The sequence below is a fragment of the Gossypium hirsutum genome, chromosome D09 (genome assembly GCF_007990345.1).
Source record: "Gossypium hirsutum isolate 1008001.06 chromosome D09, Gossypium_hirsutum_v2.1, whole genome shotgun sequence".
NCBI lineage: Eukaryota > Viridiplantae > Streptophyta > Magnoliopsida > Malvales > Malvaceae > Gossypium > Gossypium hirsutum.
In genome coordinates this window covers 41,156,316-41,228,404 of record NC_053445.1, presented here as the reverse complement: position 1 = coordinate 41,228,404, position 72,089 = coordinate 41,156,316, and the positions used below count along the sequence as shown (strand labels likewise).

Genomic DNA, 72,089 nt, shown 5'->3' with positions numbered 1-72,089 from the left:
GCTTTGAGGTTTCAGAAAAAATATGGAACTTGCAACTTCTCAGACTCTTAAGGGCTACCTCCTAATTTCTGTTCTTTTCCTACTGTGATGTTTCACCCGAACGAATTGATGCTTCTGTTTCATTCAGATTGGCCGCATGAAATGGCCACTTCTTTTGGTCTTACCTGCAAGATTATTCGGCAGGAAAAGATAATGAAGTTTCACCATCATTGCAAAGAGTTCAAATTTTCACTTGAATAAAAGATAATAGCAGGCCCCTTTTGTCCCATATCAATGAAATTTCCCTATGAATGCTCTACCAAGTGAGGTTTTAAACTTTCAAAGACTTACTCTGAAATTTCATAATAATATCATTTTAGTTTAAACAAAATCAGGTATAAAAATGGTAGGCTCGTTTGTATGCTTTGTACTTATGAGTTCCTTGTATTAAAAAGTGCTTAGCTTCTTTTTCTGTTGCTATACAGATTCCCTATTGTTAACATCATCTTTCCCAGAAATGATGAAGAAATGCTGGGTTCTTGGTGCTTACCTTGTAAACTGACACCAGTTTGACTGGTTGTTGCTGGAGGAGGTATATCAGCACTTTTGATGATTTCAACTTATAGCCGGAATGACGGTCTCAAATGCTTCGACAAGCAGCCCTACTCGCCTCTTCCTTTCTGGAGTTAGTTTAGCAACCACTTGTTGAAGTGCATAATCTAACATCCATTCTTCAGCATTTTTTCTGTCTCCCATATTCTGATGCCTTAGGAGAACTTTCTCTGATTCTGCTGCAGGATCTACGGGCAGGTATCTAGGTCCCCTTGGGTTAAATTCTCTGACTTTTTCCAATGCCTTGACAAATCTCCTGAGGAGGATTAATTTTTTCAGATTGCTCCAATTTCTCTGCACTCTCTTCTTCGATTGAATTCCCGCATCTGTCCCTCCTTTTGCTTCCATTTTGGTGTTGACATTTTTAGAACTCCATGTTTTCTCTTTAGAATTCAAGGTTGAACAAAGTTCTGTTCTTATGGTTTTAGCTTCTTCAGAAGTCTCTTTAGCAGAACCAGTAGAACTGGAGATGATTTTTACCTCTTGTTGACCATGTTTCTTCTCAGGAAGTTCTAGATCCGGAACTACATCACCAATAACTGATTGATTATCTGATGTGTCTTTTTGAATTTCTGGGAGAGGTATCTCATCAATGGCTTCTTCTACCAGCTTTATAATCTCATTGTTGCAGCCTGGTGAGTAATTCTCAATCATGTCCTGACCTGCTGCAAATGAACTGTGACCATCAGTGTCGTTCTCTCTAGAATGTTTGCTGGCATCATCACCTTGTACTTCCTCATCTGATAAACTCTGAAGCCGTTGTGATCCATTTTCCGTGGCACCACCGGACAACATGTGCTTATATATTAAGTACCAAAGCCTCGTGTATTTTTGTCTTTCCGACTTAGAAATATCAGCTGCGAAATTTGACTCGGGTTGTTCAAGTGGTGAATGGAGGAATTTATATTTTGGCTGAGCTCCTTCACCAATTTCTGTTGGCCATTCAGGTGTACCAGGTTGCTGATCAGGTGAATTACTTGAGTCACCAGATTCCAAATCCATCTCCTTTATATCAAATTCAGAACCCGAATTGCAGACTTCTGAGCTAGGAGCTGAAATTTTTTCCTTTGGGATAACTTCTTCATTTACTGGGAAAATTTTGTCATTAGAAGCCCTTATTGCATCCTCATCAGTTAAGGACTTATCAGCTGGTCTGGGTTTTTCAAGTTCTGACAAAGAGAGGTCGACAATCGAAACTTCATTCCCATTATTTTCACCAACTGCATTAGTATCTTCTTTGTTCATGTCTGTACCGCTCATTTCTGAGCCTGCTACACACAACGGTTGTTCTTTGCTGCTACAAATAAGACTTGTTTCTTTAGAATCCGGAGATGATTTTGTCAATTTCTGGCATGCTATATTGGATACAGTGACTTGGCCACGATCATCTGTGGAATCCATTTCAGACTGCAATAGTTTTCCCGGGGAGATTTCTGAACCATTTTCATTTGGCGTGCCAGCACCATTGTCAACTGAGAACTCATTATAGGCTTGAACAGAAGTTGTAGGAGAAGAAGCTGCTGCATTGGACCTTACATCATCTCCATTTTCTGCTGGGATGACGGTTTCAAAAGCTTGTACCAACATAGCAACTTTTCTTTTCTGAGATGGAGCCAGTGTTGAAATCACTTGACGAAGTGCATGGTCAAGCATCCATTCCTCGGCGTTTTTTCTCTCTTTCTCAGTTTGATGCCTCAGTTGAATTTTTTGTGCTTCTGGGTCTTTGGCTGTAGGAAGATAAGGTATTGTTTTTGGCTTTAAGTTCCTCACCTTCTCTAATGACTTGACAAATCTCCTGAGGATTATGATCTTTTTCAGATTGCTCCAGCTGCTTGGCATTTGCTTGTCAGACATTTTTCCTTCCTTTGGGGCTGCTTTCACTTCTTCAGATGCAATTTCTTTATCACTTTTAATCTTCATTTCTTCTTGATTCTGTACCATACACTCTTCAATGGAATTAGAGGAAGTTGAGATGTTCTCTTTGCCTTCATCTTGCTTCTGATACAAGAGCTCCTGGTCTGAAGTTTTCTCACTAACAATTGTTTGATCATCTGATGAATGGTCTGGAATTTCAGAGAGGATCTTGTCAAATGCTTGCTGTACCAGCTTAATGGCATCACTTTGGCTGAACTCAAGCTTCCGGTTGCTTGCATCATGATCATTGATGCTCGTGGCCTTATCTGCCTGTGAAATTTCCTGACAAGAGTCATTCTTTCCATGTGTATGATGCAGATCATCTACTTGTTCTTCTGCATTCGTTCCAGGACGAGGAGTTTGAATTTCAGGTTCAGCATCAAGACCTGTGACCATATGCCGGTATATTAATTTCCAAAATGTGAAATTCTTCTGATTTTCCATCTCTGTTTTGCGTGCCACGTCAGTACTACTAGTAGAAGCCATAGGATCTCTAGGTTGCAGGATTCCACTATCAAGGTCCGAATCTTCTTTCTTATCTTCAATGGTTGAAGCTGGTTCTTCCATCATCCCAGTAACAGGAGCATCATGAATATCTTTGTGAGATTCTTTGCCCATTGGAACACAGGTATTGTAGGTGTCATCTGGCTTCAAGGACAGATTGGCAAACTGTGATGGGTCTCCGAACTCCTGTGAAGTAACATCTCCACCTTCGGGACTGCCCGGAGCGTGAATGGACTTACGGTCTCCATTGTTGATTCTTTTAGTCTCTTCAATATTGGTGCCAGGGGTATCACAGTTTGCCTTTTGTTGTTCTCCAATTCCACTGCAATCAACATCAATGTGTTTGAATGCTTGAAATGTCCCTGGACTTTGCTGTCCTACTTTAAGCGGGTTATTACTTTGCTGCAGATGCTCTTCATGACTTGGACATGATGATTCACCAGGCACACTCTCGGCCAAATCTACAAAATCACTGCCCTCCATTCCCTCCGTTGCTGGTATGGAAGGGATCTCTCTGATATCAACAGTTTGTTGAAATGCAACCCCAAGATCCCCATCAGGGACTCTTTTCTCTGTCTGGGCTCCTTTCTTTCTATTACCAGAGGTTTGACGGTGGTCTGGTTTCAAGCTTTTCTGGCTCTTGGCGGCCCGCCTCCTCATCGAGACAAACCTCCTCAATGGAGGTTTGTCACCATGGTGATGACCATGAAGAGAGCAATAACTGTATCGGCAGACATTCAAGCCTGCAGTTCCATCAGATTCATTTCCTCCTGGTTTAATCTCTAAATGATCTGGAAATTTGGAACCTTTGAGTGTGGAGGAACAGGTAGCTCTCTCTACGTTTGGGTCTGAAATGGAAGAGCATTTCTTTGTCCTCTTAGATCTTAAACTTGCCATTTTAGTTAACTTCTTCAAAGGTCCCAAACTAGATGTTCTTACAACTCTAACGGACTTATTACCAGGATAAGCTAACTGTTTTGCATTTGCAGAAATGTTGTTATCCTGATCACTGCTATCGAAACTAGGTCCAGAATAACAGGAACTCGCTTGTAACTGCTCCTTCTTCATATCAGAACTAGTTTCATTCAAGTAATGAGTTGATGAATCTTGAGAATTTACCTCTCTCCTAGATGATTTCTTCCCTTTCTTCTTCAACTCAGTTCCTCCAGAAAATTTCTTCATCTGTGGCCTTCTGAATTTCATGCTGGACTTTCTGGTTACACTTCTAAGAAGCTTAAAACCCGATTCTGCTGTCGGTAATACCTGTCCATACGAAGCAAGTTTGGCTTATCAACAACTTGAATTTTCACAACAATTAATAAATAGCATGAAAACTTTGTCTACTTGCCTGAAAATTCTCCGACTTTGTGGCATGGATATGATTTGGTGACGCATCAGACATGTCTATAGGAGTAGATTGTTCCGAGCTTGCTGCATATCCTGATAACTTGGCTCGAAATTGATTTCCCTTTCTTGTTGATGGAACTCTTGAGAGCTTGATTGATCTCAGTTTCTTCATCTTCTTCTCTACTTGTATTTTGTCTTTGTTTCTGCCACCCTGATTGTCCAAAGATGATTGAGTTGTAGTGGACATCGTTTCTGATTCCACGGAATAATCAAGATCTGCTTCAGCTTGAAGCTTGCCACCCATCGTCCTTGGAATCTCTAAAACCAAACAGCTAGAGATAGATTGAATGGGAAAATTGATGTTTACGAGGAAGATTCTTGTTTATTACCTGTTATTCAGGTGCACTGCATTCAAAGTGTGGAGGATGTCTTAAAATCAGACAATTGTAGGAGGTTGAGTTTTGGCTGTGGATGTGTTTTTTGAATATGACTTGTAAAATTGGAGGAGATTAGATGCCTTGACTTGTACAAAGGTGGAGACTATTGACTTGATCTTTGTTGACCCCATCAATGCCTTTGTTCATTATAATTTAATATTGTCTGGCAATGTTGCAGGAAAGGAAATAAACTTATTATCATGTTCAAAAAGTCTATAAACCATGTGGACCAACACTATTGCTTTTACCATGCTCCATAATTTCATTTATACGACTTTCTGTTATTCTCTATTAATCACAAGACACAAGGAGGGCATCGATTTGCTACATGAATATGTATTTTTGTGTAATTACAAAATTACTTGCTGTAATTTGTACCAATCATCATCAAATAAAACTATTCTTCTGACTTTTATTGCTGAATCAAATAAGAGGTTGAGATTTGAGGGGTGCCCACAGCACAGCTGCCAAAAGGAGTAAAGAAAACCGTGTGGGGTCTCTCGCTACTACTTTTATTGGGTGCTCTTTCATCGTTCTATTTCTAATTACAGTATTATATTTGAATTTTAATTTGTAGGTTTACGATCTTCAAAATTGTTTCACATAAAAGAAAAATTGGAAATGAGAGTTTTTAATTAGTGCAATCGGTGTGAACAGAGAATGCTATATAGTAGCAATTTTTACAATTTAATAACTTAAATGAAAACTTTTAAATATTTTAATGATCATTTTATAATTCTTTAAAGTTGAGTGACAAAAACGTAAACTTACTAATAATTTAATGACCTTATAGGTAGTTTATCCTATTTTTTATTATAATTAGAGGGGAGAACCGCAATAATAGAATTTAAATCTTGATTTCGGAATTGTATTAATTATTGAAACGATATGAAAAAAATTTGTCAAAAAGTGTTGACCATTGAACTGCAAACTTTTTGTAGGAGATGTTAACACAACTTTTTTTTTTGAATTTCTCAAGTTATTCATTGGAACGAGTCTAATAACTAATCCTCTGTATTTTGTAAGCCTATTAAAGGGTAGACATTGGCCACAAATTTTAAAGTAGCTCCATACTCAGGATAAAGATTAAACCCTGAACCATTGATTAAGGTAGGAGAGACATTATCATCTCATCTAACTCCCGTGATTATGTCAATATAACTTTGATCCTCCTTCCACATGAAATCGTATTCATTTTTCTTTGTGAAGTGAGTTTTATTTCATAGTTAAATAATTAATAATAAAGAAAGGAAAAAAAAATGAAAGAAAATATTAAACAAAAAGTTAATTGCACCAATATTCCTATATTATGATTTTACTTTAAATTGGTTTCTAAATTTTAAAATATTTTAATTACATCCTCAAATTGCAAAACATTTTAATTGCATCTTTAAACTATAATTTTATATCAATTAGGTCCTTTTATTAATGAAATAGTTAATTTGACCAAAAAATGTCACGTAAAGTCTTATATGACATAATTTAAAAAGAAATTTTAAAAAAAGTAAAATGTTGCCACATAACTTTTAAAATTAAAAACTAAAAATAAAGTAAAACTGAAAAAGAAAGAGTGAATGACAGTTATTTACAAGCTTTGAAAACCTCAAAACAAAAAATCTTACAACGTCCATTTAAAAAAAATATTTTAAATTATGTCACATAATATTTAACGGTTGAATTAACAATTTTAATAACGGGAGGACTTTAATGATATAAGATTGATATTTGAGAATGTAATTAGAATGTTTTAAAATTAAGAAGATAGTTTGATTAACTCTTAAACAACTTGATTTTTTATTTAGCTAGTTAAAATTAGTAAAGAAAAGATAAATGGATTTTAATATATTTTTTTTTGATTTGGTTAGTACGTGGAAAGGAAAGTAAATGGTTTGCTTAAATATCATATAATAATTAATGTTTTTCATAGAACAATAATTACAAGTGTTAATAAAGAAAGTAAAAATTAATTTGATACATTTGTTAAATAGTCTTACTAATTCAAAAATGTAGAAAATAAATTTGATAGCAAAATTAAAAAATAAAAAGAATCTTAAAATACTTAAGAGCTATAATAATAAAAAAGACAAATTAAAAAATAATTACAACCATTTATAAACAAAATAAGAAACTAAAAAAAAAAAACATCAACTCCCTTCACTTTTCGGCCTATGTAAAATATATCAATAATCCTTTCCCTTAACTTACTTAAATTTCCCCAATCTTAGTTTTGGGCTTTTTCTATTTTCTATTTTCTATTTTAAAGAAAAAATAATTTTCATGGTAAAGAAGGTTTCATATTATTTTGAAAAATATGAAATTCAATAATAGTATTTTATTTAGTGAATTTTCCGTTATATTAGAAGAATATAGTGATGCTAATTGAATTTCAAAATTCAGACGAGACAAAATTCACTAGTGGTTATATATCCACCTTTGGTGGTGGTGTTGTATCATGGAGATCAACCAAATAAACAATTATAGCAAAATTTATCACGGAATCAAAATTTATTGATCTAGAATTGAGTGGTAATGACGTTGAGTGATTGAAAAACTTCTTAGCAAGTATATCATTAGGCACAAATCCAACAACTTTTGTGTTCGTGCATTGTGATTGCCATCGACATAATAAAGTTTTCAATGATAAAAATAGACATATTTGTTTAACACATGATGTGATAAAGTAACTAAAAAGGACGGAGTTGTAATTCGTGGATTATATTAGAAGTGAATTTGGTTAATTCTCTGGCTAAAACCCCTAGGGGAAGAAACTAGTAAATGAAACATCGAGGGGAATGAGACTATTGCAAAATGGTGATATCAACAACAATGAAAACTCAACCTATGTGATTGGAGATCCCATGAAATAAGTCCATATGGGTAAAAACGAAATAAGTTTATTTGTTAAACACTTTAAAAATTATATCCCTACTATGGTGTAAATAGTTCTAAAATTGCAAACAAAGTGAGGATAAGTAAAGCTCTTAATCGAATCTATTTCCTTTATAGGTAGGGCATGAATATGGATGGATTGATTGGTATGAGTGTGAAATAGAACTATTTCTATGAGGTTTATGATAGAGTCTCTAGAACACTCATGAAAGCCAAGTTTGAGCATGGTCTATTAGCGCACAACTGCATCGAACAACAATAGTATATGTATAAATGTGATTGATGAGAATTTTAGTTTACATTAAGAATTCTTGATTCATAGAAACTTTGTGTTTCACTAATTATTCTGTAAATTACGTCTCACTTTTTCTAGTTCTGGTTCATAGTTAAAAAGACACCAGAATCATACATTATATCTAAATAGAAGTACTTAGCAAAATTTTATCGTTGGTTTTTTTGAAATATGTGCGGGGGAGGGGGGGGGTTGGAAAAATTGAGATACTTTAAAAGAACCAAATCTCACAATCCTTAAGACCATTGTTTATAAGCCATTATATTTTATTGAGTTAATAAGAACTAAGTTGAAAGTATGGACTCGTGTGCATGAGAAGCGAGCTGGAAAGTGTAGTGTAAATTGATGGATTTCCCCTACACCTAATATGTTGGATTTACTTTTTACTTAATTTTTGAGAGTCTAAAAAAAAGTTAATTATTTAACAATAAACTACTTAATTGGTAACACTTATATTTAGCTAAGTTAAAAATAATTTAACTGATTGAAGCCACCTTTGAATTATTTTTAAACTATTTTCAATTAAGTCAAATTCACTTTTTATTGAATTTTTTAGTGTACAAGAAAAGTAAATTACCTAACTAGTAACATCTATATTTATCAAGCTAAAAATAGTTTAGCCGATTGAAACCATATTTAGTTAAGTCTAAATTTGTTGAACCTTTTCTAAAACTATTTGAGCTAATCCAACTCCACTTTTTACTCAACTTATCTTTACAATTTTTAGCTATTTTAACAGGTAGAAATCCTATAAATACCTTAGTTCAATTTCATAACACACACATATTAAAAAAAGTTTTCCTCATTTCGCTTGTACTTTCCGTTTTCTTGAGATTGTTGAGTATTTTTCTATTATGATCTATTTATTCTTGTTCTTGTTTTATAAGGGAAGATATTGTTGAATCTTGAGAATATGCTATACAGTAAAATATCCTTAAAGATAGTACCTAATACATCTCAAAATATTCAACTTATATTTTTAATTTATTAATTTGGTGTAATATTTGCCACGAGAGAAGATAGATTGTCTTGTATTAAATTAGCCCAAGATGCAAATGTATGAGACTTATGGGATGGAGGAAGGGCGAAGCCAGAAAATTCTTTTAGGGGGTTGAAATTAAATTGTAATTTTTACGATGGTAAAAATATAACTTTCAAATGATTAAATCAAAATTTTATCACTTTTAGAAAGGCCAAAGCGTAATTTTACTTTTACTATTTAAAAATTTTAAAGGGCCAAAATAAAAAAAATTCCATTTTAAAGAGGACCGTGCCCTGTCAGTCCGTCTAGATTCGCCCCCTGGTGGCATGTTGAGAAAATTTGAGCAGCTTTCGAGAGGAGAGATATGAGGCAATATCGAGTATCTCATTGCTTCCTTATCAGCCATGGGATACTCTGATTTTGAAGCATACACCTTCAAGTATTTGTGCTATGAAAACCGATTACAGTTGGCTACTTTTGAATAGTATAGGTTTTGGACCTAATAGATTTTCATGGAGAGCTATTTGGAAAATTCGCACTCTCCCAAGATTAGATTATTTGCTTGGAGATTGGGACATGAAATTTTACTACGGCTGCTAGGATTGCACAAACTGATCTTTCTAATGAAGCTAGTTGCAAAAGGTGTGGTGGCCCATATGAAAATGTTATCCATGCTGTAAGAGATTGGCCACAGTAAAGGGAAGTTTTATAGTTGAAAGGGCTAAATGAGGGGCTGTTAAGAGGAGAAAAGAGAGAGTGGATTGTGTCGAAGGAGCTCTAAGGCCTATGGATTTAGATGCTTCTTGTTATGGCAAATTCGGACTGCCCAGGTTGAGGATGTTGTGCAGGTATGCAACTCCTATACTTTTTGAGAGGGCTACAAGTATCAACGAGGAAATTCGCTTGCTTAATTATACTAGTCTTGAGAGAAAAGTCGGTTGGACGGAGCCCTCCGTATCAGAACTTGTCTAAGCTGAAGCAGTACAGGGAACATTGCATCTTTGCATGACTCCAGGATATGCGAATGTGTGGTAGATGGCGACGCCAATGCAGTAATTTCCATGTTGCAACATGGCTAGATGGATATTTCTTTACTTGGACAGTACCTCAGATGTTGGACCTCAGTTTCACACATCTCTCTTTTCAATTTAGCAGCTCATATGATTATCCTTTACGCATTTTGTGGGGCTAAATGTATATCTTGTCTATCTTGTCATGTCATACCAATGATAAAGGGACATCTTCTATAAATATCCTAAAAAAAAGAAGAAGGGATTGATTTCCTAGCACTTTAAAATTATTCTGAGGAATCAGATATTTGGTCAGCCTATTCTCTTGTCTTTGTCTAAGCTCTTGACTTATTTAGGTGAATGAATTTTCATCACACCACCATTATCTCTTTCTCATCAACCTCCCATATATATATATATGAAATAACTTGCATAAATACAAATAATTGAGTTTGCATATTAAAGAAAAATAAAACCAAAAATCTAAAAATAATCATGATTCAATAAAATGCAAACATTTTCCCTCAAATTGATTAACTTTGGTGGGTATGTATCTTTTGGTAATTGACTAGTCAACACTAGCATGAATATGTATATTGGATGGAGATAATGGTGTCCATGTTTTGTTTAGTTTAAGGCGGGTTCCAGAATCAAGACCCTGAAACCTCGCGTTTTGGGGGCATGCATGCATTATGTTATTGGATTACCCAATCTTTAATTAGCTGAATTGTGCTAATAATCCCAGGCTATTATTAGACTCCACATGATTCGAACTCTACCTCTACCTAACATATATTTTTATTACAACATCTTCCATCCCTCCTGTTTTATGTTTAAAAAAGAAGACAAATATGTTTGCAAGTCAGATGAGTAAAATGATGGCTTAGAAGTATAAACATGCCAATGTGTTTTCATATATTGCTTTAGATTTATCAAAAAAATTCAATTTCTTTTCTTATGTTACACATGAATTTATAAATAATTATTTTATTTTTAAAAAATATAAAAAAATAAAAATGCTGCAAATTTATATTTTATACTTTTTCAATTTTTATTATTTTGATATATGAAAAATCGATGTAAATACATTAGAATTATTACAAACATTAAATAATAGTAATGTTATTTCGAGTTCTAAAATTATAATAAAAACAATAAAGCATAAAAAATATCTTTTTTTTAGAGGAAGTTGATGGATTTTCAAAAATAATTTAGAAAATAGATTAAATTGATAATTCATACCAAGTAAACATTTTGAAAGTAATTTTGATAAAATTAAATTTAAAATGCAAATATCATAATATTACCTCTTCTTTAATCAAATAATAATGAAAACCGAAACTTGTTTGATGTTAAAACAAAACTATCAAATAATATTAAAATAATAAGTTTAATTTTAAAGTAAATTAATATTTTAATTTTTTTATTAGTTAATAATTTAATCATTATATTTCAAGATTTTATAGATTTAAAACAATGAGTTTTGACTGAAGAGTATTGAATGATATAACTTTTTATGTGATTTTAAAACGATGTCTAGTCTCTAGTTTGCATTTTGAGTGTAAATGTATGTTTCGTCTTGCCTAGTCAAAGATTTTTTTTTCTTGTTTCGATTCTTATTTAGGTTTGTGTCTTTATTGGTTTGTGCACATGGAGACTGATTTTCAATCGCTATTAATTCATAAGAAGGAAGAATTTGAGTTAGTTCTAGATTCGGAGGCAGTGGTAATCGATGAAATAGACTACGATTTATGATTGGTTGGAAAGTTTTTGGGCGAGAGGATCATTAATTTTGGGGGCATGGAACAAACAATCTTAGCTTTATGGAGGCCAATCCAAGGCATCAACATCGAACCGGTAGGGGATATGGGTTTATATTTAATTCGGTTCTTTCATATTGTGGATCTGAAGAGGATGGTTTCATAGCTCATGGTCCTTTAACAATTGTCTTCTCCTTATTCATCAACTAGCGAAGGGAGAGAATCTGGAGGAAATCAAGTTTTTATACGCTGATTTTTGGGTTCAAGTTCATGATTTGCCCTCGTGTTTTGTGTCGGAGACCCTTGCTAAAAGTATTGGGAATCTCATGGATCAGTTCCTTAAGTATGATGTGAGTAGTCAGAGGAATTTTCTAAATAATTTTATGAGGACCCGTGTTCGTCTGGATATTTGTGTGCCGCATATGCGTAAAAAGAACATTCGAGCACAGGGAGGTAAGTTATTTAATATCTCTTTTGGATATGTAAGGATACCTGTATGCTACTTGTGTGGAATTATTGGTCACAGTGAATCCCGTTACTGAAAGCTGTTGGATTCTCCTGAAGGAGGACTAGTTTAGGAGTGGCCCGAAGAAATTCGGGCTGAGGCGGGTCAGCTATCCAGATCCTCAAACGTGTAGTTCCGACGTGAAGGAGGTTCCCATGAATTTCGAGATTTTGATGCTATTTCTAAGGAGAAATATTCAATTTCAAAGTTGGCAAGAATGGATTTGAAGATAATTAATAGTTGTGCATATTTCCCAAAATCTCGTTTCTTCAATGCCTTAGTCAATAAGTCAACAGGGGTAGGCTAGGGGTCTAAAAATTTGCATGAGCCATGCAAAGGGCATGCTACTTCACACTAAGTTCTAAAGAAATGGTGATGGAAGTCGATGAGCTTAAAAAATGGCCTCACGATGAGTCATTTTTATCTCCCAACTCGTTGGTTGGCTTCTCAAAGGGTGATGGGGTGGAGTCGGCTACGGGTGAATCAGCAGCTTCTGTTTTTGTATCGGTCGGCCCTGAGGCCCGTTGGACGCCATGAATGTTTTAGCTTGGAAATGCCAAGGTTTGGGAAATCCTCGTGCAATCACTTCTCTTAGGGGTCTTGTAATTTGTAATAAACCCGATTTTCTTTTTCTTATGTTGACTCTTGTTTCGTCTAATAAATTTGAAGAATTACATGTACTCTTTTGAAATTTGATTCGTGTTTGTGTGTTGATAGATTAGGTAGGAGCAGTGCTTTGGCTATGTTTTGGAATACTACTTTTAATGCCAATGTGTTGAGTTACTCAAGGAGCCACGATAATTTGATTATTAAAGATAGTTCATACGGCTCTTAGAGATTAACAGGTTTCTAAGATTTTCAGGAGCCCTCTCGTAAGCCGACTAGTTGGGATCTTCTTCGCTCTCTTTTACAAACTTATAACTTGTGGCAGTGTCTAAGGGACTTCAACTATCTTCTTTTGGAAAATGATAAATGGGGGGACACGCCTTATTACCTTTAGGCATGGTTAGAAGGGTTTCGTAATTGAATTTTTTAGTGTGGACTGACGAAGGTGCCATTGACGGGGTTCAAATATACTTGGGAACGAGGTAGTGGTATGGATACTTTTTTAATGGAAAGACTTGATAGAGCTTTCTTCAATCAAGAATGGGCATAGATATTTCCTTTTTACAACCTATTCAATCTTGTAAGTTGTGTTTCTAATCACAATCCTATCAAGCATGTGGCTACTATTACAGTTCCACTCAGAAAAAGCGTCGCTTTAGATTTCAAAATCACTGGCTAACCCAAGAAGGTTTCTTTGATGTTATTTCAGCTAGTTGGTCAAGTTTTGTCCAACTTAATATATTTGAGAAAATTTGTTATTGTAGTACTTAGTTAGTGCAATGGTAGAGTTCGACAGATAGTTTTGTTCATAAATCTAAATAGTTGAAGGAGAGGTTAGACATTTTGTGGTGAATGTAACACCCTTACTCAACCCATTCGCCGAATCCGGGTATGGAGTGTCATAACTTAACTGGATTTGTCCTAACCACAAATTTAAAATTAGCTAATTTTAGAGACAAATTTTATTGCTCATTGATAAATAATCTTACAATAGAAATCCTAAATTTAAATTTAAATTAGCTACCAGGGACAAAACAGAGATGACGTCGCAACGAGGGGTTCTTTGACATTGTGACGACACGATGAAAACTTGGACAAGAGCGGCCACGTTTCTGACAACTAATTAGGGTTTTGTTTCCTAATTAAACCGTACTTGCTTCAAGGGTATTTTAGGCACCTAATACCTTGAATGTATCCTATATAAGTCACATTAGAGGAAGTCGACCTAGACAGACATATTTATTTACACTGTTTTCTTTAGTTTTTAGTTTAAATTTCATTATGTTCGTTTAATTGGAAGATCCTATTTCGAAGTTAGACAATCATGAGCAGAGGATGTTCTAGAATCGCGTTATTTCATCGATTGATTCACGAGCATTCTCTTATCCTTATTCTTCTATTTATATTTCGTTTATTAAATGTTTTAATCGAATGTTTGTATGAATATTTGAACACATTTTGTGTTTAATATTTATCCCACATGATTTGGTTGTTTTGTTAATTTATTGATTGAGTAAATAATAACCTAAAATTAAGTGTTTATTCATGGGACTTAGTATACTAGGAAGTGACACCCCTAGTAGAAAATTTAGACAGGTGAGACCGAAAGGGTATCCTGTTGAGTAGAACTTGTGCTAGTGGTGAGACCAAGAGGGTATTCTTAGCTAAGGTTGGTAAATATTTAATTAAGGGTAATTGTTGACTTAATTAATAATTAAGGTTGCAATTGATTCTAGGCTGAGGGGGCTCGCATAGTCGAAACTGATAGTTAACTTAGGGTTAGTTTTAGTTTAAGTTAAATTAATTTATTAATTTTATTATTGTTTTGGATTTGCACTAGTAATTCGTAACTTGACTAGATTAGTACTTATTTTCTGTGATTAACTTAATAGTGATTTTCTCCAATTTGCAATCTCTTGGGTATGATTCTCGGAATACTTCTCTAAGTATTTCGTTGTAGACAAACTATATTACAATTTGACCCCGTATACTTGCGAACACCGCTGCCTATTTTATATCTTTTTGTTGCAATATTTCCAGTCCAGATAGTTAGTCAATAATGGAAGGCAAACATAAGCTCTTTTTATTGTCAGAATATCAAATTTAGCCTTTAGTGTTTACACATTCTATCAATTTGGTCTTAGTTTTTGTAAAATACAACAAATAATAGCCAACTGGTTCCGTGTCTATTCTGAGTGCAATGGTTCTCCGTTAGTTTGGTTGGTCGAGTGTTATTCAACAAAATAGCTCATTACAGGACTATTCCTCAAAGTCCCTGAATAGCCATTCTTTACTTCATCCTCTGAATAACTATTCCAAGCAACTCAAAATATATATTTTTTTATTATTTCCATTTTAACCCAACCAAAAACCAAAAGGAAAAAGAAAAAATGGTAAAAACAAAAATCATTCAACACTTTCCCAAGAGGGAACTTACAGCAAATTGAAAAGAAACTCTGATTGAGTTAATTCACAGTCATTGCAGATAGAAGTTCTTTAAATTTTTGGGTATTCAATTGGTGGTGAATGGTGGATGGAAACGATGGGCATGGTGGTTGACGACCAGAAACTGAAAAAAGGACTTCTAATTTCTGGGTTTTTGAGAGAATGAGACACAAGAAAGGAGAGTGGACATTGGCAATTGATGGCAACAGATGATGTCGAAACCTTTTTTGATCTACTTATGTTTTGAAAACGAAAATGGGAGTCGCCACCAATCCTTTTTATGAGGTGTGATCGGATCACCTCATAATTTGATCGCTTAAATTAGAGGTTTTATTTACGAAAACAATGATTTTTTGTCTACAAAATTTAGGAAATGGGTTCGGGAGTCGGTTACGCACGAGGAAGGATCATCACCCTCATTACGTCCAAATTTGGTACCTAATTGATTACTTGATGTCTTAATATCAAAAATTGAAAATTTAAAAAGATTTTAAAATGCGATCCCTTCGTATTAAGATATTTTAATAGAAAAGACTTTATTCTGAATTAATCGAGAAGAAGGATCATGCACATGACACCTTTAGTTTTCAAAAATTAGAAAAATCGCCGTTTAAATCGTTACTTAAATCTCGTTTTTATATTTTTGAAATGGATATTCGACTATTTCGGTTTTAGTAAGAAGCCATACTCCGTAAGTTAGGAATACGACTTTTCTAATTCCAAAAATAATGAACATTTTCACTATTTAAAACTTTTACCTTTTTATGCATCGTGCAAAAAGAAAAAAAACAAACGTAATACTTAAAATGATATGCATTTTACTTATTCAGGCATAATATACACATGAATAAATGCTTAAGCTTAATGTATGATATGATGATAGCGAAATATAATATGGTCATGTGGGTAGAACATTTATATTAAAATGATAAATAACAAATAAATGGATAAATACTATAGTAATAATAATGTAAATATGACAATAATAAGAATATTAATTCATGGCCTTAATAACAAAATAAATAAAGTAACTTTCAAATAAAAAATAAAAAATAAAAAATGAAATGAAAGGGAAGTATAAGTAATATCAAATTTAAATATTTAAAAAATAAAAGAATAATAAATAAATAAATAAATAGGAAAAACAAATAATGTTAAATTTAAGTATTTAAAAAGTAAAAGAATAAATAAATAAATAAATAAATAAAGTAATATTAAATTTAAGTATATGAGAAATATGCTTAAAAAAATGATGACAATATTCACAAATAAAAGGAATATAAACAATAATTTTTTAAATATATGAGAAAGAGTAAAGAAATAAGAAATAAATAAATAAGTAGATAAATATAAAAGAAAACAGTTTAATAGAGATTAAAAATAAAGGACTAAATCAAAATTGAAATGAAATTAAGGGTACAAATTAAAAAGAAAAAATAAATAAATGGACTATTAAGGACTAAAACGTAACACGCTAAAAGGGACAGGGACCGAGTTGGAAAATATCCAAAACTTCCCTACACGCATCATTTAGAAGGACCAAAATTAAAAAAAATTAAAATTTAACGGGATAAATTTAAAAAGAAAAAAAACAGAAATAGGACTATTGAAAAATGCTTAAAAAGATGAAGAACCAAAGGCACAAATATCCTCCTTTTTAAAAACACGCGGATTCTGAGGTGGGTTGGGTAGGTAATCGGGTCGGCCCCAAAACGACGTCATTTTGGGGCTTAAGAACGCCGACCAAAATGGCGTCGTTTAGCAAGGCTATAAAAGCAACAAAAAAAATTAAGAAAAAAATCATTTATTCCATTTTTTAGAAAAAAAAAAGCTTCCTTCTCTTTGTTTCTCTCTGGGCATAGCCTAGAATTTGCCAAGAGGATCGTCGCGGCCACCAGTCGTTGGCGACAGGGACCGCCATCCCCAGTGGCTAGAAAAAATCAAAATGCCCCATTTTTCTCGCTTTTTCGTGTAGAACTCCGATTTGGAGTCTAAACTACCAAAATCTAAAGCCAAAACCCCCCAAAAAGGAAAAAGAACCCTTCAACTCCTGACGGCAGAAAATCGACCACTAGGTGTGTTTTTTTCTTTTCTTTTTATTTTATTTTTTATATATAATAACAGATTCAAAGAAAAAAAGGAAAAATAAAAGAGATCACCTTTGAGGTTTTTTTTAATTTTTGTATTTCGATTGCCTTGTTTTTGTTTTTTATTTCGATTTCTATCCCTAAAAAAACCCCTTCTTTTACAATTTGTTTTTAGGCTTTTTAATAGTCATTTTACAATTATTTTTTTTAATTTCTACTGTTTCAACTGCTCATTCTTGCGTGTTCTTGTTGTCCTTGCCGATGGTGGTTGGCGGTGGCAGAGGCTAGGAGTGGCAGCGGCGCTAGGCTAGGGTTTCTGAAAATGTTTAGGCTATTGGGTCTGAGCCATTAGGGTTTTTTTAATTTTTGGGTTTTCGGGCCTTGTTGTAAATGAACTTTAATTGTTTTTTGTTTTATTTATTTTGTTTTGTTTTTTTTTGTTTGGGCCCAGACGAAATTGGGCTTTCACAAATGACAACATGCAAGATGAAATTTTCGACATGCAAGCAGCAGATGACAGCAAAAACATTGGTGAGAACCACAAGTAATTAATGTAGTTCTTAACTTTTGTGACGAATTTTAGGAAAAAACTAAGATGGGAAAGAAAAAGAAGAGAATCAGATGATTCTTCTGGGTTGGTTATAATCGAGGTAGCGGCAAAGGCGGTGATGGTCGTTGCCGAAATCTGGACTTTAATAAAAGGTTTTCTGCCAAACAATGAGCATCCCCATAACGTCCCAAAATTTGAGAACTTAATTGTGAGATTCTACAGTAATTAATTCCTATATCTATAACTTTGTGTTCTGCTATCGTGTTTAAGGTCTAGAGTTTGAGTCGCATCGTTAAAATTTTTGTTATTTTAAAAGCAACCCTTAATCATGCATTATATAGTTAAGTTCAATTCAGTGTACACTTATATCAAGAATGAGCTTATTAGTTCATTGGTTAAGCATTTGTATTCCGTTAGGTCTCGTGTTTGAATCCCGGAGTACGCGATAGGGAATATTTTTGCTAAGTGTCAGAAGTCTGATGGGAAGTTATTGGAATCTTAATTTACCATCTCTTTCTTCTTTTTATTCTTTTATTTTTTTCTATCGTTCTTCTTTTTTTTCTTTTTCAATTCTTTTATTTTTGCTTCATTCTGATTGTGGTCGTAAGCAAATAAGGTCTAGTCGAAGTTATACACTGTAAATCACATCAATCGAAAGGCTATTGAGTAAGTCGTTGTCAATTTGTTTGTTTTCACGATTTTCTCCTTTGTTCTTCGTAACTTGCTCTGAATCGGGTGTTTGAATGTATTATGAGAATCTTTGATTGATGATGGTTTGTTTTATTATTAGGCGAAAGTATCGGGGGTAGCGAAAAACAACACGCCAATTCCAACGATCATCGTTGATATTTTGGTAAGTATTAGTTCTGTTGAAGGTTTCATGTCGAAACTTTCAACATAGCGTAATCGAGAATTATTGTTAGTTTACTGGTTTAATTGTATAATTGGATGGTTATGTTAGGCTTTGGAAGTCCCTTACGTAGTTTATGCATCAAAACTACTTCAGGTACGTACCAAAAACCCTTAATTTCATGAATTTTAGACTCCAAAAAACGTGGTTGTTGATGCCACACGGCCAGAGGCATAGGCGTGTGCCCAGGCCGTGTGTGGCCATGTTAGTGCAGGGTTCGCAAGGGCAACAGACACGAGCGTGTGTCTAGGCCGTGTAACTCACTATTTGTGATTTAAGACCACACAGTCAGGGACATGGGCATGTGCCTAGGCCGTGTGAGGCATATAGGCAAGGACATGGGTGTGTGTCCAGGCTATGTAACTCACTGTTTACGTTTTAGAACCACACAGGCAGAGGACATGGGCGTGTCTTCAAGCCGTGTGAAGCACAAGGGTAAGAACATGGGTATGTGCCCAAGCCGTGTGAGCCACACAGGCAAGGACATGGACGTGGGTCTAGGCTATATGGCATATAAATAGGGTCTAAATCTTATTTTTAAGGCCATGAATGTTGTCCAACACTAACACTGACCTTCCCAATGTATGAATGATCTGAATTTGATTGTGTAGGGACTCTCTAATGCTCTATGATTGACATATGGATAACATAACTATATTTGAACTGTGATGGCTATTTCTGACACTGAATTGCTTTATCTATTTGTGAAATGAATTAGAATGACTGAACACATGTTGTGGATATTTTTACTCTACATTTGCATGGCTTAGGGTATTGTGAAGAAGGAAGTAATCTGTTCTGAATTAATGGCTAAGCCACGATGCGTATAAATATGATTCTGGTGCTTTGTCGTATTTTTTTATCTAGCAGCTAAGCTGCGTCTCTGTAAACGTGACAAACAGACACTCTATAGTGTGTAGGGTTGGTTGGATATTGAACACCCTTAACGCTGTGTTGGGATGGCCAAAGATGGTGTGTAGCGAATGGAGGTAGGAATAATTGCATTTGAATTTGATATGTTCTGTATATGAAACTAAAATTGCTTCTGCATATGTAGCTGATATGTTCTGTATGTGAATTGAAATTGCTTCTGTTACTTAACCGAATCTTGGGATTCAGGAATTACCTTATAAATGTGTTCCAATTGAATGGACGTCTTTTACGTACTGAGTTCACAACTCATTTTGTTACTGATTGGATTTCAAGTGGTTCTCAGACTTGAACGGGTCGGCGCTGCGGGAGTTCGGTCAAGCTTTTATCTTTCCTTTAAATACTTATATTAGGAATTTCAATAGTCTAAGATATTATGATATTTGGGAAGATCATATACTTATTTAATTGTTTTGATGGATATTATATGATGAATGGTTCTTTTTTACTGCGTTATAAATGTGATATTCCTAATATCGATGATATAACTCTCTAGACTTGTTCTGGACGTTCAGGCCGAGTTTAGGGTGTTACAATTTTGTTTGATTTAAAAAAGGAAACTAAAGAAGATGATTTTCTCGAAAAAAAATATGAATGATTCATCTTTCAAAGGGAAAGGGAAAGTTTGAATTAAAAAAAGAAACAAGATGATTTTCTGGAAAAAGATGAACGGTTCATCTTTCACAGTGAGAGCGAGAGAGCATTTGAGGTGAAGGAAAGGATAAATTAGAAAAAGAGAAAAAATCAAAAATAAAAGGAAAAATAACTTATATATTAATTAAAAATTGCTATCTTTATTAAATATTTTACTATTTTTGTAATGGCCTAAATTCAAGGTTATCAAAACAGTGGTTTCGTAACCACAAATCCGATTTAAAGATAAATTTATTTTAATATTTTTGCATGAATATTGATATGATATGAAAATCATATGAACATATTGATAGAAGAATTTTACCGATTTAGTGGTTAGTTAGAAAAAGAAATTATTGAGGAAATTGAGTTAAAAAAATAACGAGACCTCGATCTCGTAAATTTATGAAAAATAAATATTCATGAAATGTTAGTAATATGGTATTAAAATTTCGTTAGAAATTTTTAATGTTTGGGTAGTCAATTAAGTGAAAATGACTAAATTGAAAAAGGTGTAAAAGTTACTAGAAGGATTAAATAGCTCAATTGGTAAACAAGGAGGGACATAATTGTAAATAAGCCCAAAAGAAGATATTTTGGGCGGCATAAGCTGAGAAAAATCAGGGAATTAGTGAAATAAGGGTAAAATGGGAAAATAATAAATTTTTCTAACATAAAAATGAGACCAAATTGGAATATCTAGAGTTTTCTTCATATTTTCTTCAATATCATCAGCAACAAACGTCCTAGGGGTTTATTAAAGCTGGTAATTCATAAATTTTGCACCAAGTGAGTTAATCCTTTCCTTTTTCTTGTAATTTTTGTGTTTTTAAGACTTTTACAACTAGGTCCTATTACTAAATTCATTAGTTTTTGATTTCATGAATAAAATTGAAAGTCACCATGGTTGAGTGCTGTAATTTTATGATGAAATAGCACGAAATTAAATCTTTAATTTGTTTATGAGATGATTTTATTAGGTAATTTCAATAGAAATTGATTTGTAGGACCTAATTGTGAAAAAGTTTGGAATTAAAGTCTAGTGTTAAAATTCTGATGTCCAAAGGTTATAAAGTAGTTTAAAGTGATGGAATAAAGTGTTAATTGAGAAAAATTAGCTCAATTGTGAGGTTAATTGACCAGGGATAAAATTATCATTTATTGAAAGCTTAGGGGAAAATGGTAATTAACATCATGCACTAAAACAGTTTGGACAGCAGCAGTAGGTTAACTTTGAAAAATCACCATAAATTGTGGAAATTGAATTAGAGGATTAAAAAATATTGAATTAAAGATTATTGAGTCTAGTTTCTCATAGAAGAAACAGTGTAATCAATGGAATTATAAATTAGGAGATATAATAGATTTTGTGAGACAATGTCAGAATAAATTCGGGTTCCCTGTTCTGACTTTGGAAAATCATTAAAAATTGTAAAAAAAATGGTTATGAGTTATAATTTATATGATTAGAATCCTTAATGAGCCTATTTTTAGAAGAAACAAACAGAAACATCATCCGAATTCTGTATAATGAGATAATTAATTTTTAGTGAAGAAGAGTTGAAACTATTAGATAGCAGAACAAGGATGACTTGAAAGAATAAACTGTACTTATTGGCTAAACCAAAAATTCTGAAAATTTTATGGTAAGAAGATATGTGAGTATAGTTTTGGGGAAAATTAGTGGATTTTAATTTGGAGTTCCGTAGCTCAAGATATAAATAATTTAGTGACTATGACTCAATGAGACAGCTTTGAATGAACTATAAATAATAATGGAATTATAGAGAATGTTACATATGAACATGAAATGTATTAGATTAATGATTAAATTTATTTATTTAGATCTAGAAAATTCAAATACGAAGCTAGATCAAAGGAAAGAAAAAGTTCGGGATTAGTATATTTTTGTTTACGAACAAGTATCGAGGTAAGTTTGTGTAACTTGAATTATGTCTTAAATGCTTGAAATGTATGTTATTGATGTGAATATGATTTGAATGTTCATTGTATGGAAATTTATGAAACATTGATATATTTGATAAAAAGAGGAAGAAATCCCGGTTGAATGGAAGGAAAATTCGATGGATCTCTGAAAAGGAATTGACGGTAAAAAGGATCTAGCCTGGACGGGTGATCCTATCCTAATATAGCCCTCCCGAAGAATATGTGAAAAATGGATTTAGCCCAGACAGGTAATCCGAATTAGGGTTTGAATTTAGCCTGGACTGGTATTTTAGATCCAAGCTCATTAGAGTAATTGTCATTGCAGGGGATTTAGCCTGGACTGGTAATCCCGAAAATACTCTATGAGTTTATATTACAGGGGATTTAGCCTGGATTGGTAATCCCGCTGTAAGGATGAGGTTCGCGGGAGTGTGCTCTCTGAAATAGAAATGTGCGCGCACATGAATACGAATTGACGGACCCGGATTTTTACACTAAAGTGTACCTCTGAAAAAACCATTGAAATTCCGAGAAATTCAACGGGATAAATATGAAAAATTAACAAGGGAATGAAAAATATTGAATTGATGAGCTCATCAATCATTTATCTTTGTAATGAATTTATATGATGTTATTTAACTAATGCAAAAGTTGAGTTTGTATGTGATAGGTATATGTTTATTTGAATTGGATGTGTACTTGTATTATTAAATGCTGGATGTCTAAGTATGGTAAGTATAATTTCTGTTGCATGAACTTATTAAGCACCATGTGCTTACCCGTTCTCATTTTCCCTGTTTTGTAGTGCTCGGGAGCTCGAAGGTTGGAGATTAGTTGGAGCTTTATCACACTATCAACTCATATCTTTTGGTATATGAAAATGACTTATTTTGAAAGAATGGCATGTATAGACTAAATACCAATATTACATAGACATGGATGTTTGTAACTTAGCTATTGGCATGGCTAGAGTAAGTATAACTTTGAGATTTTGCGAAAAATTTCTTATGGTTTCGATTTAATATCAATTTGGTCCTGATGTATGTTTTGGGCTTCGGAGGCCCATCTAAGGGACGTCATGACATGTTTCAATAAATGAATAGTATTTAAACTCGTAATAATAGAAAATTAATTTGGTAAAATCTGGTAATGCCTCGTATCCTATTCTGGCGATGGATACAGGTAGGGAGTGTTACAATTTTATTGAAGTAATATGAATATACATATTACATATTGAATAATAATTATATTAAATTATGATTAATTAATTTATTTATTTTTATTAAGTTATATTTAATAATAATTTTATTAAAATTTAATAATAATAACAATAAGCATCTAACTAATTTTTTTATAAGGGTACTTTGGTCATATCAATATTTTTCTTTATGTTATTACAAATCTATTCCACTCAACTAAATACAAGAATATTATTACAGTTGTATTCCATTTCATTCAACCAAATAATTGAATTACTGGTTACAACTCTACTCCATTATAACTCTATTCCATTTACCCCAACCAAACGTGCTGTAAATATAACTTTAATATTTTAATTTAAGTAAAAAAAATTTAAGAATTAAATAAAAATAAAAATCTAAAACCATTCAAACTATTTCCAATGAGATTTAAAAAAAATACAAAACATCCAAATCTAATTCCTATCCAATAACTAATTCCATATCCAATTCAATCAAGAAAATCGTATTCTATTGATAACACAAATCCTCAAATTTAATCAGCATCCAAAGTGTGTTTTATATAAGAGCCTCAACTTTTTTATCTTCAATAATAATTGAGATAGGAGATCTGTTAATTCCATGGTGGGTGGCGGATGGAATTTTTTTTAACTATGATTTTGTAGAAGCTAACTCTTTGGCAAAACGGAGAGCACTAAGCACAACGATGCTCTCCACCATTAATGGTGAGAATTGGTGCGACAAACCTCCACTTTGACGCTTGAGAAATTGAGAAATAAATCTAGATTAATTACAACAAATAAACGAATATAGAATTTAGATGAAAATTCTCTTCATCGAAAAAAATCATAATCATTAGAGAAATTAGTATGTAAAAGTTGTTAGAGTTTATATACTATTTTCTTAACCCAAAGGTCTAAATACATCCATACTCGAAAGACACCTCTCAAACATGAGAAAATATAACTAATGGTCCGTTTGTTTGCTTGTATTTTATTTTTTGGAAAATATTTTCATCACTTTCCACTGTTTGTTTGGTTGAAAACAAATTCCCACTGTAAAAGCTTTTCCAAAACACGGGAAAATGACGTCTTTTTCTGGGAAAATGTCTTATACTTTTTTTTTTCGGTAACACATTTTCCAAAACACGGGAAAATGACGCCTTCTTCTCCCTTTTCCTCTTCCCCTTCCCCTTCTCCTTGGGTTGCAAATCAGTCCTTCAATAAAAGCTGGGCTCAGCAAATTGAAGAGAGTTACCAATTGCATTCGGCGCTGGCTTTGCGAGTTTCTTCGCTGGCTGCTTCTGCTGCTGATTCCAACTTCTTGGATTTCAATTGTGATGCTAACACCAACAGAGTTTCCTTCTCCTCTTCCTCTTCTTCTTCTTCTTCTTCTTCACCTCAGCATGTGTCTCATCGATTCTGGGTATCACTTCATTTTTCTGTTTCTTTGAGTTTACTTCTTTTTGTCCTTGAATTATTAGTTAGTAAAGGGTTTTATGCTTTATGGTTGATGGTTAAATTTATGTTACTAATTTTTCCATGATTATGAGGATAATTGTTCCATTAAATATTGGATTTTCTATCTATAATGTTTATGCAATTTCACCTGGCCATTTTGTCCAAGTTCTCATGTTTATAATTTTTTGGAATTAAAAATCTAAGTGACCATGTCCTTCGTAGTTTTTGTGATGTTTATCTCTTGTTGGTTGAACAATGTGTTTATATTTAGAATATTTCTATGAAACCATATTCTTTGTAATGGTAATAAAAACATTTTTCGTCAAGTTTAAGCAGGCAAATAGTATTTTATGTAGGAAAAAGTAGTTCTGGATTATTTTACTTGGTGGTTGATAAATTTTACATCCCAATGACTGGAGTTCCTTTGGTTCAGGTAAATGGCATTCTGTTTATATTCTTATAATTGTTGTTTTCTGCATTCCAGGTTGTTCCTACTTTACAAGGCATGGGAATTGGGACAATAATAGTTAAAAGGATTGTAAGGTTTGTTACTCTTATGTTTCTACTAATTCTGAAACTTTTAACTGAAGTATTTGTGTTATCAAATTTTCCCTCGACATATATGTCTGCTCCATGTAAGCATGCAACTGTAATATTGTCTTCTTTTAAACAAAAGCCAGTGCTTGCATGCATACCTTGTAACACCCCCAACCCGTATCCCTTGCCAAAACCGGGTTACGGAGCATTACCGGAATTTACAGATCAAACAGACAGAAATCTCAAACATTTTATATCATTGAAACAAGACATCAAGGCATCATTTTAATCCAAATTATACACTTTCCAAAATTAATCTTATAACTTCATTTACAATCAAACCACAAAATAACTATTATTTAGACACTCTAGGTACATGCCAACACAAAGAAATAAACATCACCATATTTGAGTTCGGGATCGTTGTTGGATGCTGAATCAACGATCAAACTTAAGTACTTAACCTGCGCACGGGAACAAACCGTACGCTAAGTATAAACTGAGTGGTATTTCTATAATCCGAATATTTAAAAATAAAATAATAAAATATGTATAATAAAATGTCAAGCACAATTGAACATTTAAAACCATACAATACTCAATTATCATCACTTGCTATATATAATAGCTTTCCACAATTTGTTCACATATCATTTAAACAATGGCACTATCCATTCCACATTTAATTCATGAGTATATAACTCGTGTATTCCATGTATTTACAACATATTTCACATTCTATTTTCAATTCACTATTGTTTTTCACATTCTATTTTCAATTCGCAATCTCATATTCTTATTCTTAGCCCAAAGTAGATTTTATAGAACACACCGGATATACGGAACAAATACAGAGATGCATTATTATGCACTAATGAACAGAGAGCACTGAAGTGCTATACAGAGAGCACAGATGTTCTAAACAGAGAGCACTGACGTGCTAATAATCAGAGAGTACCAACGTGCTAATAATCAAAGAGCACCAACGTGCTAATAATCAGATAGCGCGCTAAAATTCCTTAATGGCATGCCACTAATATCCCAGTAGTTCTAAATTCCATCTACTTGGGCATTAAGGCTGAATTTTATACATATAAAAAATAATCCAATTATCATATTTGCCCAATTTCACATTTACACACACATATATATATATATTCATAATATATATTCTAATTCAATTCAACCAATATAATTTCATCACAAATCAAGACAATCCATTACAATTGTAAAACACAATAATTCTCACTTCAATCACTTACCATAACATATAATCAAAATACAACAATTAATAATTAGTTTCGGATTATAGAAATACAAACCAGGAATTCCGAGCTATTCCTCGTCGACTATATTTTTTCCCCTTTTTAGTCGAGAATTCCGATACAACGCTAGCTACGGAATTAAAACAATTAAAAATCATCAATACAACACATTTCAATCTCACATTAAATATTTTAATTTTTACTCAATATTTTCCTAAATTTTAATTTAGTCCTTGAACCGAGACTAACTTTTATTCTCAAAACTAATTTCATATTTTCATTCCCTTCCCACTTTAAACTAATTTAACTCTCTAATTTCACCATAAATCCCTAATTTCAATATTCTCTCAATTTAATCCCTATTAATTCAAAACTTATGTTTTATTTTACAAATCAATCCTTTACTAACTCCTAACTTAAAATTCAATCAATTTAACCCCTAATTCATCAATTAATTCAACATGAACAACATCTAAAAATTTACTAGCTTTCAAAATTTCAATTTAAAACAAGTAGTATTTGGTTCTAGGATTCCAAAAACATCAAAATTATAAGAAAAGGGATTAAAATGAGTTACCAAATTAAGCTTGAACCTCAAAATCCCAATTATCCTTTTTTTCTTTTCTTTCTCCCCTGTTTTCGTTTTGATATTCTGTTTCTATTCTCTTTTTCTATCTTTTATTTCATTGTTTCTTTTATAATATAATATAATATAATATATAAACTTAACTTTTATGTAATATTATTATAATATTTAACTTTATATTTTTAAATAAAATATCTATTTATGCCGCCTTCAACTTTAGAAAAAGACATAATTTCCTATTTGGTCCTTTTAACTTTTCTTTAATCTATAATTAAACTTTTATCTCTGTTGCAATTTAATCCTTTTTCATAATTAACCTCAATTTAGACAAATTCACTTAATTAAAACTTAATTAACTAAACAACTAACTTCCTAAATATTTATCATAAATATTTAAGAATCCAATTTACCAAAATGGAGTCTTGGGAATTGTTTTTTTCAATTTTATCCTTTTTAATCAATTAACCATCGAAATATTAAAATTTCTTAATGAAACTTTAATACTATCCTAATGACACTCCGTAAATATTTATAAAAATATTTACGGCTCAGTTTATAATATCGAGATCTCGATACCTCATTTTCGACCCAATTTACCTAATAATTTCTTTTAAATCACAAAATTCACTAATTCAAAAATATTTCTAAAATCACGCTTAACTTATAATTATTAATTAATAAATTTTTCTAATTTTTTTCATCGAATTTAGTTATCTCAAATCACTGTTCTGACACTACTGAAAATTGGGTTGTTACATACCTACTTCTTCTAAAAATGAGTATCATGTCACTTGCTTCAGAATCATAATTCTTATAGTTGAATAGTAGGTAAATTCTATTTGCTCTAGCATTTATTCAAGTTTAGCTGTCTAATATAAAATAAATGCCTCAAGAGTCCGAGTCAGGAAATGCACAATGGAGATCACATTATCTTGTTAAATCTTTATTCTTAATCTGCAGTTTGTGAAATGTATACTGGTAGTTACTGAACTTATATATAGGAGTTTAACATTTTTGTTCTTACCTTTGCTTCCAGAATGCTCACAAGTAGAGATATTTATGACATAGTTGCTCTTTGTTCCAAAAATGAGAGGTAATTCTTGTTATTGTGCTGAAATGTCATAACCTATGTGTTGTCCTCAGTAAGTCTGTTTCATATCCCCCTGGTTTTATTGGTTTTTCCAGTATGCTGCCTCTCTTTCTTGCTTTGAAACATGTTGCAAAGTCCTTCTAACAAAGGCTGGCCAGGTGTATTACAATTGGCTGGCATCTTACTGATTGGTTTTTATGATATCTGGCTCAATGGCTTTCTTCTGCTACCTTCACAACAAATCTAAAAAGGCCTTAAAATTTATTAGATAGGTGCTTTCATTCTTTCATTGAACTGCATAGTTTATCTCATTCAATAAACATCATCATATAGACTAGTTGCAAACAAGTTATGTAGAAACTTGAGATAATCAAGGAAAAGGGGGTTGTCGAGGTTTGAATCCTCGACCTAGTGTCAACCAAGACTTGAAAGCAACATAAGTCATTTCTCAGTTGCTACTACACCAGTGGCTTGGTTACATGGAAAGTTGGGATTGAAATATTTATATATATATATATACACACACATATTTATGAGGTTACTTTGGCAGGGTCATTGATGAAATGATTTGTATTAATTGTTCTTGAAAAGCATGATATGTATAGCTTATTTCAGGTTCTTCTTCAAAGCATGTGGATTCAGAGATGATATCTTGGGCTTTACTACGATGATGTATAGTAGGACAGTTTCAACTACTTGTTTTGAAGGTGAGCGAATGGTTAAACAAGCTGGTCGAAAACTGTTGTTAGTTCTATCACTCCAATTTCCGTTAGCATCTTCCAAGACAAGTAAACCACAAAGTTGAGCCGCATTAAACATATGGATTTAGAAAGGCCGAGAAATTATTTCCTTTGTGCATTCAAGCTTCAGTTTCTTTTTTATCTTAGAAGATTGCCCTTTTATTTTCTAGTCACGTATTGATTTTGAAGTATGATGTATGTAAGTTTAGTTTTCTTCAATTACACTTGTTGGTGGACCGAAACGGGTCGAGTTCGTGGAGAAGCTGAAACAAGAAATAATTCGGGCTACTCATCCAAAATTTGTGCTTATTATTCATTATCTGTTGTTTTTTATACAATGTCTAGAACTACTTATAGTTTCCACCCCAATCCTTAAATAGGAGGATAATGCTTTTCAAATGCATTTTTCTTTGCATTTGCAAGTTTATCTTGAATGCTGAATGGGAGTGAAGGGTCTTCAAGTTTTATGCATGGCAAAATGTAAGCTTAAAGGACTTTGTCTAGTAAGTAATTATTTTTGGGACATATGTGATAACTCCAAGTTCCAACTATTAAATGTGGTGTAATATTAGTTATGCACTTGGACAATGTTGTTGTTATTATGTGGTGTACTACTAATTATGCATTTGAATAATATTATTAATTTCTAGTATTAATTGTGGTTTGGAAGCTAATTTATAATTATTCAATCCTTGTTTTTTATTTTTTATAACACAATTACAAATAATTTATTTGACTTTGGTTGTTTTCAATTTATGACGGTTAATATTCTAGCTTAATAATTGAGTATTATTATATATTTAATTTAATTTAATTTAATTTAATTTATTTATAAATAAATCATTGCAATATATGTAAAAACAATTTAAAATATAAATCTATTAATATATGCAATAACAGTTTTTTCGGAAAATATTTTCAAGAAATCTGCCTAACAGCAGAAAATATTTTACACAGATTCATTCAAACACCAAAAAAGTAAATTATTTTCAGAAAAATAAATTATTTTCCAGAAAACATTTTACTAACAAACAAACGGAGCCTAGAAAAGAAAAAGAAAGAAAGAGAAATCAAATACAATGGTCGATACGTAGTTGAGCTCCCCTTGCTTATCTGCAAATATGGTGTGAGAATTGTGACATTTATAAGAAATAGTTTCCAAATTTATAAGAAATGCATAGATAATTTCCATATTTAATTCTTGGTAATTAGATATACAAAGTGTTTATTGAAGGTAAATGGTTTTTTAAAATGATATAGTACTTCAACTTTAAATATAACAATTTTGTCGATGATGTTTTTATATATGAACCAAAAATATTTTATTTCCCAATTATGTACTATGCTTTTATCCCTTTCTCTTGTTTTCAACACATCATGTTTATTAGTATAATTAATTTATGATTTATCACTCAAAATATATATGTTGAAACTTTTCATGATCCATGTTAGGGGCTGTCTTTCTCAATAATATTCTCATTCTTTCTCTAGGAGTGTAATGTGCATTGCCACTATACTCAACACTTATTGATCTATATAAAAATATTTAAAATATAATAAAAATAATTATATTGTGTATTAAATTTAATCATTTTAGTACTTTATTTAAAAAATCTTTTTAAATTTTGCTTTTAAATCATCATTATAAATTGAATAAATTTTAATTGATATATACATAATTAATATGTAAGGTTAACCATCTTTCCTCATTTTCTAACTAATTTAGCCCATATTTTCAATCAATCTCATCAACAAGGATGCAAGTTGGATATTCTTTGTTAAACCTGTCTTTGGCTACAATATTCATACTAATATTCTTTTGAGTGAATTTCGAAAATACATAAAATAAAATAAAATAAAAACTTTTTTGAAACACGAATATGAAAATCATGTAAAAAGAAAGTCTTGTTTTTGTTCTCGAGCAGCAATAGACACGACAAAATCAGGCACTTTCAAACCAAACCAAAATTAAGTAGATAAAAATATTTGTTTGGTTTGTACGAAAAGATGAGAAAAGATGGAAAGTTTTGGAGAAAATTGGTAAAGTTTAATTTTTTTTTTAGACATAAGTTAAATAAATTTATGGAAAAATGCTTTTTTTAATACTTCTTTTTTGAAAAATTTTTGAATAATAAAAAAGATTATTTAATTAAAAAAATTAGACAGGTGGTGCAAGTTGAATGGAGTAGAGGTAGAAAAACAAAAATTCTGTAAGTAGGAAAATTAGAATAAATAAATAAAACATTGAATGTTGGGTCGGGTGCAATTAAAAAATTCTGACTCAACCAACAGTGAAAGGAAGGAAAAGTCGTATTAATAAAAATATATCAATGTTCATAAAATTTCTCATCACACGAAACTTCCTGGAAGCTGCAATGGAGAAGCTCAGCACAGCACTTCTCCAAGCATTTAAGCACCCCCACATCTTCCCCTCTTTCTCCTCAATTTCTTTCTCCCTTCTCGCTTCCCTTCCACCCACCTCCTTTGTTTCACCTCTTTCTTTCTTTTTCTCCTAAACCATCATGAATCTCATTAATAGGCTCAGCCCCAAGCGTCTCTTTCGATCTAATAAAAAAGATAGATCCATCGTCTCCAAGTTCGACCCCTCCTCCTATAGTTCCGGTTCCGCCGTTTCCTCCTCTTCCTCCTCCGAATCCGTCTCTTCCACCCTCAAAGGACATCAGTACCCTTCCGCGGCTACCGCTGGCTTCGTAACGCCCACCAGTGTTTTGCCCCAAACATCAGGTGACTGGTCCGATTTTCCCGCTAATTTTTATCTAGAACTTTGTCAGGCGTTTAAAATGTTAGACAAAGATAACGACGGGGTTATATCAAGAAGCGAGCTCGAGGCTTTGCTTGGCAAGGTCGCAAGGCAGCCGCCCAGCCGGGACGAGGTTTCCTTGATGTTGAGCGAAGTGGACGGTGACGGCGACGGCTACATCAACCTGGAAACGTTGATGAACCAGGTGGTTGGACCGGCTTGCGACGAACCCGCCTGCGAACCGGAACTGAGGGAGACTTTTGATATATTTGACACGGATCATGACGGGAAGATCACGGCGGAGGAGTTGATGGCGTTTTTTAAGGACAAAATAGGGGATGAGCGGTGCACGTTAGAGGATTGTCGGCGCATGATAGCGAGTGTCGATAAGAACGAAGATGGATTTGTCTGCTTCGAGGACTTCTCCAGAATGATGGAGCTGCAGCGATGATCATATGATTATGGGTTTTTATCCGTTTGTGCTTGACAATCATGTGATAAGAGATGCACTTGATTTGAGGAAATACAGAAATGAAAATTTGTCTTGGTTTTTTTTCTTCTTTTTTTTTTTAAATCTATTTTAAGATGTGCCTGAATTGAAGTCAATTAATCCGACGGTTTAGATTGATTGATCTGAAGAAAAATGTTGTCCACGTGTCGTATGGTGCATATTAATATATAAGACGGGTAGAGAGAAAAAAAAACACATTTTCTTATTACCAGCTAGTGCGCTTTTGCTGGAATTTTATTTTATTTTTAATATAAAAGTAGTAGGGAAATTGGAATTCATGGCATGTGAATAAAAATAAAGGAGAAGAAAGCAAGTGATGGGAAAGTGTTGAATAGTGATCATCATAAAACCTTAATTGTCCTTATTCCTCACTCAACATTATAACATTGTATTAATTAATTAATGAACTCAAACTTATAATAAAATTCAATAACCAACATATGTATTAGTGGAGCATCACAATGCCTCAATTCTTTTGATTTATCATTTGTATTTAGAGTCTTAACTTAATCGTAATCGGCATCGACACGAGAACATGGGTTCGAAAACATTAAAGCATATTATTCTATTATTTAAAGATTGATGAGAGGCTTGTTTAAAAAAGGGACAAATACATTCAATAATGAGGTAGTTAACTAAATTGGGTTGTATTAAAGGGATAATTATATTATGAGAGTCTAGGCTTACTTCAAGCCCATTTTCTTATATAAATATTTCATCTTTCAATTACGAGCCATCACTTCGTAAAGTATTATCCTAATACTTTCTTGTTTAATGATTCTTTGCACCATTTATTAATTGAATCATCACAATTAATCATCTCAACCCATTATATTGCTTAACTATTACGTGAATTGGTTACAACATAAAACCCATGTTTTTTTAAATCGGATAAGTGGTCGAACTAATCAAGCTATCGGTTCGTTGATTTGATTAAGATTTTATTAAAAATTTTAAGAAAATCATGTTCAATCGATTCAACTGCCTGATTCAATTAATTTTGTTCTAATTCAATTGGTCTATATCGATTTTTGGGCCAATTGGTCCGTCAATCCAGTTCAAACAACATTGTATAAAACTATATAAATTAAATATAAGAAAGACAACATTTTATATAAAACTATATAAAACAACATTGTATAAAACTATATAAAACATCGCATGAAATTCTTGAAGTTTAATGTTTGAGCCCCACTCAATGTAAAACCATGTAAGTTTTCCGTCCATTTAGTTTTAGTTCAAACCAATGATGGATTGATTTTGTTCAAATTTATTATTATTTGATGTTTGAATATATTTTGGTTACCAATCCACTTGTGCACTGTTATGTATATTACAACAACGTATGACATGATTATAACGTAGTGAATATCACACTGGTGGACATATATTTTTGTTCTAGTATTGGTGTGAATTGGTGCGAGTGTATTTAAGTGTATCATTTTAGATTTTTTGATGTTTTAAAATATTTTCTTATATATTCTTTATACATTCAAAAATACTTCAATTATTTACATGCAAATATAAATTTTAAAATTATCAATTAAGTTTAATAGCTTAATTAAATGATTTTCAATATAATTATAAAAAATTAATTAAAATAAGAATATTAAAATTTTATACCAGTCGATATGAGGTGATGTAAGTCGATAATCAAAACACACTAAAATAGTAGAGCAATGAACTTGAGACTACTTGATAGTAGTTTTAAACCAGAACTATAATTGTAATTATTACAAATCTCATCATTTTAGGCAATCACAATTTCAACTCAACCCATCATAAATTCAACTTGAGATATAACACTTTATGATTGGTCCGAAGATTTACGTAGTCTATTCTGAATTCTGTGTTATCCATCGTTGTTTGATATAAGGAAGTGAACTGTCTAGCTGATTAAACAGTTGCATCGTTGGTACTATTAGCGTGAGAAATGTTGGCACATAATATCCACCAGAGTACAATTGTGCAAAATTATGCTTTGCGCACAAGTTTTTAGGTGAAAAAGTTGTTGGACTATTTAAAACATAAATTGGGATAATATAACTTTTAACCTTGAACTTGGTAATTATGTTTATTTTGGTACTCGTAATTTTTTATTTACTTTGGTACCTGAATTTGACAATTAGATCCATTTTTATCCTTAAACTTGAATTTTATCAAGATCTGATAATGTGACTAGTGTTATTGAAATAGAATCAGATTATTCTATCAGCCTGACTGGACCAAGAATCAATCAGTATAACAATCCAAACAAAAGGGTTGAACCAATCAAATTGATTATCAGGAACCGGTGTTTTGACCGTTTCAACTATCAATCCAGTTATTAAAAACATTGGACGTAACACTTTAAGATTGTATCGATCACATCACCATCTAAAAATGTATATAACTTTATTTATTTTTCAAGTGATAATGTAGTAAAACCTCAAAGTGCTACATCATCAAAAAAAATTATTTTTCAAGTTTAGGGACCAAATAAACCTAGTTGTCAAGTTCAAGCAACAAAGTAGACTAAAAAGGTATAAATACCAAAACGAACCTAATTACTAAGTTGAGGACCAAAAATTATATTATCCCATAAATAAAGGAGACGTCTATCTATCCTTTAGGCTTTGGGCTCAAAATGGATAGAATAGATTGGATTAAGCAAAAATGAAAGTGAAAATTTGTGCTACAAACTATTTAGTAGCCCATTGTATTTGCATCCAAACAGAATTTGACTTGTCCAGAAGGGATATGAATAGTGTTAGTTTATCTTTTTCACCATTCCGTTTTGCAAGAAGAGATTATATGAAACTGTAATTCTATGTTGTTCTTATTCATTTTCAATGGGAGAATGACAAATCAAAATTTTCCCTCTGATTTTCAGCAATTCTTTCTCTCGTTTTGCATTTGCAACTGCATTTATGATGCAAATAAAAACACTATTCTATTAATTAAAAAATAGTTTTTACTTAAAAACAATGTTGTTTTATAATCAAGAATAAATCAATTTTAAATAAAGTTAAAATATAAATTCATAATTTTTATTTATAAATTACGTAAATAATACTACAAAATTAGTTTGTATATACCAAATAAAATTGTAATAAATCAAGATGAGAAACAAGATTTTAAACCAAATAAACAAGAAGTCTACAAATTTTGGCTTTATTTATCTAAAATAATAAAAAAATTACCTAACATACAGTTAATTAATTATTTAATTCAATGCTTATAATGATTTAGTCTAATTGAGATGCACCATCAACATTATATGTTAAATGCCAAAAAAGGTGAATAAAGAGATAATATTTTATAATAAATTTATATATATCAGAATTATTTTTATATTTAGGATCAAATTTATAGAATGCGCAAACATTAGAGAGTTAAAATTGTTATTAGATCAATTCACATCAACACTTTTGTCAAATTTCAAATGGTTGTTAACATTTGGTGACAAAAAAAAATTAAAAGTTTAATTGGTTTAGTGACTTTTTCCTAAATAATATATATAATATAAGTGAAAAATATTATGCATAAAATAATAAATAAAGTAAAACATAAAAATAAATAATTGATAATAAAATATAATTGAAACTTTTATAATTAAAATTGTAAAATTATTATTATATAAATATCATAATTTGTTTAATATCTAACTGAAAATATATATTTATGTTAAAAATTAAGTTAGAAATAAAGTAATATAAGTTTTAAAATTATTTTATTATAAGTTACAGATTTTAAATAATTCAAATTTAAATGCATATAGAAAAATAAAAATAAAGAAAAATTTTAATAAATTTTAATTTTATATAATATGAGGAAATTAGTATATATACGGAGGCTATGAAATCAAAACCCATTCACAAAATCAATAGAGCTAAACTTGTATGCTTTCTTCAAGGATTCATTGGTGGGTTGTTAACCACCAATGCGAGTGGACAAAAAGCGATATATATAAATTTAGGTAGCGTGAGTATTAAGAAATAGTCGCGCCATCATGGCCGTCCTTTTCGGTTTGATTTTGCCTGTGCCGTTAGTTCACTTTAGGATAAATCCCTGAACCACGGTTTACCATACAAAAACTTTTGCAGCTTTTTAATTTAGACCTAATGGGTAGAAATTGTGATTGGATGGGGATAAGTAGGTTGATTGGAATCTAAATTATTGTTTGTGAGTCGTTGAACTCAGTCCCGTTGTATGGACAAAGTGCGTGGATTGACATCATCAATATTGTGTTCAACTTTAAACTATATCGCGCGATCCCTAGCTGTTGTTTTTCTGTACAATGTATCCTCCCAACTTTCATTACCCCTTAATGATGAGACGCAGGACATCTTTTCCATTTTTTTTAAAAATAAATTACATGCAATCAGCTATAATAAATTACAAAATATTATTTAATTAATTGCGTTTTGACACTTTTTTATAATTTTATTAAATCCCATCCATTCTTTTATTAATTTGATATAATAATAAATTTAACTTTAATACTTATATGTTAGGTCAGTTTAGCTGCACTTTTTTAAAATTAATCCTCAATATTTACATATTGCCTCAATTTAACCTTAATTCTAAAACATAAAAAGAAAATTAGAAGAATACATTAATAATTTTAAAAAATACAATAAATATAAAAAACATTATTAAAAAAAAGAAAACAACCACCTTTAATCGATTTGCTAAAACCTTAGAAATAATTTTGTAAATTAACCTCTACAAGCTAATAGGTCGAAAGTTAGTCATATCATTCGTGTCCTTTATCTTAGGAATGAGGACGATCATCGTATCATTAAGACTTGAAATGTCCTTATTACTATGTAAAATATCACGACAAAGAGTAAGAATGTCTTTATCCACCACATCCCAATTTTCTTTAAAAAAAGTACCTGAAGCCTATTAATACTAGGAGCTTTACAGGGGTCCATTTGACTGAAGGCTTCAAGGATCTCGTCATCCATAATTTGCCCAGCCAGCATGTTGTTAACATTTTGAGTGACACTCCTTTGAATGTAATTCAAGTAATTATCATGATTGGAAGTCTCGGATTTAAAAAGATTGTGAAAATAGTTCCAAGCAACCCTACAAATGTTATTTGTATCACTCACCCAATTACCATTTGAATCCTTCAACCCTTCAATTTTATTTTTCTTTAACCTGCTAGTGGCCCGAACATGGAAAAAACATGTATTTCTATCATCCTCTTTAAGCCATTGAATGCGCAATATTTGAGCCCAGTAGCTTTCCTCTTTAGCATAAAGATGCCCTAGCTTGAAACGAGACATTTTCAACATATCAGCATTAAACTCCATATAATGACCATCAAATGAGCTTGTTGATCCAAGCAACCAGCTGACGAATACGATTTTTCATTCTTCTATACCGTCGATATTGCCAAAGGCCAAGCACCTCACGTTTCCTGTCAAATTTCTCGATGATGTTAGTCTTAGTATTGCTCCAAGCTTACTTAATAATATCCTTGGCTTCTTTCTCTTTCCCCTAGCACGCATCAAATTTAAAAAACAGTCTCGAGTCTTTAACGTCTTCTCTTGGCTTTCGACCCATAATGTCCAACAATATAGCATCGTGATCAGAGTTTGCTTGTCTCACCACATTTGTCGCAAGAAAATGGAGATTATCAACAACATTAGCAGAGATTAAAAATCTATCCAACCTCTCTTTTATCATATTAACACCTTCTCGATTATTAACCCACATAAACTAGCCTTTATTAGTTTGATGTCAACAAGAGCCAACTCTTCCATCACTTCTCTAAACTCGTCAATTGTCACTCTGGATTTCCTTCTACCCCCATCTTTTTCAGCATTGTTTATGATAGCATTAAAGTCGCCACTTGTAACAATCATAGATATACACATGTTCAAACTACTAAACCAACCAAGGCTTAAATAAAAAAGGTAATATAAACTTATAACGAGTCATTTCATATCATACATCAAACATATTTGTAATCACATAGCTCATAAATAAAAATATCCAGAATATCATTATATTATTATTATTTTATTAAAATAATTCAAACACTGCGTGTAAAATTTGCCTATTTTACATGTAACCATTATGTTTTAACATATGCACATATACAAAATCTTATAAATACAAACAATTATATACATTGGGCCGAATATGGCATAAGCATTTGTATACCTTCATAATATATTCCCTCATTATTAATCAAATACTCAAAACCATTTATCAAAATTGCATACAACTATTTATTCATCAAATAATTAAAGTTACTATTCATATGGTCAATTTCTCAAGCTTTAGCCGAATGCAATTATGCTTTAACCAATGTCAAATTCATCAATACTCAACATTTTCATGCTTAACATACCAAAGCCGATCCTGTATATATATATGCTAATACTATTTATCCTCAATGTCAAATGTCATCTATAAGACCCAACACATAAACAAGACTCATTATGCAAATTACCAATTTCAACTACCTTATATTCATGGCAAATCATCATATAACTTTCGCATATCAAGTGATAATCCACATTCAATCTCAATTATCAAATGTAAAGATATATCCACCCATGATCTTAAACTTAGCTCACACAATATCATATCATATCAATCAACTTTACTTATCTATCACAACCATTTACGAAACATAGCCAAATCACCAACCATAATATTTGATCAAAGCATGAAACTATACATATCAAAATAAACAAGCCATTTTCGCATGGCTTATTATATATATACATCATTCAAAATATATTCAAAAAGGTGGTATCGTCTATACATGCCATAGGTTTAAGTTTAACTTTTATAGATATCGATAACGGATGATAGTGTGGCTGATTTCACTGACGATCCCCGAGCCCATAATTAGCTTCCAATATAAAACCGAGGCAAACACATATGCATGGTAAGCAATAAAAGTTTAGTAATTCAATATCACATAACCGAATTATTCAATTCATATTCATATATATATATTGTCGAGCTTGCAAAATGTAAATATCCAACGTATAACTATGAATCAAATTTCATTGACCGAATTCACACGTAAATAATATTATAGTTATTTTTCACCTTTAAGTCATAAACACATTCTTTACCAAATGTATTCATTCATATATAAAAGCCTATAAAACATAATTATGATTTCACATACACTTACCCTTTGGCCTAATATAGGCTTTTCACACACACATACTTTCATTTGCATCATATAATTTGTATCACAATTGAAATAATCAACTTACCTTGATATCATATATTATTTAACTCTTAAATATTTGTACTATCATGTACTTATATGTCACATTTATCATTCATCGGATCCGCATAAATTGGTGCTAAATAATTTATCGAGGCCATAATGAAGTTACACAATTAGTGCTCTCTCTCATTTAATCAAATTGATCTCGGTAGCATACACTTAGTGCCCGTTATTCAACATTGTCGTTTTAGTTTCGCACACTTAGTACTCGTTATTCACCATTGTCATTTTAGTTTCACACACTTAGTGCCATTCGTATAGACATAGCTATCCCATACTCGCACACTCAGTGCTAAATATCGATAAATCACATCCACGTCTATTTCTGCTTCCCGAACTTAAACACATTTGGCTACATATATATATTTTTTCATAATTTCATTTCAGCATATAAAATTAATACTTATTTATAACTTATAACATCTATTTGCTTATAAACTTACCTCGGACAGCGATAAACCGGAACGGAATGATTAATCAATGACTTTTGTTTTCTCCCGATCCAGGTCCGATTTCTTTAATTCTTGATCTAAACATATTCAGATTAAACTTATTCAAACATAATTTCATTCAATTCTGTTCAAAAATGCATAAATAAATAAATTTCACTCTTGCCCTTGACATTTCACACTTTTTACAATTTAGTCTAAATTGCACAAAACACAAAACATGCAAAATTTGCACACACCATGCTTAGGCCGAATCTTCCTCATACTTATACAAGTCCATGCATTTCATTTATTTTATATTTTAGTCCCTCAAAATTTTATTTTCATAATTTAGCCCAAATTATACAAATTCATCAAAATTCCAAAGATAAAACATATTAATCCAACACCTATCTTTAGTAATTCATCAATTAACATCACAAAATTTACAAAAGCATCAATGACATAACTCAAAATCATAATCAAATTTCGAAATTGAGGCATGGGCTAGATAGAATGCTAATCAACAATCACAAAAATATAAAAATTATTGAAAATAAATAAAAAACACATACCTAATTAGCCAATGTAAGTGCCGAACCCTAGAACTCTTTTTCTCTTTTCTTTTTCTTGTATTTTCGGCAAGAACAAAGATGATAATGGCCATTTGCATGCTTTTGTTTTATTTAATTATCATGAAATTATTCATTTCCATTTTTAACCTTTAAAATTTTATTCTATTTCCACTAACTCATGTCCAAAAGTGTCCATGCATGAATTAAATGGTGTAATTGCATCATAAATACCTCATGCTATAAAAACATCAACAATTTAACACTTTAACAAATGGCACCCAACTTTTGCATTTTCTGTAATTAAGCCCTTTTTCATAAATCGACACTCAAACGATAAAATTAATTCACGAAAATTCTACACACGTCAATTCACATACTATAAGCACGAAAAATAATATTAAAATATTTTTCTGACTCGGATTTGTGGTTCCAAAACCACTGTCTGACTAAGGTCTAAACCAGACTAATACACCAGTTATGATCCAATCCTTCCTAACCGAGCTTTCCACCATGCTAAAGATATCCTAAGAGTGATTTCTTAAGTTCAGATCAGCATGACCATAAAACCCTATGAACCTAAATCTGTTATGCCCTTCTATTTTAACAAGAGAATTAATATGGTGACTGGAGTAATTTTGTATAGCCACATCAACACCTTCCTTCCACATCAACGCCAAACCTCCATGCTAACCTTTCGAATTCATAGCCAAGCAACCTGGCATCCTACAAATATTACGCACACGGGAAAAGTTCATAGAATGTAATTTTGTTTCCTATAAAAAGACAACATTAAGGTTATTTGCAATAAGGAGTTGCTTGAGTTCTCAAACTGCCACAGGGTTCCCAAGTCCACGATAGTTCCAACCAAAAAACTTCATTACTCTTGGCGGGGCTGGTCATCAACCACCGTCTTACATGGTGAAATACTACCAATTAATTTCCTTTGAAATATTCTATTAGAACTCTCATTATTGTTTTCCCTATTACTCCCTTTTGTTGTTTTTCGTTTACACTTCATTTCGCCTCCTCCATCACGTGCTGATCGTATTGGACATTTTTCCATATGAGAGCAAGATTCTGAATCATCTTCCCCAACTCTGACTTTTTCTTTTCCCTTTAGAATCGTTATATTATTTTTAACCTCGTTCCCAACTTTGTTTCCATTACTCTCTTCATTTGAGTTTATTTGTTCTCTAAGATTTCAATCTTGTTTCGCTAGTTACTTCTATTGTGAGTTAACCTTCCTAGTTGAGCTCTTAGCTAGCTACCATATTGAAAACTTAGGTTACTCGTTTCGAGATGTTCCTCTCTTTTAATACATTTCTATGTAGTATGTCCAATGAGACCGCATATGTAGTAGAAAATGGGAAGCCTTTCATACTTGATGGCACATACAGTCTCGGTCCCCTCATTTCCAACCAAGTGAACAACTCGTCGAAAGGGCCTTAAAACATCAATTTTAACCCTAATCCTTATGTATTTAGTCTAACCTCCATCTATATCCCGCCAGTCAATTGCCACAACCTGTCTATCCATTTACTCAAAGAGGATATTGTAAATCTTAATCCAAAATGGAGTAATATTAAATACATAGTCATCCATCTCGACCTTTAACAAACGGTAGCATCACAAACATGAATTGATCAAAAAGCCATAGAGTCGGGTTTAAGATTCTTGTTCTGTCATTAATATTCCCGAATTTCACAAGTATTACCCCTTCATTTAAAGCCACAAATTTGACTGCTTCCTTGGTAAACCATAATGATTTTAGAACATGATACATGGCTTCTTTATTGATGTTTTCCCCAGACATAATCTTTCCCACTACCCACGCCTTGTGACCCCATATATTTGGTAGATTCCTATTCGTATTGATCACCCGTTTTGATTCTTCTTTAGTGAAATTTAGCCTTTCCAGCAAATTATTGATATTCTCAGCCATGCGTGAAGCCAGAGAATCGAGTAGCAAAAAACACCACCGCCAAGAGAAAAATAGACCCACTTTACCCAAAGAAACCTAAGGCTAGAGGGAAACCACAAGGAACACAAATAAAAAACAACTCCTAAAAAGTACAAGCAATTAGCAGATAAAAGAATGCAAAACTAGCAAGATCGCCAGTCCTTAAAAAAAACTTAAAAAGCGTTAAACGAGACCGTCCCACAAGACTAAAGAAATTGGGCAAGAAACCTTAAAAAACCAGGAGCAGCTAAACATAAAAGATCTAGAAAAAAAATCAAAATCGAGAGAAAAAAACCATATGCGTTGTAGCCCCTCGGAATAGAAAATCTCAAAAAAAATGCAAGTAGCTCTTAATGATAAGAAAACTTATGAAAAGTAAAACATTAAAACCGTTTAACCAGCCAAAGAGAAAAAGAAAAGAAGGAAAATAAAATAAAAAAGGAGAACTGACAAAACCCTACGAAAAAACTACGTACAATAGAAACACAGAAACATGAGAAAATTTGATGAGTAAACTCTATGTAATAAAAGAAGATTAAAGAAAACCGAAAAGACGTATGCATGCAATAAATAGAAACATAAGAAAAGTCAAAGCACAAGGTCAAGAAAACATGCAAAATACAACGGATTCATGTAAGAAACGTAAAAACATGCAAGAAAAGAGAACATGTACAGAGAAACGACAGAAATCACCGATCAAGAATACCACTATTCCCTTTTTCACCCCAGAGCAAGGTGTTCACTTCTTCACTTTCCGCATAATAGCACCGTACTTGTCCCGAAAAACCCTCATTTGAAGTTTTTGAAAACCCCACAAAATAGGGGCGGATAAAACACTGCACTTACCGTCCAATTATTCTTTTAAAACGAGCAAAGACGGACAGAAAAAGCAAAATCGAAACAAGAAAGAAAATCGCCAAAATCTTGGAGCATTTTCTCATGCTTCCAGTCGACATTCATGCTACCAGTCGTTACCAGTCAACATTCATTGATTATTGTTTTTGTTATTAAATTTTAATAGGATTATTACTAAAAATAATTTAATAATAAATAATTTAATCATGTTTTAATATAATTATTAAATATAATTTAATAAAAATAAAAATAAATAATTTAATAATATTTTTATTTAATAAAAATATTATTAAATTATATTAAAATATTTCAAATGTTTTATTTTTATATTTTTTAAGTCTAAGTTTTAAAGGACTAATCTGGATTTTTTTTATTCAATGTTACGTGGAATAGCCATTCATTGGAGATACCAAAGAATAACTATTACGGGAAGACAAGTAATAGCGAAGTAATGATCATTCCGTTAAATGACTATTATGTTCAACCAAATAAAAGAATAGTTTACCATTCAATGAATAAAGGGGAATGCTACTCCATTCCCCTCAACCAAACATGGTGTTAGTCAATGGCCAACACATGATGATAAGGACCATATGTTAAATATTGAAGAGAGTAACCCAACAAATATACACTAGAATAATTAGATAAAATTGCATATGATGTTTATTTTTCTTGTTACTTTTATTAGTAATCATATTATCAACTACTTGTGATGGGTGTCGATTCCACCAATATAAACCTACGCCTAATTTGCAATTTAAGCAGATTAGGGAGTAGGGTCGATCCCTCAGAGACTGGGTTTACTGCAAATTGTTGCTCTCTTGACCAGATTTATGTCGGGACAGTTGTCGTGCCCAAGAAGTCCGGGGGGATAAAATTTGAAACCTGAAATAAATAAATAAATTGTGTAAAAAGTAAAAGCTGAAAACAAAATAATAAAAAGCAGTTAAATAAATCTGAAGAAAAATGAATTAAACTAAGCTCAGCTTTAGGCACAAGTTTTTCCTCGTCTTTGAATCGATCCTCGAAATTAGATGAACTCCTCTTTTCCAATAAGCTAGTTATAGCTACCAAGGACGCCTCAGATACCAACTCTTCCTTGTGTAAATTAGTCATGGAACGTCCAATAACTAACCTTTACCGATCGAACAACCAACGAAACGTTCATGATTTAGAACTTCAGCAGCTTTGCGTTCTAGAAGAGCCTAGCTCGAACCAATGCCCTCAACCTCGTGGGACATTTAAATTCGGTTACTACTTCCCTTGACGGAACTAAACAACAATCTCCACTTGGCACGCCAATGTGTTCACGGAAAACCAATCAGACAATCGATCCTTTCGGAATTCCAACTGTACGTCTAACCACACTAACTCAAATGACGTCTTTTTTAACTTAGTGTTGATCTGACTTTGTGAGTTGACAAAATCATACTCTTAATCTGGAGAAATAATAAGTACTGGAATGTAGGAGTTAAATTGCTCAGGTTCGTAACTCACGGGTTTTGACGAGGCTAACTCCGACCCAAAGCTGAAAATGGATTTAGTTAACTAGGGTTTGGGGCATATTGAAATTGGATGAATTAAATAAGGTAAAATAGGTGAAAAGGATGGGAGGCGTGATTAAATATGGGGAATTTAGTAATATATTGAGTAATATATTGAAATGGATGGTTAGCTACTGGAAATGAAAAGGGAATTTGAAAAAGGAATTGCAAATGGCTTAAGTTGGTGGCTAACTAGGAATTAATAAATTGAAGAAAAAGAAATTAAAAACAACAAAATGCTACGTGAGAAATGAAGAAAAGATTGCTTTCAAAGATGAGAGCTTGATTTATGAATTGATGATAAAATGAACAAAGTAGTCCACTATTTATACTAGTGGCTTTGCTAAATTAAGAGCCAACTAGTATAGAAAATTAAGGAATAAAATATTAAAAATCCCTACATAATCTCCCACTAAGTCAACAAAAATTTCAACTAATTAATCTTGGAAAAATTCTACTTTGGCCCTCCTTCTTTGCTCCTTTCTTCAATCTAGCCCAATTGTTTCCTTTTTCTTCTATTTAGCCCCAAATTGCACCCCTGCACAAAATTCAACAAAAACATGGAAAAATTTGTGGTGCACTCTCATAAATTAACCAATTTAATTACATAAAATATGTAACTTTAGCATTTAATCAACTTGTTTAGACTAACATAATATATATGATTATTTTATTTTAATTTTTGTTACTTGTTTAGAAATTATTTTTATCATACTAATAATTTTTATAGTAATTAATATTTTTTAAAAATATAAATTGTGTAATTACAATTTGTACTACCAAACATTACATAAAAAAATTAAATTATACTTTTATTCAATTATTTTGTGATGTCCAAACAAACCTTTAGCATAATTCAAATTAGTCTAATGTAAGCTTGAAAATTTAAATCAAATTAGTCTAATTCGATTAATTGCGTTAAGTATGGTTAATTTTAGGTCAATTAAGTTTGTTTAATTTGTGTAAGGTAAACTAAGATTATCAGTTTAGATTAAACCAGTAGTATGGAATTATTTTTACTTTGGGGTAAAAATTTGAGTTGGGACTTAGATTATATTAAAACTAATGGAAGTTAAGATCAAAATTTGATTAAGTTGAATTTTAGGGTTAATTATGTTGGAGTCGTGATTAATTTAAGTTTAAATAAATTAAAATTTGGTTAAATTAGGTTAACTTAGAATTTAGTTTTAAGGACACATAACGCTTGTTTTTTTTTCATTGGTCTATTTTTTTAATAAATTCACGTGTTATTTTTACACTGAAGCAAAAGAGGCTAATTGTGAAAACCGAAGGTTATCGAAGATTGATTGTTTTTAAGCATCGAACACTTAGAATCATGGTTTGTGATCCCTACATTTTAAATTATTTAATGTTGTAGTTAAATTATTAGCTTAGTGATTGTGATATTAAATTTCCTTTGAAATTTATTATAATTGTCTAGTAAAAGTTGTTGAAATCTTTCGGATATAGTTGGCATGCCTCGGAGTATAAGGATCTCACATTGTTATATTATGCGAATTGCCTTGTGTGTTCGAGAGTATTGCTATTGTTGTACTTTGTGCATTGGTGTTCGGTTGGTTATTGATGAAGTCACATATAACACACAATATTGCTATTGTTTAATAAGGATTCTGCGCTCCATTGATCGTTTGGTGTTCAAATAGAAAATCAGGTGCCTGAATGACTTTCCACGTAATGTTACTTGGGCAAATTGATTGATATATGATTGCATTGTTTCTTTGAAAATTGTTGTTGAATGTCACTTTCACTTGTTGAATTATTGCATAAATATATATTTCTATGTGATTAGAATGCTTTTAATTTTAATTACATCCATTGGCAGTTTAAAATGTATTGGATTACCGTTGAGCTATGAAAAGCTCAATGTTTGGATTTTTAATTGTGTGCGTAAGTTATAGGTTGTGAGCTAGTAATCGAAAAACATTGCAAAGACTCTCCACAATCCTTAGTTCATAAAGACGTTACACATTGTTTTAGCCTTGACATGTACCAAAGATTTAGTTATTTTATATCGATTAAATGCTGAGAGGATGTTGAAGGAAAATGGGGAATCTGTGGGATGTTGAAGGAGATGGAGTGGAGTCAACGATGGTACTAACAGTAGGGAAGCGGTGGAGAAATATGTAAAATTTTAAAATATTTTTACGGGTAAAGTACACTAACAGTCGCTCAACTTTGACTTCAACAACAAAACAGTCACTCAACTTTCAAAAAATAACAAATCTGTCACTAACATTATTGAAAAATAAGCAAATCAATCATCCATTAACATTTTCTGTTACAGGCCTAACAAGACAGGTGACATGGCCAATTAACTAGCTAGAGTGACCAGTTAGCTTGCCACAGTAGAAACCCAATTTAAGAACCAAACAAAACAGTAAAAGAAGAAGAGAAAAAGAAGAACAAGAACAAAAACGAGAACAAGAAGAACAAGAAGTGAAGAAATGGAGATGTTGAAACAAGAAAAACCATAAAAGATCCAAACTTTTCCTTCCTCACTAATTATTCACCCCCTCCAACTTCTTGTCACTTAACCTAGTGAAGAAGAGCTTCTAATCGATCTATAAATTTCTTTAATGATTTTATAGATTTCCTTAACGATGTTTCGTCTGTGAATTAACCTTAATTTTATAGATTTTCTTAACAATTTCTAAATCTAGGGTTAGGTTCTATTGGGAATTGGGGCTTGTATAGATTTCCTCTCTCTGTTTTTGGGTTAAGTCATTTCAATCAGTTGAAAAAAGGGTGGAGATGAAGAGGTAGGGACCTTGTTTTCGTGTGGACGAATCCTAGTTATTACAGGAGAAGAAGGCCTAAACATCTCTCTTTCTTTTTTACTTTCTCTTCTTTTTTTATGCTTTTATAGCTCATCACTTCTTTAGCTTTTCTTTTGATTTCTCTCATCTCTGTAAGTTCTTTTTTTTTCCCGAGTTTCAATTAGTTGCCTCTATTTTTTTTGTTCTCTTTTTCTGCGTCTTGGCTTCTATTACATTTGTTTAGCAGATTCTTTTGGTGTATAAAATGACGACCTTACTGGTGATGTAAATGCTCCTCTTTGTTCTTCAATCTTTAATGGTTAGTAGTTAGTACTATTTTTTTCTTTTTTGCACCTTCTTGGTATAATCGAATGGCCTTTCATATCAGGAAATTGGCTTCTCTTTTTCTTCTTCTACTGCCCAACTAGGGTTCTTAAATAAGGTTGTTTAAATGATAGTGAACCCTCCAACGTGGCCGGTTAAATGGTAGCCAATGACTCCAACGTAGCCGGTTAAATGACGGGTCACTTTTCTGTTATGTCTATAACGGAGAATGGTCAGTAGGACTAATTTGTTATTTTTTGAAAGTTGAGTGACTGTTGGTGTACTTTACCCTATTTTATATTTATTATATATTTAAAATATTAATGTATTTTTTATTTTAAAAAATATTTTTTTGGATGTTAAAGGTTATTTATTTTTCAAATCATGATAAAATTAACACAATGTTAAAACATTAAGAATAGAGGTGATCATGGGCCAGGCTGTGCCTAGACAAAATTTTAGGCCTGTTTTTTAGGCCTGGCCTCGGCCCAACCTAAAATATGAGTTTAAAAATTTGTCCAAGCCCAGCTCGAAAGAAAATTACTAAGCCCGAGCCTGGCCCGGCCCTGCCCATATTAAATATATATTTAATATATAATATATATTTGATTAAAAATAAAAAATATATATTTGATTAAAAATAAAAAAATATATATTTAATATATAATTTGGACCGAGCTGGGCCCAGGCCAAAAAAATTTTACTCGAGGCTCGGCCCGTTTTCTAAATGAGCCTCTTTTTTTTACTCAAACCTATAGTACGGGCCTCTTTTTTTACCCAAACCCTTTCATTTTTTAGGCGAGCCATCGGACCGGACCGGATAGCGCAACCCATGATTACTCTAATTAAGAACTAATATTATACTCATTTTTGAAAAAAAAATCCCAATTAGATCACCATTTGGTAACTCGGTCACAAAAAGAAATTAAGCATAATTCATTTTACGCTTTCTTTTTTCTAATATGTCTTCTCTGTGTCGCGCGCTTTAGTATATCTTTTCTCTCTCCATGTGTCGCGCGTCGTCAAAAATCTCATTATAAATGGAGATATAGAGTAGCAGCAATTTGCCATTTCTTTGTTGCTAAAACGATACAATACATGGACGTCTGGATGGATTACTTCCCCCTCGGGAAGAGCTTCAACTCGACTGACGATGATGAAGAAGATGTAAGATTCTTTTTTTTTTTTGTCTTAATCTTTTTCTTTTTAAGTTTTAGCTTGTGCCATTGACTTGGTAAATAACAGATTAAATTCTTATTTTTTCTGTTTGATTTCTCTCTCTCTTTTTTTTTAGCATAGATCTGTAAACTTAATATCTTCAACTTGCCAGATAACCCATCAAGTTATCCCAGCGATTTGTGGCTCTGGGTGAAGTTTTTGTTTAAATTCTGCTATCAGTCCCTCTGAAAGTTGTTGATTTAATTTTGTATTTAATTTGATCAGTTTTAGTACTTTTCAAATTGGGAACCAATTATTTTTAAAAATTTTAAATTTTAATCTTGCCCTAAATAATAGTAGTTAAATCCATTTTGTTAAATTCAATTCCTAGCCTTGTATCATGTTGGATCATTCTAAATCCTTAAATGACAGTTGTTAATATATTTATTAGATTTTTAGTGAGTAATAAATAATAATATGTTTGTAGCATCAAATTTTGGAAGTTAATGAATATAACTCTTATCGGATTGAGATTTTAAAATTTGAGAAACTACAATAACTTAAAAGGACTAAATTAAAGTACATGGATTGCAGAAAGTACAAGACTAATAGCAGAATTTTAATCAATTTTTGTTGCAGTTGTATTTCAATTTGATTTGATGGAAACTTGTTTTCCCCTTCTTTCAGCTACAGCAATGGGATCCAGGATCTTTAATGTCCTTGGCACAAAATCAATCTAGAATCAGCAATGAGATTTTCCTAAGCCAGACTAATGGAAGCACGGTCCAAGCCTCTCAATCCCCAAACACTTCCAATGCTCCTGTTTTGAGAAAAAGCCATTCTACTTTATCTCAAGCTGAACGAGCTCAGAGGAAAAGGATGACCGATCAGGCATATCGAGGAAGAGTTAAGGTTAGAATACTATCTCAACTCTCATCTCATTTCTCTTGAATGAATTTGGATACGGTGGAATATGCCTTTGGAACAGGATGCAATATTTCATCCAATTTTCATTCTGTGTTTCTATTTCTTTCTGAAAATAGAATATGAATTAGGAGTTTAACTTTGATTGTCTGAATTTACAACAGAAACTACTCTTCTTGTTAAGAAAAATTAACTTTGATTTTCTCCTAATTTATGTGAAAATAAGCAGGTCTAACGACTTGTTCGCGAATTTTAAAGTGTTGTTTTAAAATAAGAAAAAATAGTAATTAGTAAGTGAATTAAATCAAACCCGTAAATATTCTAGTTGATTTCTTTGAGTTTTAGCTTTTGTCATTGCAAAATCAAATCTTGCGTAATATATCTATCATTTTAGTCCAACCTTTATTGTAGCTTAGTTTAGCATTACGGCTGCAGTTGTAAAAAATTTGGTCTGAAAAAAAAGTGCATTTGGAAAATGTTGCTTTAAAAAATTATGGTTTGGGAAATTTAAACTTTTAGCATTGCTGTTAACTATTGCTATGAAAAGTTAAAATGTCAATTTTAAAACATGATGTTAGAAGATAGACGAGACAAATGAGGTTTTTTTTGTATTTTTCTTTTCAAAATCATATTTTCAAGCAGCAAAAGCATCAATGTGCATCTTCTTGGTTTGGTTCAAAAAGTATTTTGTCGAAAAGCTTTGGCTACTAAAATCTTTTTAGCAATGATTTGACCATCAAAAAGTGCTTTTTGATAGCTTGAAGCATTGCTAAACAAGCACTTGTTTTCCTTCCAAAGTGGGTCAATGAAGAAGCATTAGAGTTTAGAGATGTTAGTGGGAAATTATGAAGGAAGATTTAAGAGCAGAATTCCCAATGTACATAAAGATTTTGTTCCAATTGATGGGTAGTCTGAGTCTTGAGTGACAAGTCTTTTTCCTCTGGAAACAGTTACACAAAGAGCAAATGAAATCAAATTTGGAGACCCTTACTGGAGAAAACGAATCACTAAAGAAAGAGAATCAATCCTTAAAAGCGGCTAATGCTTCCATGAACCAAACCTTGACTGATCAAGCAAAAGAGATTGATCAGTTGAGGAGTGATCTTTTGCAGCTGAAGAAAGACCATGAGAAGCAAAATATTCTTTTGGAAACACTTTCAGGGCTTCTAGTAAGTCTCTTTTGTCTCTCTCTTCATATACATGTAGTTTTTCCTTCCTTTTTTGCTTGAAGAAAATAATGGATAGACTCCTAATTGGTTATAATAGTGAGAAAGGAAATTGGCTTTAAATGCTTGTATGGTTGCTACAACTTTTCATTCTTAATCAAGTACTTTGTGCAACACATATCGGGCGAATATAGAGAGGTAGTTTTATCATCCAAATAACTGAAGAAAACTAGTAATGATTTGAACTTGCCTCTGTAGGAGATATGTCTATATCCAACCCTCACCAACCATGTCCAAGAAACATAGGATCTTATACATTTCATTTATTTAACAATTAAAAAGATTTTATGGTTTTTAAGCCCAAAAAGCCTGGTCTCTTAATTTCTTTTGTTTATGAATTTTCATATTTCTGGCAACCGCTTGTACCTCTGTTTCTTTCTTTTGCGGCAACTTTTTTTTTTGTTAGGACAAAATGTAATAAGAACAGAACATCAAGCTAAACCGATTAGTTGTAGGTGAAAAGATTCAAGTTGAATGTAAATACTACAGGCTATCCAAGATTTAACTAATTTGGAGGGAAACCACTTTTAACATTTTCTTATTCCTTTGTGTTCTGAATTTCATTACTGTGCATCCATGTTTTTGAACCTTAACTCTGCCTGTTTCTACTGCTACTGCTGCTGTGTGCAATGAATACCAATCATACGGATCCCATACTTGTGTCAACATTGGTGCATGGGCAAAATCAAAGAATTCCAAGCAACAGGGGTCATTAGTTTAACTTTAAATTTGATTATATCAATTTGTGATGGTATCTTAGAGGCCCAACCTTACTTGAACAAAATCTGACCTTGGCTCAGTTGATAGTATTTTAGAAGCAATCAATCACATAGTCTAACTTTTTTGTTATGTCCTAAATTTGTCAAGATAGTGTAAGTAGTAAAGTTTTTAGACTTTGTTCGATACAAGAGCATGAAAATGGAAAAATAGGAAGTTGAAGGTGTAAGCAAAACAAGATCGCACTAAAACATTTGCATGAGGTTATCCAACAGAAAAGAATAAATTGCAAATAGCACATTAGTTACTTGGCATTTCTACTACTTTATGCATAGAAACTGAGAAAGTCTGAGTTGGTGACCAGCAAAATAATAATTTCCAATTATATGTGTCAAGCTTACAAATTAATCAAATATAAGGTAAAAGAATTACACCAAACTTGTTCTTGCAGATGAATTAGTATAATTTTTTAAACTCAGTTTGTCAATATTGTGTTTGCCCACAACATTTTGCCACTTCTACACTTTTTAATTTGTTGTAACTACTTTTTTACACTCATGCAGGTGTTAAACAAAATCATATTAGTATTATTAACCCCAGACTTTCATAATAGTTTTTTACTGGTTTCCTATGAGTTTTGCCAATAAGCGTTGTTACTAAAAGTGGTCATTCTAAAACTTTGGTTGCTCATTTTAGAGCTCACATATGATGGTATAGATTTTTTAACTCAGTGGTTTTGATTGTAGTCTGATCCATTGAAGCTCGAAAATGAGAAACTGAAGGAAGAAAATGCGATATTAAGGAAGGATGCCAATCTTAATAGTCGCATACCGCAGCTTTTGGAGGAGAATGCGAAGCTAAAAATTGAAAATAAGGTACTCAAGGTTCAGAATGATGCTTTATGTGGGAAGATTATTGCAGACAATGACAAGAAGCGTGAGCAAGAACCATAAGCTGATATACTTTTTTATGATATGCCTGCAGTATGTGTTCTTTCTTTCTTTCTATTCGTGTACAGCTTGTTTTTGCTCTCTATCCATGGCTACTTTTGGCATTCCTTCTAAATGCTGTGTAGCTTCTTGGTTGAATTCACATCTTTTCTGGACCATTTAGTTAGATCATCCTTGACAACTATTCTTCCTTAGTCTCATTTATCTTCTTGCTTTGCACTTCATTTCCACGTAATTCTCTCGAATTTCACACTTACCTGCAAGATTCTAGTGTAGCTATCAATATATAGTAGTGTGGGTGGTCATTAAATCCGCGGTGTTGTGGTTTGACTCCAGTTGATTTATCCATGGAGGTGGTCTGGCCATCAAGATGTTATTCACTTCCTGGGTTCTACTTAATTTCTTCATCAGTTATGGTCTTTGAATTTTATGTTGTATTCGTCTTTTGTTTTCTTCTTTTACGTATACTGAATCCTCTTTCATAGTATGTATGTATGTATCTATGAGCAGGCCCCTTTCTATCTATATGACCTCAACGATCTAATTAAAATATTTAATATTTTTCCATCGAAATATGAAATGTATGATTGAGAATTTGTTTTGGTTTGAATATTATTGCTTCTCTTTTTCAAAAATAAAGTTTACAAAGAAAAAGGGAATAGGTGAGATCAGATTTTTAGTGATGAGTTACGCCATAAATTTGCAAGTTATTAAAAGATGAACATGGCTATTTCTTAGACGAGTAAAACTTGAATCGGTATGGTTGTTTCCAGGGGTGAGTATTTGATCGAGTCGAATCGAGTAAAAAAATTTCGAGATAATCGAGTTCACAAGTCTTATTTTATTATCCCAATTCAATTTGAAATTTGTTTTAATGTTGTTTTTTTTTTATATATTTTTCTTTTGTTAAAACTAGTCCTTACACTTTTTATAAGAAATAAATTAAATTGTTCAAAAAAAAAAAAGTCTAGGGATTAGTTTTAACAAATGCAAAACATAAACAAGACTACGTTAAAAGAGATAGAGAATGGAGGAAAACAAAGGGAGAAGAGAAAGAAAAATAAAGAAAAAAAATATAGAGATTAATTGTATAATTTAATTTAAATTTTTTGTTTGAAATGATGACTTAACTTGTCACGTCATTTTACCATTACACCGTTAATGAAAACTAACGGTTCAATGACTAAAATGTTACAATACGTTAACGTAAGTGACTAAAATGTAACATTTCAAACATAAGTGACTAAAATATAATTTGAGGTAAATAAAAGTGACGATTTTGATAGTTTATCTAAAAGAAAACTCCCACGTGTTCACATGCTTGTAGTGAAATTATCACTTTGACCCACTACGTGTTCACATTTCATTGGCTTAAACGACCATGTCTGATTTTTTTAAATAGAAATAGTCAAGGGACGAAAGTGATGGATGAACTACATAGATAGTCACTCAACTAAAAAAATTATTATTTTAGGCACCCAAAATAAAAGTTTTCAATTTAAGCACATCCACCTTACATAATTCGGTCATTTTGGTCATTCCCGTTAAAATCACAAAACGGCAAGCTGATATGATAATTAAAAAATAGTATAATAATAAATTTAGCTCTCAACTTTTGCATATTATTTCGATTTAGCCATAATTTTTTAAAAAATTAATTCTTAAAATTTTCAAATGTTCTCAATTTGATCTTAATTCTAAAAAAAATCAAAGAAGTATATAGATATACATAAATATTTTCAAAAAATATAATAATAAATTTAATTTTTAAATTAATATTAATATTAAATAAAAATAAAATATTTATATTTATTATCATTTTGAAAATATTTATGTATATCTATATACTTCTTTGATTTTTTAGAATTAGGATCAAATAGAGAATATTTGAAAATTTTGAGAGTTAACTTTTAAAAATTATGACTAAATTGATATAATATATAAAAGTTGAGAGCTAAATTTATTATTATACTGATTTTTTAACCATCATATCAGCTTTGAATGGAGTGACCAAAATGATCAAATTATATAATATGTATGCTTAAATTAGAATTTTTTTTTTAGTTGTACCCTAATACAGGAACAGGAGTGATTGAGAAAATAATTTGGAAGAGCATTGTGGATCCTTGCATTTTGGCACTAGTGGGTCTTTTTCTTTTATTCAAAGGCTGGGTAGGGAAAGTTTTGTGCAATCTGTTGTCGATCTTTTTATTTTCAATGCTCAAGACCCTCAAAACAATCACAGGACTTAACCATCCTTGCTCAATCCCCTTCAGACCATTGTCCTCCCATACTTTGACAGATTCCCACCTCAAATCCTTAGTTCTCAGCCAATACTCTAATGGAACTTTCTCCAATCTCCTCCAGAACGTCGTCGCTTTACCCTCTGTTCTTCTCACCGCCTGCCAAAACCTCTCCAACTCCCCCCATTCATCAACAACAACAACGACGGCGCTTCCCACCTCTGTTTCCAACCACTTCTCCATTTATCAAATGGGTCATGAAATTTCTCAGAACAAGTTCGATGTTTCCTCTTGCTGTGTCAAAATGGACCCGCCCAGTCCTTCAGGTGAGCCTTTGATTTTACCAAATTTGAAACTAAAGGTCTTGATTGAAGCCATTAGGATGGTCCTGGAAATTGTTTATGATGAAAAGTTTGTGACATTTTCTTATGGTGGACGTGTTGGAATGGGCAGACACACTGCCATTAGGTACTTAAAGAACAATGTAACAAACCCAAGTTGGTGGTTTAATGTTTCCTTTTGTTCTAGCAAGTTTGATGAGTTTAATGTTGATAAGTTGTGTTGGTTTATTGGAGAGAAAATTAAAGATGCTATGTTGATTGATGTGATAAAGAAGTTGCTTGAATGTGATGTGGTTAGAGTTGAATTTGGTGGTTGCTATTTAGGGAGAGGGCTTCCTCAAGAAAGCGCCTTGTGTTCGATTTTGATTAATGTTTATTTTGGGGGTTTTGATAGAGAAATTCAAGAAATGAGGCTTCGAATGAATAAAAAGACCTTTAAATTTGAGTTAACCGAGCCTGATTTGAATAATTCTAATATTTTCTATAAGCCGGTGAAACTTTATGCTGTTAGGTATTTGGATGAGATATTGGTAATTACATCTGGGTCAAAGATGTTAGCAAGGGAGTTGAAGGACCACGTTTTGGATTTTTTGGAACGAAATTTGGGTTTGAAGGTGGATAGAGTTAAAACAGCCATCCATAGTGCTGTATCAGAGAAGATTATGTTTTTGGGGATGGAGCTGCAGGCTGTTCCTCCTTCTGTTTTGCACCCCCCTATGTCGGAGAAGGCAATTAGAGCGAGGAAGAAGTATGATAGACAGAAGGAAGTTAAAGCTTTAGAATTGAGGAATGCTCGGGAGAGGAATAGGAAAAAGTTAGGTCTGAAAATATTAAGACATGTTTTTAAGAAGTTGAAGCAGAGTAACAATGGTTTTAGATATGAATATCAAATTGAGAGTGAAGTCAGAGAAATCTTTAGGACTTGGGCTGATGAAGTAGTCCTAGAATTCATGGGGTCCTTGGAAGAACGATGGAACTGGCATCAGCTGCTCTCTAGAGGTGATTTTTTATCTTTAAGACATGTTAGAGATCAGTTGCCACAAGATCTTGTTGATGCTTATGACAAATTCCAAGAACAAGTAGACAAGCATTTGGCACCTACCAAAGCTAGAATGGCATTGGAGGAAGAAGAAAAGAGGGTAAGAGAAGAAGAGGAACAGAAATATTCTGAGCGCACAGTAGATGATCTGACCAAGTTGTGTATGAAGGTTTCTGCACCCATAGAACTTGTTCGGAAGGCTGTCAGAATGGTTGGTTTTACGAATAATATGGGTCGTCCCAGGCCAATCAGCGTACTATTTGCATTAGAAGATGCTGATATTGTTAAGTGGTATGCTGGTGTTGGCAGAAGATGGCTGGATTTCTTCTGCTGCTGTCACAACTTCAGAATGGTGAAAACAATTGTTTCTTATCACCTTAGGTTCTCTTGTATTTTAACACTGGCACACAAGCATGAATCCACCAAACTTGAAGCAATTAAACATTACAGTAAAGATTTGAAGGTCTCAGATACGAATGGATATGAAGAAATTTACTTCCCAACTGAGAGGGATGTTAAGATGATGGGTGATAAAAATCTTTCAGACCCGAAACCCGTGGATGGAGCTATATCTTTGGCTTTGATCAGATTGGCTTCTGACGAGTCATCACATTCTTGTATTGCTCATTTCTGTGGTAGAATTGATACAACCATGTATAGGGTTAGGTTACTGCAAAATCATCTGAATTTGAACCCCCTGGATGAAGCTCAGTGGGTCAAGGGTATGGGTGCTATTCATGAAACTTTGAATAAAAAATGCCTGCCACTCTGTCCTGATCACATAAATGATTTATACATGGGTAAAATTACCCTTCAGGATATTGACTGCACTTCATTTGTGGAAGTGGACTGAGTCATTACTCTAATGGCTTTGCATGGGAACTGCTGCAGAATGGCCGACTTTGATTTGAAGCAGAAAAAAGGACAAGATTGTAGTAAGACAAGTAAGTTCAATTTGGTTGATGGATGCCTGAGGGTTTAAGCTAAGCATATTCTTCATCGTTATTATAGTTAATGAAGTTTTGAAAATTTGGCGGAGTTATAGACAATGAAAGTTATTGTTATTTTCTGATCAGCTGAAACAGAGGGAGGAGATTTACGGCCAAGAGGTCATTGGTATCATCAGCATTTACCAGAATGTATTTGTGTCTGATGCTCAAGATGTATTGTGGTTTCCATCACCTGTGTGTTAAGGGCATATACTTACTTTATACCTCTAAACCTTGTGCATATACCAACATCATATACGTTCTACGCGTTAAACACACCACTCCCTAATGATCCCATTGGTCTCCTAGGTGTTGGCCATGTAGGATATAAGCGTTGAACGCATTATCATCTAATACAAGTAGATGAGAATATATTCAAAATAGAAGCCCAATCCACCAAAATTAGAATAGATGTTTATGACTATAATGGCCCATTCTAGGATACTATACTTTTTCTCCTCATTTTGCGTTTTCACAATATCATGACAGTTTTTTTTTATGGTGGTGCGAGTTAATTGAATATCAAATTAAAAATGGCAAATATTGTTACATCTATTCTATTTATTTTTCTTTTTATATTTTTATAAATCAATAAAAAAAATATCCATAATAAAATTTGAACTGCGGATACTATGCATATAAAAGTTTTTACTTATCATTCGAACTAAAGTAATTTTTAATATTTATTTGAAACTAAAACAATAATGTTGTTGATTGAGTTAATGTCATAAATGAACACATTATTACTGAAGCTCCTTACTCAACCGGATGCCAACTCGGTTGGGGAAATTATAAAAAATATTCTTCCCTAATTAAAATAAGTTATATTATTTGAGGTTACTTTTAGTATTGATGACGACACCATGATTAACAATTGTAGTGCTTTTAGTATTGTTATTACAATTTAATCTAATTTTTTATTTTAATATCTTACATATTTAATGTATTATTATGATTAATTAGCTTCAAACTATACCTTTCATTATTTATTGTATGTTTTCTTTAAACACACATCTGTGTTTTAAACCCGTAGTTTCCAGATGCATACATGCGTGATAGGATTTCTAGTAAATATTTATTCTTTTTAATAATTTATTTAAAATCTTTAAAAGAAGCTGTTTAAAGACAAAATATAAAAGTTTGGACACAAGACGCGAAAGTGTCAATAAAAAAGCTTTAACCATTACTCCAAAGTGTGTTGACAATTTTAATTTTAAAAATAAATATTCTTTTTCGTTTTTCTACCCACATTGTGGGTGTCACATAATTTAGTAGTTTTACTATGAGAGATTTTCATTGAATCACTCATTAAATTAATGGATTAATCTAGAAAACTAATTCAGTTGGAAAACATTCATTTTACAAAATAATAGATATTATTGTGAGGATTTTTTTTTCATTTTTTTCATTTTATATAGAATTTATAAAAATTAATTTAAATCTAGAATAAATAATTTTAAAACACATGGACATCGTAGTTTCCAAAGCTTCAATTTAACCATTTTAATTAAAGCCTCATTTTTATTTTAAATAAATTTTTATAAATAAAATTTTTCGTTCATATAATGGATGTGGCATAATCTTCTTCTAGGCTCTATTAATATATGTTCAATAGTTGATATAATGATTACATTTTGTTAATTATCAAAAATACATATATAATAGATTATAACAGGACAATATAGTATCCATAATATATAAATACACATTATTGTATTAATAGTTATGTGTAATTTAGTATATTATAATACATGTTTACAACTAGTAATATATAAAATATTATTAAAATTTTAATATCTTAAAAAAATATTATTTTTGTTAAATTAAATTTTGAATTGGGTTTTAATTTTTCCAAAATTATATTTGGATATTGGGTTTAATTTGTTTTTATTTTGGACTTGAAGTTTTGGATATAATTAGTTTATTTTGGGTTAATGTGTATATTATTTGGGTTTGGGCTTAGTATAATATATATGGATTTTGGAATAAATATTTTAGAATATGAGTATTAGGTTTATGAATTTAATAATAATAAAAAAATTTATCCAATTCTCAATTACTATAGTCATAAACAATAAAATATATTTTCGTCAATTCATATACATATCATATAATAATAAATTTTACATGCAATAAACACTTTAATTATTTTATGTAAAAAACTCTATTAAATATATACATATAATTTATACTTTTTATAAGGTAAATTTAAATTGCACTTTCATCATATAAAAATAAAATATTTATAACTTAGAAACTATAAAATTATTTGAATTTGTTAGAGTCCGTCTAGCTCTATCCAAGCCTGAATTTGAAAAAATTCGAGTTTGAAAAAGCCTAGGCCCAAGCAAATTTGAAAAAAGCTTGATCTGAGTTAGGATCCGATTAATAAGTAGTTAAAGATAATTTTGTTTATCTTACTTCACATTTCTTTAAATTAAATCAATAAGAATAAATGAATTATTTTAAGATAATGAATTTTTTCTTGAAAATTTGGATTTAGTTCATATTAAAAAAATTATTTAAATACCGAATAAAATTGATTTCTACACTAAAATGAATAAAGAGACACCCATAATTAAAAGAAAAAAAAGTATAAAAAGGAAAGGTATTGGGGTCACTCAAAAATAAAAAGAATATGATCCCCCTTGTTATGATGATGAATACCCCTCCGAATCCCTCACACCAATGACCAACCACGCCCATTCTTCGCACAGACTGACACTGGCTCAACAGTTTACTCCTACTTTCACGTCAAAAACATTAATATTTGATACATATATTCCAATACAACATATTTAAAGCCTAGAAGTTGAGCCTTTTTTTCTCTTCTTTTCAGGCCAAGGTAAAAAGAAAGATTATCAGTGACTTCCATTTTTTTATTGGGAAGAGAAAGGGAATTGAGAGATCCATGCTGTGGAGTTTGAGAATTGAACATCCAAAGGGCAAAAAGATTGAGAGAGGATTGAAAGAGATGTGATTGTTTTTTAACATCAAGCAGTCATCCAAGACTCTACATTAAACCCAAACACTACATTTAAAAAATCAAAAACAAAAGGAGAAACAAATAGTTTTACCGAGTTATGTGTGTCAGGTGTTCATCGTTGGCACGTGGGAATCAGTGTCGCCAGTGGCCACTCGTGGAGCATGTCATTGTCTTTGCAAAACAGTTCGAAGGTCAGTAAAAATACCTAAAAGATTAGACAAGAACTGATAAATTTGATACACGTTTTGAGCAGATAAGGGTAGTAGGGGGCCATGTGGACCGTTTTCTTCCGCGGTCGTACGGGTTTTAGCCATTTTCTTGGTAAAAGGGTCTCTCTCTCTCTCTACTCTCGTCTGCCCCTGCCTTTGCCTGCTTCTGGTGCTGTGTTAGGGCTTTAGCTGAGCTGAGAGGCTGAGACTGGGACTGGCTTGAAGAGTCAGATCATTTGTCTACATCACATCACCTCTCACATGCAACCCTTGTTTGTCAAATCATTTGGAATCAACAAAATAATACCCATCACATCTCACTTTCTCCCTACGTATTTCAATACCTTATTATTATTTACTATGTGACTATTAAATGTTTAACCTTTTCTTTTATTAATTTGCATGGCTAGTTCCATTATTAAAAAAAAAAAAGACAAACTTGATTGGTCTTTTTTATTCGTCAAAACTTTATTTGCAGGTCTTAACAGCTGTATAAATATTTAGGTAATGGACAGAAGGAGAGACTTTTCAACTTTCATTTTCTAAGATTTTGCACCTAAAAGAAAGCTTTAAGTAAGTGTTCCGGTTTTAAACCGAAGTTTCAGCCATCTGTTTCGTAAATTTCGTTGAATATTTAGTAGTAGCAGAAGAGAAATGAATGTGGGTGTAGGAATGTTTGGCCTGTTGGGTTTTGTAGGTTTTGATTAACAACTTTGCTTATTTGACTGATAAACATGGAGGGGAATCATGCAAGCTTTTTATTTGTTGTTTTCCATTTTGTTGACGAGTGACTTTTCCGCACTTTACGTGCAAAGCTATGATTGGAGAAATGTGTTCATATTTTTCGATTTGGCGACCGGTAAAAAATTAGAGCAAGGAAAACGATATTTGACGAAAGCGGAGTGCTTGCTTTTTTTAGACTTTTTTTTTTCCAACCCATAATAGAGAAAAGAAGAAAAGAGAGCTGTTGAATTGATTGATCCCAACTTAAAAACTGAAAGTCAGATACAAAAATCTGACTCGATGCATTGATGCGATAAGAAAAGAGTTACAAACTTTTTAGAAGCTGGGATAGCAAGAATTTCCAATGTATTGAATTTGGATTATTTTGAGTTTAAATATTTTTAGGTTTGAATCACTTTAAATTTTTTGGATTAAGATGATTTTGGATGGGGTCATTTTTTTTTATTGGAGTCTTTTTTTAGTTTAGCAATGTTGAGGCAGTTGTAAAAGCAATGTCACAATGTGTTCAAGACTTGTATGATAGCAAATTGAAGAATAATATATATACTTGAGATTTGTATAGGTAAGAGATTGGAGTTTTAGTACTTAACTGCTCATTTGGAACTTTTTTGTGAGTGCATTTTGTACTTAGAAGAGAGTGATTTAGATCTTAGGTGCAATGTGTAGTTGTTTTATCGAGGTGTGTTAGGATAAATCACTATTATACGAGGTTGAAAGATAGTGGATTATCTCTTTAGGTAAGACTCCACACATTTAGGGAAATCAAACTGCGTAAACAACTCTTTGGTGTTCATCTTTGTTCTATAGTAGTTCTAATAGTAATTGCCACTGCTCTTAGCACTTCTCAAGTAATCTAGCATTTATTTATTGACTATGTTCCTCAAATTGGCATTAAAACCTCCCACTTAAACAGATCTAGTGAAGTTTATGGTGTCAATATTTTCTTGAAATGGACATATCATCTGTGTCTCATCCCCTAATGTTGGATGGTTCCGACTATGCCTTTTAGAAGGTTAGAATGAAGGAATTTCATCAAGTTGATGGATGAAAAAGCTTGGCGTACTATTCTTGCTGGTTGGGAGTCTTTTGTTAGTGAGACATTTGGAGTGAAAGTACCCAAGTTTGAATTAACAGAGACCATAGAGGAGGAGAAGCTTGCAAATGCTAACTCAAAAGCACTAAATGCAATATTTTGTGGTCTAGATAGATAATTAGGGATGAAAATGGAGTGGGGTAGGGGACAGATGTTGATAAATCTATCATCACTCCACAATTAGCACGCTTTGCACCATTACCTGCCCCGCTCCACTATGGACTTATAATCTTGAAAACCACTACTACCTCCATGGATGTTTGATGCATCCATCCTTGCTTTACCCTGCTCCACTTAAATTTATTTATTTTTTCTACTTATCTTTAATGTTTTCCATCATTTTAAATGTTTTTTAAACATAAATGTTCAAAAAAAATATATTTAAACATAAAACATATGAATTTTTATACCACATTATTATTTCATTTTTACCCTTTTAATAATTATATATATAAAAAGATAAAATGATAATTTCATATATTGGAGTGAGGGGGTACAAAGCAAGCAATTACCATAACCTACCCATTATAAAAAAATTCACCCTTCCCTACCCCACGTCCACTTTTTTAAAAGAAAAAATCCACTTAATTCGAAGCAAATTGGTTCGAAATCCATTGAGCAATTCAAATTTTTCCATCCCTAAAAAGAGTTTAAAAGGATATCCAAGTGTGGAAATGAGTATTCAAATTACAAAATTGTGAGGAATATGCTTAGATCTCTACTTGAAAGATTTGCAATAAAGTAACTATCATTGAGAAAGCAAAGGACATCAATAACATGAAAATTGATGAGCTTATTGGATACCTTCTGACTTTTGAGATCAACCTAAATTAGTCCAAGAGAAGCAGATCTAAAGGAGAGAAGTGTTGAGATCTAGTGCTCTTAGTGTAGTGATTTCGTCTATGTGTACTTGCAATTGTTCGAACAAATTGGTTTAATAAAATATCTACCAGTATCATTAATATCTTTGTATATGTCCTCAATGGTTTTTACACGCAAAGTAAAATGAAAGCAAATATTGACTTATTGATTATCTAATGTTTAACTAATGCTAAACAATATTACGTGGTCGGATCGTAATACAAAATAATAACTTATATTAGTAGATAATCTAAACGTGTTCTTAGTCTAATTAGAATTGAGGAAATTGATTGAAAGACTAATATGTCATCTATCAAGTCCAATTGGGGAGATACCTTGTCTTGGTTATTGGAACATATGACTCCTATAAGATAGAGACATAGATATTATTATCTGGACTGATAATACATCGGACATGACCCAAATTAAATTTATTTTAGATTCATTTATAGATTCATTCACTTGTAAAGTCTATAGTGTGACATGCCTTAATCCTTAATGGATGATGGACTATGTATGCATGACTCGTATACTTAAATGTAAATAAAAGTCTAAGTTCAAATAGACAAGGAACCAAAAGATGATGCATTGGGTATATGACTTCTACATGATGTAACATCACTCCACAACAATGGAATTCATAGCCTAATAAAGGATAAATTATATTCTATCATTGGCATTACATGATTGATGAAAAAGGAACGTGACCATAGGTCATTTGTCATAAGACAAATGATTTAATTATTATGTGTTAATAATTAACTTTTTCATATTTGAAGTCCTAATGGAAACCATGAGATAAAATAGGATCATATCTGGGGAATGAATTTTATCCCAAAAAGATTAATGATATCCTATGAGGGCAACACACTTTTGGTAAGGTCATTGGATGAACACTTAATTAAGTAGCTTTTGTAATGGTATATAATAAGAGAAAGTTCACTCATGGTACTATAGTGGAATGACTCCATGATTGAATAAGTTGTGATTAATAAGCGAAGAATTAAAAAATATTTGAGCCTTAATTATATATGTCTAATCGATCCCTTTGCTAGCTCGAGATAACCCAAAATAAATTGCATTTAGAATCAATAGATTGTGGAATGAATGAAAATGATAAGTAAGAGAAATAGATTGCATGCATCATTATCCGAAAACGAATATGTTTTTCACCAAGTACAAAAGATGTGTTAGAAATTAATTTCACACCTTCGAAGTATTATTTAATTGATTGTAAATAATGAAAGTTCAAAATGAAAAATAAATTAATTAGTCATCATAAATTTGTTGAATAAGACAATTAAATTAATTTTCTCATAGATTCTAATACAATAAAGTCGCCATGACTTTAACGGAATCAGAATTGGGTTAATAAAATAATTTAATTGAGAAATTAATTTAGTTAAGTAAATTAAATAAATAATATTTTGGAAATAGAAAATAATTATTGGGTTGGATAAATTATAAGTGTTGGATAAAAGTCCAGGAAACACATATAATTGAACTCAAGACATGAAAAACCCTATTAGGCCTTGTTACATGATAAGGGAAGCAAACTGTAATATTTTCAAGTGGTGCCGCCACCCTTGTATTCTAGATATACTATAATACTAAATTTTCCATTAAAATTTTATTATTTAATTAAACCTTATTTGAACATAACTCTTGTACCAATTCTTTATAAATAGGAGCTATGAGTTAACCTATTGATATAATTTTTTTAGCATAGATATTTTGCTGAAAAATAATGGAAATTTATTTTAAAAAATAAATTCTATTTTTTTGCAAGAATACTCGTAGTTTTCAGTTTGTTGAGAGAATTAACTTTCTTACTGAAAGCTAAATAAAGTTTTCACTATGTGCATTGGTTCGATTCGTTTGAGCCCACACTTAAAGTGATTCGGGGTTCGAGGATAGTGGAGAAGATCGATCGGTTGAAAGTCAGGAAATGACACTGACCGCCTTCACACAAAGCAGAAGTATAATTTTGGTTAAAGTTTATTACTATAAATATCACAATGGCTTATTTTTAAGAAAAAAATAAACTTTCACTGTTTCTAAAAGTATTGTTTTCTAAATCAAATTTTCTAACAAGTAGAATATTCTCTGACAAGTGACAAGAGTAATTCCAATTGACAGTACCACTTCCATCAAAGAATTGCAATAGCTGATAGCTATGGTGGCTTAGAACTTAACAAAGCATTCAAAAAGCATTCCAAGAAAAATAAAAAGTTTGATGCTGTAAAAAATTTCTCCAAAGTAAAAAGACAAAGGTGTTATGATCAATGAGGAGACTACCAAGAAGAAGAAAAAGAGTATTCAATGTCATAGTTTTGGCCAAATATAGGTTGAGTGTGGTAACACCTTAAAGCAAAAGAAGAAATCACTGTTTGTAACTTGGAGTAATTAGGATTATTTAAGTAGTTTAGATTCTAATTAAGAGTATGCTAGCAATTATGTGGCTTCCACAACAAAAATCAATACTCCTATTTCAATTGACTCTAAAATTGATAATGATTCTAAAGAAGAGTCAAGTGCTGAGACTTATAAGACAATGTTGGAAAAATGAAAGTAGGTTTGCAATGTCAATGCTAAACTTGTAGATGATGACACAAGTTTAAAGGAAAGAAATCTAAAACTGACCAAGTTGATGGGGAAAAATTCACGTCTTGATGATAAAATTGCTCGACTAGAGACTTTGGAAAAAGATCTTATTTCAATGCAGTCCATGCTTGAAAAGTTTAATACAAGTAGCGGAAATTTAGATAAAATTCTTGTTGTTGGTAGAAGAAGTCATTGAAAAGGTGGCTTGGGAAGAATTGAAAAGAAAAGAAAAGCTATGGTTGGAGTCCAATTGTTCTTGTTAAAGATACAAACATAGTAGATCATGGTAAATATTCAAGGAAAGCTTATTTTGATCTATGTTGATAAAAAGATGAATTCCAATCACATGATTATTTTTCATTATTGTGGACCACCTAGTCACTTTAAGCCAATATGCTACATGATTTGAGGCTGAAACAAGCAATTCCAAGACTAGTGCCAACTATCGTAGACACTTCTTGAGGCCGAAGACAAAAATTATTTGGAGGAAAAAAGACTAGAGGTGTATGCTCGTAGCTTATCAATACCTGAAGACTATTGTGCATCATGTTTGGCACTTTGATAATGGATGCTCTTACCACATAATTGGTAACAAATCTTACTTATTTGAATTTAAAGAAAATAAGGAAGGCTAGGTTACTTTTAGAGATAGGAATGAAGGTTAGATACTAAGAAAATGAATTCTCAATGTTCCAAGAATGCCAAGCTGAAGATGTTTTCTTGGTTGATAGCCTAAAAGCCAATTTTTTGAGTATCGACTAATTGTGTGGTCAAGGCATGCTTGCCAATTTTACTAAGGGTAAGTGTTTGGTAACTACAAAACTAAATGACTATGTGATGGAAGAGGTACAAACCTTAGACAACTATTGTAGGGTAATACAACCTTTTTAATGTAAAAAAAAAAATCTCAAAACTTGAACTTTGGCATGAGAAGTTGAGGCATATCCATTACAAAGGCCTTCAACACCTTATTCGTTATAATGTCCGGAGGGGAATGCCTAAGATAAAAGTAGCCATCCTCAAAGTGTATTGTGTCTGTTTAAAAGGAAATTTATAGAAGGAGTCTCATTCACAATTACAACTTATTTAAACCATTATTCTATAAGAATTGCTTCATATGGACTTGAGTGGTATAATGAAGATAAAGAGCTTAGGGGCAAGCGTTATATACTAGTGTGTGAGGATAATTACTCAATATATATATGGGTAAGATTTTTTTGAGAAAAATCTGAAACTTTTGGTTGGTTTAGAAAGCTATACAAAAAGCTTATGAATGAAAAAGGGGTAGCTGATTGAGAATATTGTAAGCATAAGTGGTCAAGGCAAAGAGTTTTGGAATGAGGATTTCTCAACTTTTTATGATGAAAAGGGCATGAGGCATGATTTTTTAACTCCTAAGACACACTAATAGAATGGTTTAGTGGAAAGAAAAAACAAAGCCATTTAAGAAATGGCTCGTGTAACACCCGGATTTCTAAATACCTGAAAAATTGAGATAATAGGAGGACTAAATTGGAAGAGACCATAAGTTGGATTATTTGGATCATGACCGGTTTAATTTTAAAGTTATTTGTCGTGATGTTGACCTTGCAATATTGCACTATACCATGTCCAGGTTTGGTAGCGCATAGTCTCTTAATGTCCTTTCTTCTCGTGCTATTGATGGGTTTAACAGTAATTCCAATGGTGGTGGTAAATCTTGTATGTTAACTTCGTTAGGTTCGTCGAACAGTGGGTTTTCTCATGGTGGGTTGCCCGCAACAGGTGGGTTATTTTGCATTTGTTGTTGCTGTTACTGCTATCGATCATTTTTACGAATTATTATTTTTGGATTAGTGGGTGACTCTATAGGTGTGCCTCTACTGCGAGTCAAACACTAAAATCTCAAAGAAAAATAAAAATGTTAGTAAATAAAAATAAAAACTATGTCTATAATTTAAAATTTTCCTAATTATTCTATTAGACGCAAAAATGAAAACTAATTCAATAAAGTTGCCTCCCCAGCAACGACACCAACAACTTGGCTGCCTTCGGCCGTGCTAACATTTAGATTAAGTTTCCTGCAACCAAATATGAAAGTTAGGTGGTTTCTGCAAGTATATGGGTTAGGTTGTAACATAGTTTTTACAACAAAGTAGGTAAGTACTCCAAGGATCATACCCAAGGGAGGCGAGTACTAAATTAATAATAACTTAGACGTTAATAGATCTAATTAGTATTTTAATTACTTTATAAATTGAAGTGAAATTACTTTATAAAGAAAATAAACAAACTGCATAAAAGAATAAAAAGGAAAAACTAAATTATCAATTCAATCAAATCTAAGCATAAGAGACTAACTCGCTTCGATGGTCATAACCAATTCCTATGTCGGGTTCTATTCAATCAACTAGTCACTAACCTAGTAGGATATCTAGATCTTCCACAAAACTAATGAGTCAAAAAGAACTATTTATCTCTCAACCTCACAGTCTAGACCGGATTGAGGTAAGGGGTTCACAGATAAACAATACCAATTTTAGGTTAATTCCTACCTAGATGACTTCTAAAGGTTGCCAGACCTTAAGATTTATGTTTTTCCTATCTCAACCAGCTGATCTGCTAAGAATCTCTACATAAAAATTAAATACTCCTACGTCCACTTGCTAATCCTCAATAAAAGGATTAGTTCCTCATGGATCTCATAAACGATATAAACTTTATAAAGAAAATAAACATGAAGAATAAGTCAAGAGTAAAAGTTTAAGAGTAATCTTGAATTGTATTGATATTGAAGTGTAGAAATCTACAAAAGAATTTGTTGAATCCACAAGTCAAATTCTCTGAAGAACATGAATGAAAATAAAATTGAAAAGAAATCCTACGTACAAAAGAAACTAAAAACTAAAACCTAAACTGAAAGAAAAGTTCTAAGATACAGAAGAGATGATTTTGAAGTGTTTTATGAGGCTTATTTATAGCTTTAGGGTTGGGCGTCGTCTCTAGCCCTAGTTCGGCTGATGTTTTTACATTAGAGTTTATTGTGCGGACCAAAACACCCTCAACTCTTTAATTCTTCATGTATAGGGTCGGTGTCATGACATCCCCTATCTTGTGTCGCGACACTAAAGGCAGTTTACTTGGCTCAGGCTTAAATTCAAGGCTGTGTCGCAACATCCTTTGGCTATGTCGCGACACTGAAGGCAGTCTTGCTATTTTGGTATTCTGCTTACTATGTTTCTATGTTGAACTTCCATGTTACAACATGGCAACTAGTCTCGTGTTTTCATGCCTCCGAGTGTTGTCATGCACACTCACCAAACATGTTAGCCTTCCCTTAGACCTACTTTGGCCCTTAAGGTAATATAAACGACTCAAGTCACACTTTTTATTAATCGAAAACTATAATTGAAAAACTATATAAAACATAATAAAATTGCCTATATTCAAGCTCTTTAAGTACGAAAACTCGGTTAATCTGCTACAACAAATTGTGACAGTTCACCTTATCTTATGCGACCCACTTTAAATGGGAAAGTTCTCCTTCCAATATTTCCTCTATTTTAAACCATGATGCTATGTTTAATCTTGCCAATGAAAGTAGAGGATGTTAGTATCGGGTGTATGGGGTAAGCCTGTTGACTTGAGACTTAGTTTTTGTCCTCTTTGCTATTGGTATGCGTTCTTAGTTTGATGTAGTGAAATTATTTTTTCATGAAAAGAAAACAAGTACAATCATAAATGCAATTACAAAGAATGCATCTAAATAACTACAACTAGAATTAATTATTATAAAGCATGATTAGATTGATAACCGAAATGTCTCCATGCCTAAACCAATATACATATGGACCAAATATGGTTTACACATGTGAAACTTGAATATGAGATCTTATAAAATTCTTAGTGCTTAACATTATGAAGCTAAGGCGATTAGCTTTGAGATGAATTCTTTTGTTTTGTTTCTTCCATTAATTTTTTCACTTTTATATTTTAATCAATTACTTTATTATTATTATTAAAACCTTCCAAATGATAGTAACTAATTTAATTTACATAAATCTAATTTAATAAAATTGTATCAATGTTGATATATAACTAAAATAAATATAAATTTAAAACATTTAATTTAATTGAAGTAAAATATAAATTTTGATAAAAAAATATATTTAATATTAGAAATGGATATTGTTGTGGGTACATTATTGAGGAATAATAAATAATTAAAGAAATGGGCGGAGCTGAGTTTGGGTTGCAAGGCGAATTTGGAGAAAGAGATATCCAAATGTTTTAATGGTCCAATAGCCTAATCAAGGGTCCACCAATTGAATTATACAAATTCATACACGTCTTTTACTTATAAACCCTTTGATCCTATTGTTTAGTTAAGCATTAAACAATATTCTTCCTTTTCTTAGTACCACCCAACACCTACAACTCTACACCAACATCTACTCATTTTCAAAAGTTTATAGATTTTTCTATAAAAATTTGTGACATTTCACCTAATGTAGATTCTATTTATTTATTTTAATATTTTAAATTTTAACAAATTTTATAACCTAAATGTTCAAAAATGTTTTCATTTTTATTTTTTAGTTTACAAGGGGTAGTTGTTTTGGTGTCTTCTACTTCGAAATTTATTCTAAAATTTTAAAAATTATAGTTATAAAATTGTATTATCTTTAATTTCTACCAATCTCATTATTAGAATCTTTTTTTTTATTATCCTTAACTTTTTTTTAAAAAAAATAAATTTCGTTTTGCTTGCAAATTAATTCCTCCAATTGAAATATTTGGTAATATAAAGAATTGAAGAAATGCATTATTAATATATTAGATTAAGTGGTGGTCGAAAAAATTATCCAAATTCATATATATTTACCTTTAAAATTAACATCACATTCAGTAAAAAAAAAAGAAAAAGAACATCGCATTGGTCAAGCTTTCTTTATTGATACCTGATATTGCATTTTCAGCTAGTTTCTTTTAGCGGTTTTATATAAATTATTTTTTAAAAAATATTTGTTATTTAAAAGAAACAATTTTTTAGAATTTTTCAATTATGTAGATATTTAATTAACTCATGGCACCAGCTTAATAAAAAAATTAAATATTAATATATAGATATAGATATAGATAATTGACTATATAAATTTGTATTGTTGGCATCTTTGCTTTGCAACAACAAGTAATACGTGGATTCAAGTACACTTAAATATTTTCTTTCGACTTAAGGGTTTGAAAGAATCTATAGATAGAAGTAGGCTTTTTATAAATAAATAAAAAAGTATTTTTTTTAAGTGTACTACTATACCCCAAATTACATTTTGATTCCTCTTTTTAAAAAAAAGAGCAAATTGGTTCTTATACATTAAATGAAAGATAAAAATAGCCCCTTCGTTAAATTGCATGGGTCAATGCCTATTTTGGTGTTATATGTACGACATAATAATAAAAATGACTTTCAACTTTACATATTTATTCAATTTAGCTCATACTCTTTTATTTGAAATAAATTGACCCTTGATATTTTATTGTTGATATGACATTAGTTTATTTTAAACGTCATGTCAAAAAAAAATTTTAAATTTTTTTTTAAAAAAAGTAACAAGAAAATCTATAATTTCAAGAATAATGAAAAAAAGCTGTTGAAAATTAAAAAGAAATTAGAAAATGTAAAATTAAAAATAATTAAAAAAGTAAAGAAGTTTCCAATATTTAAATATTATTTTAGAAATCCAAAAGAATTTAATTCTTTTTAAAATTTAAAAAAAAATTCAAAAATTTAAGAAATTTAAAGGTTGCCTTGTACTGAATTTG

General features: G+C 31.8%; 5 protein-coding genes and 1 long non-coding RNA gene across 7 annotated transcripts in view; 4 read left to right on the top strand and 2 right to left on the bottom strand.

Moving 5' to 3' along the window:
- LOC107891347 (calmodulin binding protein PICBP) overlaps positions 1–4,877 on the bottom strand; it is a 5,010-nt gene extending 133 nt beyond the window's left edge. Inside the window, exons 1-4 of the mRNA XM_041100687.1 lie at positions 4,746–4,877; positions 4,358–4,674; positions 530–4,272; positions 1–164 (exon numbers count right to left, since the gene is read on the bottom strand). The exon at positions 1–164 is cut by the window's left edge and continues 133 nt beyond it. Of these exons, the coding sequence (XP_040956621.1) occupies positions 595–4,272; positions 4,358–4,660 (3,981 nt within the window). The 5' untranslated portion in view covers positions 4,661–4,674; positions 4,746–4,877 and the 3' untranslated portion in view covers positions 1–164; positions 530–594. The remainder of the gene's footprint in view (positions 165–529; positions 4,273–4,357; positions 4,675–4,745) is intronic.
- A 19,714-nt stretch (positions 4,878–24,591) lies between these two features.
- LOC121220893 (uncharacterized) lies at positions 24,592–28,542 on the top strand. The gene is made up of 3 exons (XM_041100686.1): positions 24,592–24,963; positions 25,483–25,541; positions 28,423–28,542. Exons 1-3 carry the CDS (start codon positions 24,694–24,696, stop codon positions 28,481–28,483), a joined length of 390 nt encoding a protein of 129 aa, XP_040956620.1. The 5' UTR covers positions 24,592–24,693; the 3' UTR covers positions 28,484–28,542.
- Positions 28,543–31,416: 2,874 nt separating this feature from the next.
- Positions 31,417–32,528, top strand: LOC107891349 (probable calcium-binding protein CML35). The gene has a single exon (XM_016816110.2). The coding sequence runs from the start codon at positions 31,739–31,741 to the stop codon at positions 32,426–32,428; it is 690 nt and encodes a 229-aa protein (XP_016671599.1). The 5' UTR covers positions 31,417–31,738; the 3' UTR covers positions 32,429–32,528.
- A 6,518-nt stretch (positions 32,529–39,046) lies between these two features.
- Positions 39,047–40,814, bottom strand: LOC107892893 (uncharacterized). The gene is made up of 3 exons (XR_001682659.1): positions 40,744–40,814; positions 40,184–40,269; positions 39,047–39,347 (listed from the first exon to the last, which is right to left on the bottom strand). It is a non-coding gene; the product is annotated as an uncharacterized lncRNA (long non-coding RNA).
- An 8,289-nt stretch (positions 40,815–49,103) lies between these two features.
- On the top strand, positions 49,104–53,751 carry LOC107891350 (uncharacterized). Of its 2 annotated transcripts, XM_016816112.2 has the most exons (5): positions 49,104–49,370; positions 50,049–50,273; positions 51,236–51,454; positions 52,975–53,211; positions 53,515–53,751. In XM_016816112.2, the coding sequence occupies exons 1-4, from the start codon at positions 49,302–49,304 to the stop codon at positions 53,179–53,181; spliced, it is 720 nt and encodes a 239-aa protein (XP_016671601.1). In that variant the 5' UTR covers positions 49,104–49,301; the 3' UTR covers positions 53,182–53,211; positions 53,515–53,751. The 2 variants fall into 2 exon arrangements, with proteins under 2 accessions (XP_016671601.1, XP_016671600.1); XM_016816111.2 differs by having other exon boundaries at positions 52,975–53,751.
- Positions 53,752–55,299: 1,548 nt separating this feature from the next.
- LOC107892540 (nuclear intron maturase 3, mitochondrial) lies at positions 55,300–58,012 on the top strand. The gene has a single exon (XM_016817610.2). It carries the CDS (start codon positions 55,396–55,398, stop codon positions 57,652–57,654), a length of 2,259 nt encoding a protein of 752 aa, XP_016673099.2. The 5' UTR covers positions 55,300–55,395; the 3' UTR covers positions 57,655–58,012.
- Positions 58,013–72,089: the final 14,077 nt, after the last annotated feature.

Excerpts from the sequence above, each read along its gene's own strand:
- LOC121220893 (XM_041100686.1), top strand. The coding sequence starts at position 24,694 with ATGACGCCTTCTTCTCCCTTTTCCTCTTCCCCTTCCCCTTCTCCTTGG. Across the intron at positions 24,964-25,482 it reads ATGTGTCTCATCGATTCTGG|GTTGTTCCTACTTTACAAGG; the intron begins GTATCACTTCAT and ends TCTGCATTCCAG. Across the intron at positions 25,542-28,422 it reads ATAGTTAAAAGGATTGTAAG|AATGCTCACAAGTAGAGATA; the intron begins GTTTGTTACTCT and ends CTTTGCTTCCAG.
- LOC107891350 (XM_016816112.2), top strand. The coding sequence starts at position 49,302 with ATGGACGTCTGGATGGATTACTTCCCCCTCGGGAAGAGCTTCAACTCG. Across the intron at positions 49,371-50,048 it reads CTGACGATGATGAAGAAGAT|CTACAGCAATGGGATCCAGG; the intron begins GTAAGATTCTTT and ends CCCTTCTTTCAG. Across the intron at positions 51,455-52,974 it reads AAACACTTTCAGGGCTTCTA|TCTGATCCATTGAAGCTCGA; the intron begins GTAAGTCTCTTT and ends TTTTGATTGTAG.
- LOC107891349 (XM_016816110.2), top strand. The coding sequence starts at position 31,739 with ATGAATCTCATTAATAGGCTCAGCCCCAAGCGTCTCTTTCGATCTAAT.
- LOC107892540 (XM_016817610.2), top strand. The coding sequence starts at position 55,396 with ATGCTCAAGACCCTCAAAACAATCACAGGACTTAACCATCCTTGCTCA.